We start from the raw sequence: 72,089 nt of genomic DNA on the forward strand, positions 1-72,089 counted from the left end.
TGGTGTATGTTGCATGATCAACATATCATGGTTCGATCAAAGGAACGTACATGTCATCAAGTCTTTCTGCTCCCCCGATCTGGAATTTCTCATGCTTTTGTGTCGACCATTCTGGCTTCCAAGGGAATTCACATCAGTCATTATCACATTTACATTTATGCAAATTTTGGCAGACGCTTTTATCCAAAGCGACTTACATTGCTTTATCCTATACATTTTACATAGGTATTTGCAATCCCCTGGGATCAAACCCACAACCTTGCGTTGTTAACACAATGCTCTTACCACTGAGCTACAGGAAAGCTCACAGCTGTGTATATCCCCCCACAAAGCCGACACAGACTGGGCTCTCCAAGAACTGTACGGGAATATAAGCAACCAGGAAATCGCGCACCATGAGGCCGCGTTCATTGTTACTGGAGAATTTAACAAAGCCAACCTCAAATCCGTAGCACCGAAATACCACCAGCATATCAGTATCAACACACGAGGGGAATGAGTGCTGGACCATTGCTACTCTCCATTCCTTGATGGCCAAATCCCTCCCCTGCCCACCATTTGGCAAATCTGACCACTTTTCCATCCTTCTCCTGCCGGCTTACAGGCAGAAACTAAAACAGGAAGCACCCGCCCTTAAGATGATCCAGTGCTGGTCGGACCAATCAGACTCTATCCTTCAAGATCACGCGGACTGGAAGATGTTCCGGTCCGTCTCTGATGACGACATCGATGCTTACGCTGACAGTGTCATGTGTTTCATCAGGAAGTGCATAGAGGATTTTGTGCCGACCAAAACAATACGGATTTTCCCGAATCAGATACCGTGGTTAAACGCCGATGTTCGCGCGGCACTTAATGCACGAACCTCTGCTTTTAATTCAGGAAATGCGGATGAGTACAAGCAAACCAGCTATGCCCTCTCGGTTCGATCCCAGCAGCCACCACCAGTTTGTCCTTGAGCAAGACACTTTACTCCATGCTGCTCCAGGGGGATTGTCCCTGTAACAAGGGGGATTGTCCCTGTAATAAGTGCTTTGGATAAAAGCGTTTGCCAAATGACTAAATGTAAATGTAAAACTATAAAAGCAGCTAAACGCCAGTAAAAGAACAAGATCGAGGATCAGTTTAACACCACTGATTTGAGAAGTATGTTGCAAGGACTGAACATCATCACAGGCTTCAAAGGTAATAAAAACTCTGCCGCGAACACCACTGCCTCACTCCCAGACAAGTTAAACACCTTTTATGCTCATTTCCAGGAAAATAAGGCTGGGAAACGGACCACGAAAGAAGCCTCGAGACGTTGCGTCCAGGATTATCTGAAGGAATATTACTCGACAGAGAGTTGTATGAAGTGATTGTGTAAACGGGAAGATGTAAACCCGGAAGTGATTGTAATAAATAGAATCTTACCGTTCCCAGCCACGCCGACCCCGCCTCCTTTATTCCTTACAAGCGAACTTTGTTACACCATACATATAATATTGTCTCATCGTATGGTAATCTAACGGTCAAACAGAAGAATAAACTATCACAAATAATAATTCAGGCAAATACGATAACTGGTCATAAACAACAGTAAATAAAGTGTTAATTTGATTGTTTCGTGAAAAAAACACAATTTAAATTTTTAAAGTTCACACCCATCCTCTTCATTCAATCTTCAAAATGCTTCCATCTGGGTGTAGACTTAAAATCCATTTGGCTACAAGAAATGTATATAAAAAAACATTTGTTCTAACGGCAGTCATTCTTTTAAACTATATAATTTCTACGTTTTTTGGTGGGGGGGGGGTTAAATTGAGTTGTCTGATTTTGTCTAATTTTGCGTTAGTTGAGTCATGTGTACTGTTTCTGTCTATATACTGTACCTATGCCACCAGTGTCAAAGATAATTTTCCGCTTCGTGACAAACAGAATGGACAATAAAGTTAATCTAATCTAATTGTGCTGACACTGCCTTTGCATGCTGGTGAAGTTGCAGTCTCAGCTAGAAGAAAATGTGTTTTACATGCGTGTTGTCCTGTCCCACATCTCCTGAACATTTGTATAGAATTAAAACTCTGCAGCCATACATTGATTGGTTTTACCTGACGGCACCTTTGATCTGTTGAGTTTTATAACTTATGTATCCTCCTTGTTTTTAACTTAAAGGGTAACTCCACCTAAGACAGAACATCCTGTCATTCCAAAACCATGAGACCTCCGTTCATCTCCAAATTAAGATCCCTCCCTTTCACGTTAGTTTCCAGGAGCACACATGATGCATACGTGTGGTGTTGATCAAGAACAACGGCTCGTGCATGTATACATCATGAACAATGATTTCTGCGTCTGCCCTGCACACATGCGTCACAAGCTTTTATGGATCTCCATAAATTGATGAATTTTCTAGCGCAAGTGAGGAACAGGAACTACAGTCTTCATCTATCAACCATGTGTTTCTGGCAATACAGTGAGAAAGAGAAAGTTTGGCCTCATTATAAATCAAAGTGCATTGCCTTTTAAACAGATTTAATGACGGACAGCATCAGCAGCAGAATCCATTCAGAAGTGTAGGAGACCATCTCTACTACCAATGAACAAGAAATCTCCCGATATTTACAGCAAAGTGACATTCATTCTCTACACATTTCCATCATATTGTCAGACCCAGTACTTGTTGTTGTTATGAACACATGAATTGCAGCGGGTTTGTCATAATAAGAGCATTTATTATCAAATCTGCAGTCATGAGGTTGTGTATAAGCAGGGCTTTATGAGTCTGTGATGTGATCATGAGATGCTCCTATAGAGATGCTGTGTCTGTCGCTGAGAGTCTTCACTACAGTCGCTGCTGGGGACTGAAGAACCTTACGGGACAATCTCATTCTACCGTCTGTCGGGTCTCGACCAAAATACTTCACCTGCACACACAACGGCACAACATTAGCAATAAACATTCAGTTTCCCCGTGAGCTGCTGCTTCAGGACTGATGAGAAGACATCTACTGACACTGCATTAGTGACCAATAGTGAAAAACTACTTTCCAACACAAACCAGCCTACAGCAAGCCCTGTGTTGACATAATCTAGTCAAGTCCTTTTCATTTGAATCACTGTATTTCAAAGCATCCTCACACAAACATTTACAACAAACAGATCCTTTTTATTTGTGGGTTTTGTGATTTCACTGCAAATATCATAGTTAAACTGTGGCTACTCTAGTAAAAACATGCCTAATTTCCTTCAGGGTGTAAAGATGTTATCAGCAGGTCACTAGTCAAAACAGCCACGTTCTCTTAACTAAAGGGTCAAATAAAACCCTTACATTTCCTTGTGTAGTTTAAGGTGTTTGACCATCACTAGTTTTCTTTGATCAATGACTGATGGCAGTGCTCGGCGCATCACACACTCTTGGCTCTTTCTAAACTATCCGATGAACCCACAGATGATCATGTCACACTATAACGTGTGCCAATTTTGCTTTGATGTTCTTTGTTTTCTAGAGAGCTTTCTGCTGTGCACTAGTGCAGACGTTTTCAATAGTTTGGCCAGGAAACGACAAACATACAAATTTCTGTTTTATATCAAGAATCGGATTCTTAGCCTTATGGATTGGATTTTGGAATTGATTGCCCCAACCTGACTCAATGGTATGTTAACATCATGTGATTGACCAGTGACAGGCTGTAGTGTCTCTAAAAGTTGTGCAGTATTTTGTGTGTGTGTGTTTTATACCTGGATCTGCTGTCCGACCTCAAGTCCAAGAGCGCTGGGATGTTTAATCTGGAGAAACATGTGGAAGGTTCTTCATATACAAACACATAGAAAGCCCTTTGGTTTCTTTTAGACTGCTCAGATTGTTTACTCACTCTTTTGTGGTCCAGCTGTGAGTTGTGTAAGAGTACAGCGCTCATGTTAGGATACAGCTTCACCATCACACCAATGTCTCTTAAAAACATCACAATGGTGCGTTACATCACAACCTTACACACACAATACTGTACATTAGTGGGTTCATTTTATCGTAAACGTGTATTGTGTAAAAGGTCAGAATGAAAGTTGATGCACTTTTTTAGAACATGTTCCTATTGTGCACAATCCACCTCTGAGATTACACCAACTCTGTTGGTGTAATTGGGATCAGAACAAAGATCAAATCATGGACATGTTATTTGGATCTGTAGATTTTGTACTCTTTCAGACGATTTTTAACAGCACCCCGTACTGTATAACAGTGAAAGATTGTCTAATGATATTCTAAGGAACGTTGGCAATAAAACTACACTGAACTCCATTGACTTCCATTGTATGAACACAAAACCACTGGGACATTTCTGAATAAATATTCATTTATTTCCACTGTTTACTAGGGCTGGGTAAAAAATATTGATTCTTCGGATTTAATCGATCTTCAATTTAAAGAAACAAAATTGAATCTGGCAATTCCCGTAAAAAGTCATTAAAAAGAATTGTGTGGGCTCTGCTATTATCGTGAATGTGCATTTCCTTAATTATCTAAATAGGGGGGCTTCAAATACCAGCATTTATATTTATTTATGATATTTGCAATGAAATACTGATAACTAATCGATATTGAATTGAAACCATGTAAATAAGAATCCTATCGAATCGCCAAAATGGTCTCCAAACCCATTTCTACCGTTTACTCTCTTATTATCTGGAGGAAAAATTAAATCCGAAAAGTTTGTCATGATGCTGATTTGTCCGCAATGAAGTTTATTGCGATGCTGCCGTTTACTTGGATTGAATCCAGGCATAAAAGCATCCTTGCCAACGTTTGGATACCAAAATCCAGGAGACCTATGAGCGACCCTTTTCATCTGTTGACGACCACGATCCGTTGAAAGGTTAGCATCTAACTGAATCCACTTTTTATTGGGGAATGCTGTGAAATTGGATCCATTTTAAATGAACTGAACCGACTTTTGGGGAAAAATAAACTATATGTGTTTTCTTCTCTGCTTCAAACGTTTGCAAAAGACGAGATCTCAGATTCTGACCCCCTTTTAATATTGAGCACAGTTCAGAATAGGGTTGGGCGATGTCTACCAAATTGGCATCGTACAAACCCTACAGTGAAACATTGGGACATCGGGGGGGCGGGGACAGTGTAGACTGAGTGTGTGTGATCGGTCAACTTGCACTGATGTTGCCTGCTGCCATTGGTGAAGCACACAGTTCAGGTCGTCATTGACAAGGTAACACGCACACAACGTGAGCACCTTAATACGATTCACTGTTTGCATTCACTTTCTATATCCGTCTCCGTCTCGCGCACACACGCGTCGTGCAGTTTCCAACTCATACTCTACTGCGGATAAGCATGAATGGACGAGCTCGGCACATGCGCAGAATATCATACTGGTCTTGGCTGTCAGCATTTGTCATGGGAATGTTCTGAATGCGAACGGGATATGCGGATGACCTCAGACCCACCTGATGACGGAAATGCAGGGGAATCACGATGCCGATGTTGTGCCGAGAAATGCACCCCTGCCAGATGATGCACCCCCCTCCCCACAATGGTTAGGATTAGGTGTGGGGAGGGGTTTGAATTAGCCAATAAAACAGCATGTTTATGAAGGGGGTGCATAATCTGGCAGGAGTGCATTTGTCGGCACAACACCGGCCCAACATCATGATGGCTGTCAGCCATCGGCAATGGATGATGTCATCGTCTATCGGCCCAACCCTAGTTCAGAAACCTCAATTTAGTTAGAACTAAATGCATTCTTGTAGTGATGATTGTCGTTTGATACTATTAAATGCCATTGTTGATTTTTGTGTTTTGAAATGTGATGGTTGTTCCAACTCCTATCCAGTTTTCTACATTTATTAAAGCTAGTTCTATTGTTTACAGCCAACCACCATCTGAAGAGTGTCTGCCCAAAGGGCTGCTGGGGATTTTGAAATACCAAGCATTACAACCCTTTTGAAAACAGGGTTGCACCTGCTTTCTTCTTGTACGTACCAGAAGTATTCTAGCACATTGGCGACCATTCTAGCACCAAAGAGCGCTCAGCCTAACTCAAGAACATGGAAGACCTTCGAAATCCCGTCATACAGCGATAATCAGTTTCTCTTCTGCTCTCAGAAATGTCATTGTGATCAGTGTGATTGCACGTCATACATCAAGATGTTCTTTTTAATGGGATAATTCAGCCAAAAACTCAAATTTTCTGTTTGTTTACTCACCCTCAGGCCATCTGAGATGTAGGTGACATTTTTTCTTGAGTAGAACCATAAAGAAGATTGTTTGGTAGATCCGCAGCCCTCTCTGCTTCATACAATGGGAGTCTATGGGGTCCGCCTTTCTAAGAGTGCCTAGAAAAAATCATTCAAAAAAGCGGCTCCTAGCAACATGTAGACGTTTTTGTGAAGTGACGATATTTTCATAAATTTGAACCTCATTTTACTAATATTAGCCATACGAAACGTCAAGATGTTGCCAGGAGCCGCTTTTTGGAATAATGTGCTTTAGGAACTCTTAGACAGGCGGACCCCGTAGACTCCCACTATATGAAGCAGAGAGGGCTGCGGATTTACCAAACAATCTTCTTTATGATTCTAATCAAGAAAAAATCTCACCTACATCTCAGATGGCCTGAGGGTGAGTAAATAAACAGCAAATTGGAGTTTTGGGGTGAACTTTCCCTTTAAGCTCAATAAAACTTTGATAGTGACGTTCAGCGTGGAGAAAGGAGTGTTTTGTGTATGGTACCTGATCTCTGTTATGGTGGCTGTGTATACGGCCCCAAACTCCAACTGTTCTTCCTGCTACATGTCAGAAAAACACATGAATTACATGAGAACACACATTAAACACCCAGCTGATATGTTGCTGAATATTACATCATCTTTGCAGATTTCTCTCATGAACTCCTGGGCTTCATTCATGGCGCTGGGAGTGGGTGCAAACAAAGAGAACGTCTCCTCGTCCACTTGACTTATTGTCACGCCTGTGGAACATCACATAAGAATCATTGATTTCTCATTCACAGTAAACAATAAAGAAACACGTCCTTCACTCTGGTACACCACATCACCTGTCTGGGCCTGTAATTTGCGGAGATTATAACCACCTGGACCTATAAAGCGAGCTCTTCTTGACAAAGGTACTGTAATATTCTCTGTGGAGATGAATTGAGATGGAGATTAGAGAAACAGAACACCAGTGAAAACAATTCTCTCAGCAGAAATCACATCACAATACACACCAATCACAGGCCCGTTCTCCTTTCTGGAGCTCCTGGCTTTAACTATTGTCTTATTCATGATCCCCAAAATCTCTTTTTTAGCCACTGAAAACAAAACAGCATGTGACGTAATAATGTCTAAAGTTAATTTACAATATAGAGTGAAAGAATGACATGGCAGCATATGAGACGCACCTGTGGCCTGCTGTATCGACTCCATGACGATCTTTAATGGAAGTCCTGGGATTTTTACATCAGCCTATTAAATGAACACACACATCAAGAGTCAAATACACCATGCGCGCACACACACACACACACACACATCAAGAGTCAAATACACCACGCGTGCACACACACACACATCAAGAGTCAAATACACCACGCGCACACACACACATCAGGAGTCATACACATTATACGAGCACACATACACCGTGTGCACACATACACGAGCATCAAGAGTAAAATACACCACACACCACACATCACACACACATACACACAGACACTTCAGGAGTCATACACATTAAACACACACACACACACACACATACATACATACAAGCACACACACAAACACATGAAGAGTCAAACACATTTATCACGCACACACACATTAGGAGTTCAGTCATGAAATATGCAGCATGTACTCTAACCTGAAGAGCTGTGATGCCTTTACTTGTTCCTGCCATTTTAAAATCCATGTCTCCGTTATAATCTTCTATTCCCTTGATTAATAACAACATGACATCAATCAGAGATCATCTGAAAATGAGCTGCTCAGACAAGAGATGCTTTCATATATACCAGAATATCAGTCAGTAATCTGTAGTCTGTGATTTCTGATGAGTTCTCTGGACTGGATTTGGATATCAGGCCGATGGCAACTCCTGCAACCGCAGAGGAGATTGGAACGCCTGAAAGAAAAACACATCGCTTCAAACACTTAAGACACGTCAACTCTTTCAAGATTCAGTGAGCGAACTGAACTGTCGCCTATACACAACCAAGAGTAAATACATCTGTCGTCATGTGTCCAGTTGATTTAAAGAATATAACTGTGTGATGTTTGAGCTCTGACAGCTTTAGTCATGATGAACACAATCTGTCAATACCTGAATCCATGAGCGCTAAACTCCCACCACACACTGAAGCCATCGAGGACGATCCTGTCAAACACACAAAACAACAGAACATCAATGAGAAGAACTCCTACACAACACATCGCATGAGAGCGTTTACGCTGGGAAATCTGCTACCGTTGGACTCCAGCACCTCAGATGTGACACGGATGGTGAAGGGAAAGTCTGTGGGAATGACGGGTCTCAAGGCTTTCTCTGCCAGCGCTCCTACAATCAAACACACATGAGACAGCTGTCACTCACTTCTTCTTTAGTTCATGTGTAATGAGCAATAACAACATCTGTGTTCACAGCAAAGGGAAATTTATTTTACTAAGACACAGTTCACCCAAAAAAGAAATCTTCTGTCATCATTTACTTGCCCTCTTGTCATTTCAGAAATGAGTGTTTGTGTAAGAGGCCAACCGGACCAGTCTTGACCTGGCCATAGATCTGTAACAACTGATGTTTGCTCACTTTCACACGCTAGCAGACCTCCGTTACACTTCTGAATTCTGATCGAACTATCAATCCACCATTGTTGCTGTTTATTGCTTAGAGGTAAATCTAAGGTTATGGTAAGGCAGGGCATTTTCGAAGCGGATTTAGTCAGTGTGACCTATCAGAGTGTACGGAAAGGAGTGGTTTGGAACTCGAAACATCTATAAATGAGCACTGGAAAGACATGAGACCCAGGCAAGATACTCACCGTGTCCGAGCTGTCGTCTGTTCATTCCACCAATTTTTCCGATCTCATTGGTTGCATATGGAGGAAACTGAGAAATGTACCGAATCAAGGTCAGTTCATCAATGTTGGCTTAAAAAACCTTTAAAAGAGCTGGTCACTCACTTCATAATGCAGCATGAAATTCTTGTCCTTGATCCCACTGGAGGAGAGAAAACATCAAACTCATGATGATCCCTTTAATATGTGCTCATATATCGACGTCACACAAGTGTCTGAAGCAACTTACCTGAGTGCTGTTGTTATCAGGTCTGCTTTCACACTTGACTCCATAGAATCGAACGTTACTGTACACAGCACCTGTCCAAACACACAGGGTTACACACACTCATCCGCTGCAGGAACAGGACTGGACACAGCCCGTGACTTACCTGCGTTTGACCCCTCTGAAAAAGAGCCGAGCCGTGTAACGGTTTGAAGACGTCCACCTCACAGGAGATGTTCCGCAATGCAGTCAGATCCCGGCCGTCACAGCTGTTAGGATCACACGCGTGTCCTCAGGTCAGTATGACACACAGTATATAGAGAGAAATCTGCGTACCAGTGGTGAAGTGTACCGTCTGTATTCATTCAGCACCACATTCCTGAAGATGTCTTTAGAGACGCTGCTAAAGGCCTCCAACACGTCAAACGCCTCACAGTGTGGAAACTTCTCTAAAGAGATCACAGACACATGTGAGATTCAGTCACATCAGACGTCTACAGTAGGTGCGCGTCACATACACACACCTCTGACGTGTTCCTCTGTCTCCAAACGGACTTTATTAATGGCTTCATCTCGGGATATCTGTGAAACACAAGCAGTTCTCACATCACATGAGACAGAAAGGCAAACAGCAGCTCTTGAGTAACACTCACCTTATCATGTGTGAAGTCTGTGAAGACGGTGTAGATCCGATCAGACGCCAATCTGAGGGATCAAGATGTCAAGAGTGCATTTCAGCTTCTGTGAGTTTTTAAGAAGAAGCTGAGGTCTTCTGTTCACCTTGTTCAGTTCTCGTTTATGCTTGCGCGAGACTCCAGAGGTCAATATCACATCTCTTACTCCAAAGTCTATCAAAAGCAAATGGAACTTGCATGGCTTCATCCGCCCCACACATACGGTTGTTAAAAGAGATGGCGTACTACATTCATTCAGGATTGGTTGAATAAATGGTGAAATGCAGCGCTCGTCAATGTCACTTTTTAACCAGCTGTCTGATCACAGTGGATGAGGGGCGCAGCAAATACCACACTCACAAACCGCCGCATCCTACCTGTACAGCTGTTCCAGGTCTAAATGGTCTATGACTTAATGACTAAATGGTCTTTGAGTATATTCTTCAGACTCTCACAACAATGTGTTTAAATTAAACAAAATTTTTCCTGTAAAAATAATGTTTCCTGCTTTGAAAGAACTTGAATGTAATTCTACATCTTAAGTATAGGCAGATGTATTAGTCCCGCCTCCACTCTATCAGACTCCATCACACTCTATCAGACTCAATTACTATAGATCACAATCGATCACACTCAATCACACTCGATCAGACTAGATCACACGCTGCTAAACCTGAAAGTGAGAGCGGACAGCAGTGCAGCGTTTGTTTTAGCACCAAATGTGTGCATCATCTTTACATATTTATGCCTCAAACTGCTAATCCACAGGGGTCAAATGAGTGGATGTGATTGGTTACAGTTTTATGACATCATTTACATGAGCAGTTTCATACTGCATTTTGGGTTAACTTCAGTTTTATGAAGAAAATACTCAGCAATGGATTAAAATGATACATTTGCACATGGTTTGTCTTCAAGCAGATTAAAAACACAACATTGAAAACTTGATTTTCACCACGGGGGGCTTTAATATAATTGTTGTTTATATTCTCTGACCAACTGTAATTCTTTAATATTTAAAGCCCTATTTGCATGAGATTAGTATTACCTGGGGACCGCTAGTCATTTGTAATAATTGCAGAGATTGTCTGTGAACTTAATCTTGTGCCAATCGGCAATGTCTGTAATTTGTAAAGTAAAAATTACACCTACCATATTTTGACAAACACAGAAATCTGGGAAATAAGTCAGTAAATTTGAGCAAAATCACAGGCTTCATTTATCCCGTGCAATTTCGCCACATGAAATACAGAAGTGGGGAGGTCATTTATAAATCACACAAGATCCCCAGATAAAACTAATCCTGTGCAAATAGAGTTTAAGATGCTTAAGTATTTGACTTTTGTTGATGATAAAAATAGATACATTGAGAGGACATTCTGTTATTACAACATAAATAAAAAATACAAATAAAAAAACTAAATCTATTATAATTCAAACGTGTTGGTTATGATGATTTGATTGATTAATTCACTAGTATAGTAGTAAGGTTTATGCGGTTCATATTCCTGTACTTTAGGGAGTCTTGGTGAGTTAATTTGGTGTATTTTCATGTTTTTAAGTTATAGACAACATTTTTCATTTATACTTCTCTTACATCTAGCATTTATCATAGGTTGAGTTCTTTTAATTTAGTCAAAAGCATGTTTTTATTGACTGATAGTTTTCGTTAAAAGCATATTAAACTACCAGTATATCACAAGCTGAAATGTCAAGCTTCGCCTGTGGTGACACGTTTCTGTTTGCAGATGTTTGACATGAAGAGTCTTACTGTCGTGTGTACTCCAGCACATCAGCTGATGCGGTGAAGAGTTTGGCTGGTGTGCGTTTGATCACTTTCATTTCTTTTGCCATGTGTTGGATGGTCTGAATGATCTGCTGCGTGTGTTTGACCCCTAATTTCACCGCGTGACAGAAATCCTGCTGAAGGACGTTCTCCGCCGCCGCCTCCAGCATCACTGGACAAACATGATAACATCAGAGCATTAGAGGAGACGCACATATGACTCGTGTAAACGCCATCCACTTCCACTTACCCACGTGACTGGAGGCGGCTCCCACCACCACAAGATTCAGAGAGCTGCCGTTCATCTCCGAGCGCGTCGGGTTAACGATAAACTCTCCACCTGAGAGACCGACACGCACCGCACCTGAAACACACGGACCGTTTCACCTGACATCACTCAGAATTGTGCTGAATAACAAACCTGTATGAACACACGCTGGGGACTCACCGATTGGTCCATTCCAGGGAATATCAGACAGAGCCAGAGCTGCAGATGCTGAGGGACAATGAACAACCGTCAGAGATGAATGCAACAAGTGTGCTCTATAAAACACATGCTGTGTTGTCTGTACCTCCATTAATGGCCAGAACATCAGGATCATTCACTCCGTCAGCAGCTAATATATTACACAGCACCTTCATCACAAACACACACACAACACAAAGACTGAGTCCTGTTGCTCAATAATACACAACAGTAACAGTGTCATTTGACTTTCACACCTGTGTCTCATAGAAGTATCCGGCAGGAAACAGCGGCCTGATGGAGCGATCTACATACACACACACACACACACACACACAGCGTGAATACTGCAGAAAATTCGTAACAGAATGGTGTTTCAAATGCAATCTAGTTGATTTTACTTCATTGTTGTATTACACATAATGAGAACTCAGACGAGAAGCATTATCGAATGGTGATGTGTGGTTTGATCTGTTGTTGTGAGACCACTGACCGATGAGTCTGCTGGTGAGGATCTCAGTGTCTGTGGTGCCCAGCTCTCGTCTCAGGTAGTTGGTGGGGATTCGACCTGCGGCAGCACCTTTCTGTCTGTAATCTACCTGATGACGTCACAAAGGTCAAAAACGCTTAGACAATGTCTGTTTTATTAACGGTAGTATTAATTAAGTAGTGTTATCTATTGGGGTCACCTACCACAAGAGGCATGAAGTGAGAGAGAGATGGTTTGGTCTTACTGACAGCTGTCACCATCACAGATGTTTCACCCAGCTACACATCACAGACAAATTCAGTTAACAACACAACAACAGCACAAGACAAAACGGAAACATAATAAAAGCAGTTAGGAAGAATTCACCTTAACCACAGAACATCCATCAGCAAACCTGGCCAGCTTCCCTGTGGATATCTCCAGCCTCCTGCACACAGCACAGTTTGAGAAACAGTGTGAACGAACAGGGTAAGAAACTGAGTGACAGAAGGGGAAACAGAGTGGAAAAACAGTCTGAGAAACAGAGCAAGAATGTAAATAACAGTGTAGTAAATGGAGCAAGAATGTAACTAACAGTGTAAGAAACAGAGGAAGAATGTAAGTAACAGTGTAAGAAACAGAGGAAGAATGTGTGTAACAGTTTAAGAAACAAAGCAAGAATGTAAGTAACAGTGTAAGAAACAGAGCAAGAAAGTAAGTAACAGTGTAAGAAACAGAGCAAGAATGTAAGTAACAGTGTAAGAAACAGAGCAAGAATGTAAGTAACAGTGTAAGAAACAGAGCAAGAAAGTAAGTAACAGTTTAAGAAACAGTGCAAGAATGTAAGTAACAGTGTAAGAAACAGAGCAAGAAAGTAAGTAACAGTATAAGAAACAGCGCAAGAATGTAAGTAACAGTTTAAGAAACAGAGCAAGTAAGTGAGAAACACAGCAAGAAAGTAAAGAAACAGTGTAAGAAACAGAGCAAGAATGTAAGTAACAGTTTAAGAAACAGAGCAAGAAAGTGAGAAACACAGCAAGAAAGTAAAGAAACAGTGATAGAAACAGAGCAAGAATGTAAGTAACAGTGTAAGAAACAGAGCAAGAATGTAAAGAAACAGTGTAAGAAACAGAGCAAGAAAGTAAGTAACAGTTTAAGAAACAGCGCAAGAATGTAAGTAACAGTGTAAGAAACAGAGCAAGAAAGTAAGTAACAGTTTAAGAAACAGCGCAAGAATGTAAGTAACAGTGTAAGAAACAGAGCAAGAAAGTAAGTAACAGTTTAAGAAACAGCGCAAGAATGTAAGTAACAGTGTAAGAAACAGAGCAAGAATGTAAGTAACAGTGTAAGAAACAGAGCAAGAAAGTAAGTAACAGTTTAAGAAACAGTGCAAGAATGTAAGAAACAGTGTAAGAAACAGAGCAAGAATGTAAGTAACAGTGTAAGAAACAGAGCAAGAATGTAAGTAACAGTGTAAGAAACAGAGCAAGAATGTAAGTAACAGTGTAAGAAACAGAGCAAGAATGCATGTAACAGTGTAAGAAACAGAGCAAGAATGTAAGTAACAGTGTAAGAAACAGAGCAAGAAAGTAAGTAACAGTGTAAGAAACAGAGCAAGAAAGTAAGTAACAGTTTAAGAAACGGAGCAAGAATGTAAGTAACGGTGTGAGAAACAGAGCAAGAATGTAAGTAACAGTTTAAGAAACAGAGCAAGAATGTAAGTAACGGTGTGAGAAACAGAGCAAGAATGTAAGTAACAGTTTAAGAAACAGCGCAAGAATGTAAGTAACAGTTTAAGAAACAGAGCAAGAATGTAAGTAACAGTTTAAGAAACAGCGCAAGAATGTAAGTAACGGTGTGAGAAACAGAGCAAGAAAGTAAGTAACAGTGTGAGAAACAGAGCAAGAATGTAAGTAACAGTTTAAGAAACAGAGCAAGAATGTAAGTAACGGTGTGAGAAACAGAGCAAGAATGTAAGTAACAGTTTAAGAAACAGCGCAAGAATGTAAGTAACGGTGTGAGAAACAGAGCAAGAATGTAAGTAACAGTTTAAGAAACAGAGCAAGAAAGTAAGTAACAGTTTAAGAAACAGAGGAAGAAAGTAAGTAACAGTTTAAGAAACAGAGCAAGAATGTAAGTAACAGTGTACGAAACAGAGCAAGAATGTAAGTAACAGTGTAAGAAACAGAGCAAGAATGTAAGTAACAGTGTAAGAAACAGAGCAAGAATGTAAGTAACAGTTTAAGAAACAGAGCAAGTAAGTGAGAAACACAGCAAGAAAGTAAAGAAACAGTGTAAGAAACAGAGCAAGAATGTAAGTAACAGTTTAAGAAACAGAGCAAGAAAGTGAGAAACACAGCAAGAAAGTAAAAAAGCAGTGATAGAAACAGAGCAAGAATGTAAGTAACAGTGTAAGAAACAGAGCAAGAATGTAAAGAAACAGTGTAAGAAACAGAGCAAGAAAGTAAGTAACAGTTTAAGAAACAGAGCAAGAAAGTAAGTAACAGTGTAAGAAACAGAGCAAGAATGTAAAGAAACAGTGTAAGAAACAGAGCAAGAAAGTAAGTAACAGTTTAAGAAACAGAGCAAGAAAGTTAGTAACAGTGTAAGAAACAGAGCAAGATTGTAAGTAACAGTGTAAGAAACAGAGCAAGAATGTAAGTAACAGTGTAAGAAACAGAGCAAGAAAGTAAGTAACAGTTTAAGAAACAGAGCAAGAATGTAAGTAACAGTGTAAGAAACAGAGCAAGAATGTAAGTAACAGTGTAAGAAACAGAGCAAGAAAGTAAGTAACAGTGTAAGAAACAGAGCAAGAATGTAAGTAACAGTTTAAGAAACAGAGCAAGAAAGTGAGAAGAAACAGAGCAAGAATGTAAGTAACAGTGTAAGAAACAGAGCAAGAATGTACGTAACAGTGTAAGAAACAGCGCAAGAATGTAAGTAACAGTGTAAGAATGTAAGTAACAGTGTAAGAAACAGAGCAAGAATGTAAGTAACAGTGTAAGAAACAGAGCAAGAATGTAAGTAACAGTGTAAGAAACAGAGCAAGAAAGTGAGAAGAAACAGAGCAAGAATGTAAGTAACAGTGTAAGAAACAGAGCAAGAATGTAAGTAACAGTGTAAGAAACAGCGCAAGAATGTAAGTAACAGTGTAAGAATGTAAGTAACAGTGTAAGAAACAGAGCAAGAAAGTAAGTAACAGTGTAAGAAACAGAGCAAGAATGTAAGTAACAGTTTAAGAAACAGAGCAAGAAAGTGAGAAGAAACAGAGCAAGAATGTAAGTAACAGTGTAAGAAACAGAGCAAGAATGTAAGTAACAGTGTAAGAAACAGCGCAAGAATGTAAGTAACAGTGTAAGAATGTAAGTAACAGTGTAAGAAACAGAGCAAGAATGTAAGTAACAGTGTAAGAAACAGAGCAAGAATGTAAGTAACAGTGTAAGAAACAGAGCAAGAAAGTGAGAAGCAGAGCAAGAAAGTAAAGAAACAGTGTAAGAAACAGAGCAAGAATGTAAGTAACAGTTTAAGAAACAGAGCAAGAAAGTAAGCAACAGTGTAAGAAACAGAGCAAGAATGTAAGTAACAGTGTAAGAAACAGAGCAAGAATGTAAGTAACAGTGTAAGAAACAGAGCAAGAATGTAAGTAACAGTTTAAGAAACAGAGCAAGAAAGTAAGCAACAGTGTAAGAAACAGAGCAAGAATGTAAGTAACAGTGTAACAGTGTGAGAAACAGAGCAAGAATGTAAGTAACAGTGTAAGAAACAGAGCAAGAATGTAAGTAACAGTGTAAGAAACAGAGCAAGAATGTAAGTAACAGTGTAAGAAACAGCGCAAGAATGTAAGTAACAGTGTAAGAAACAGAGCAAGAAAGTAAGTAACAGTTTAAGAAACAGCACAAGAATGTAAGTAACAGTGTAAGAAACAGAGCAAGAAAGTAAGTAACAGTTTAAGAAACAGCGCAAGAATGTAAGTAACAGTGTAAGAAACAGAGCAAGAATGTAAGTAACAGTGTAAGAAACAGAGCAAGAAAGTAAGTAACAGTTTAAGAAACAGTGCAAGAATGTAAGAAACAGTGTAAGAAACAGAGCAAGAATGTAAGTAACAGTGTAAGAAACAGAGCAAGAATGTAAGTAACAGTTTAAGAAACAGAGCAAGAATGTAAGTAACAGTGTGAGAAACAGAGCAAGAATGTAAGTAACAGTGTAAGAAACAGAGCAAGAATGTAAGTAACAGTGTAAGAAACAGAGCAAGAATGTAAGTAACAGTGTAAGAAACAGCGCAAGAATGTAAGTAACAGTGTGAGAAACAGAGCAAGAATGTAAGTAACAGTGTAAGAAACAGAGCAAGAATGTAAGTAACAGTGTAAGAAACAGAGCAAGAATGTAAGTAACAGTTTAAGAAACAGTGCAAGAATGTAAGTAACAGTGTAAGCAACAGAGCAAGAAAGTGAGAAACAGTGATAAACGGAGTGGGGAAACCGTCTTTTTAAACAATGTCATCTGACTGCAAGAAGATGAAGTACACGTGATAGCATAGTTTCATTTCAAATATCAATACTTGTGTTTTCAGTTGGCAATACACCTGACAGCGACATTACTAGGAGCAACGTTATTGTTGTTGTTATAATTGTATAAACTCTCGAGATCATCTCACCGGTCGCCCAGTGTGACCGCAGCACTTTTCTGATGAAACCTCCTGTAACTGAAGCGAACCCATCCGAGCCCGAATCTCATCTTGACAAGCAAACACACCACGCACACAAATCTCCGAACTGACACATGTGTGTGAGCTCAGCTACAGTACCGAACATCACAAGAAAACAGCGCGGCGCCTACATTCACAATAAAAGTCCCCAAAGACATGGCATGATGTCTGTCAAAGTGGACATAAATACTGCATGAATTTATTATTATTATTATGCAAAATACACAAACAACTTCAATAACAATAAGGTCAAGAAAGGAATTAAAAACAATGATAAACGTGCGCGTAAAGAGAAAATAAAAAACAATGTTTAATGATTTCCAATGTCTGCCAAATGCGTAAATGTAATGAGAAAATGGGAAACCTAAAGGCTCCATACTTACAAGAATGGAATTCCTCATTAGCTTTAAAAACTCCGTGGGTTTACTATCAGTAATCATGATAGACATCATCCATGCTGTGTTTTATCCATCGTTTACCTAATCTAATTTAAATAAGTAAAATACATCGTCCCACACAATATGCCGGAGGAAATCAATGCATTAGATTCCTCTATTAGCCTGATCCTTTTTCATTGAAGTAATTTTCTATTTAAACAGCACAGTTTTCCATTTCTAATAAAACCACTATATGAACCTCAGCATAAGATGAAATAGATATTTAAATAATATAATTGACTTCAACACAATATAGCCAGGATTTAAAGCAGATTTTTATTGACAGAAGAATAAACATTTAATTATCTTCAGGCTAACAATATTCTTGTCTCACCAGAGAAGTATAGCGCAGCTCCGTTTTTAGATATAACCCCGTTGATTTAGATGTGTCAAATCACTCTAAAATCACGAAAATAAAAATTTACTCTCAAATCTGTACGTTGTTAAATTAAAAATAAAAATAACTAAACCGCTAAACTAATGTGTTGTTTGAGGTAAAACGAAATGCAAGTTGATTTAACCGTTAACGGGAGAGCGCGGCAGAGCGCATGCACAGACAACCGCACTAAAGAAATAAACATAGATTTATGATTGTATTTTTATTTAGCTTAAATATTATTTTCAGCTGTTAAAGTGTACATTTATTAAGTGATCTGGTCAGTATTACATGTGTTAATGTGATCTTTATTTTTGTATTGCACGTGTCACTGAAGTTTGCCAGTTTTGTCGATTTTTGAGGTGTACCATTTTGAGGAAATGGTTATTTTCTGGTTAAAAATAACCAAAAAATAACCATCAGGCAATGTTGTTTTCTGGTTATTTCCTGGTTTGAAAAACAAAAAATAACCAATAAATAGCCATCAGGGAACGTTATTTTCTGGTTATGTACTGGTTATTAAAAAAAACATCCTGTAACGTTTTTTTCTGGTTGAAAAAAACTGAAAAGAACGTTATAATCAAAAGGGAGCCAAAAACTAACGACAGGACCGTTCTGTGTTTGATGGGACATCGGTTGTATACTCGTTATTATGATGCATCATGGGATGGAATGAGTGCACTCAATAATGTTTACTATGAATTCTGACCCCATTAAAATGGATGTTACAGGATGTCCCATCAAATTGTGCTAAATGACTAAATGTGAATAGTGCAATATATAATTATATAGGGGGCTATTTTGCACACAGCCCTTGGGTCCGAGAAAAGCGGTCCCTAGAATTGCCGTCCAGAAAAGAAATGCAGCCTTCGTTCTTGCAGGCAGCGTGAAGTCGAACAAGCCTGCCGTCACCATGGTAACTGATGTTTTGTGCGCGTGTCCTGAAGCGGCTGCCGTAGCCCGTGCACGGAAACCCCGGGGCATCTCACTAACCAACGATCAGGTGCAAGAAACGCAAGATGGCGGCGATCGTCAGATAGACAAACACTCACATAAATACTGTGATGATTAAACCCGATGAAACTTAAACACATTTAAATGAGACAATAGAAGTGTAACGTCAGTGAGCGCGCGCGTGCGGGGATTCTCTCTTTTGTTATATAGTGTGTTCATATGCTTTTATTCTCTCGATCAGTTGATGTACTGCAGTCAGTAACGTTAAGGCTTTCCTGAGGTGAACTGCGCCGGTTTTCTTAAGATTTACGTTAAGGTCAACCAAAAAGTGTTTGTGTGGATGAATATTCGGGTGAAGATTTTAAAGAGAGTAAAGAGATATTTTGATAAGACAGATTAAAGGTCAACGTTGATAAACAATTCAGCGAACGTGTTTTGTTTTCTGAGGTCTGGAGGCCGGTGCGGATGAGATCGGGTTAAGTTAGAGGTCTGAAGATCGCGGTGATTTCAGAGGTAAACTCATTTTGGGATGTTAGTAAACCGAGGCTGAGGATTGGGTTGTTTAATTAGTGAGGTAAAGATGACTGAGAGACTGTGATGCTTTTTCCGGCTGATGAATATGAGCGCTAAGACCGTTTAAGTTGTGTCGGTGTTGTTAGTTGATTGTGGTGAAGATGAGCGAGACTCGTCGTCGTGTGAAGGTTTATACTCTGAATGAGGACAGACAGTGGGAGGACAGAGGGACTGGACATGTGGACACACTGAAGGACACAACACTTACCGTCACTGCTGAAACCGACGGTAATGTAAACCTCCTTTCTGTTTATATCACGTGTGTTATAGCTCTGGATTAGTGCTTCATAACGGAGGAATGTTCTTCCCAACACGTTTAATTATGAGACGATCACTCAGCATCACAAAAGCAGACAACTGTAAACTGAAGATGAACCAATCTCTAAACCAAATAACTTAAGTGATCTTTTTTTCACGGTAAAGATTTATTGCAGGTATTTGATCTGTCCTGAAATGTCAAACGTCACAGAGCGCCGATCATTGAGTTGCTTTTCATGGACGCACATTTCATAGTTCACGATCGCTGTTAAATGTTTTGTTGTTTTTTGGTCTTCTGTAGGATCAGTCTTACTGGAGTCTAAAATCAAGCCCAACACCGCCTATCAGAAACAACAGGTGAGCACCATCTTGTGCCTCCATTCCACATGCTCTGTGTGTGTGTACACAAGCCATTAAGAGTGTGTTGTGATGTTGACCTTCTCAGGACACACTCATCGTTTGGTCTGAAGCGGAAAACTACGACCTGGCTCTGAGTTTTCAAGAGAAAGCTGGCTGTGATGAAATCTGGGAGAAGATCTGTCAGGTTCGTCTGCTTTACATGTTCTGTAGTGTGATAACAGTCGATTCACAGAGTGATACTGCACTCACGTTTGATCAGACATTAAATCTTTTGTTTGTAAAGCAACGACTGATAAAACGCTGTCACTTCAAAAGTATTATTACACCGCTCTCTGTAAAAGGCCATGCTGACTGGTCAGTCATAATCTTCAAAAGTCTCTTATTCCAACCTCTCATCCGGCTAGTGCAGGTCACCTTGAGCCAGGGCTCCGGACTAACTTTCTTCACTAGGAACACTGTTGCCTCTGAATTAAAATTTTAGTAGTGCAGGGGATTTAAGATATGGCCCTAAGACTCTATCATGAGATTTTCCGGTATTTGTTAGATAACAATCGACTAACTTGAGAGTCGAATAATCCATTGTTTTGTAACTGTGTCGTTGACTAGTCTAAAACTAAGAATGCCCCAGAAGGTGGTCCAAAAACTTTGCGTAGGGTCTATTTAATACATTTTAAAGACTAAACCATGTAGGTCATTAATCGAACTGTTCATATACAATATTGAATTTAGTTAATACAGGCACATGTGTTCCACTTTCCTTACTCCTTAATGATCATTAATATTTCTGCATTTGCTGATGCGGCAACCCTGACGTGATGTTTTAGAAGCTGCAAGAAGTGACGCGATGAGCATTTGTTTGCTTTGGCTGGTCTATGTCTGGGCTTTAAATATGTAGCCTATACAAAATCCATTCTTTTTTCTCCTTTAAGTCATTTTTTTCGGACTCTAAAAGTTCAATTAAATTTTATGAATCAAATCAAATTACATTTTGATAAAAGTGTGTATCACACTGAAATCATAAAACTTAAAATATTTAACAACAATTAATTAAAAGCTTAAAAACTCATTATTTGTTTATTTAAATGATGTTGAATGAGAAAAGCATTGCTTTTTTTAATTGTTGCAATTTAAGTAGCCTACAAGTAAAAATTAGGGTAGCCTATCAACAAACACGAACCTACATTTATATCATGTTTTATTATTTGGAAAGCAATGTGTTTAAACAAAAAAGCGAATAGAAAGCAATGGACAAAAAGTACAGAACAGTCTTCAGAACGCATTTGATGTCGCGCAGATGAAAACCCCCTCATAAAGCATATTTCCCATATTGGCTCATTTATAGAACATATACAGTAGAGGTGCACCGATTGACCGGTCAGTAACCGGAATCGGCCAGTTTTCGCATGGTCGGCTGTGACCGGCCGGTCAGTCTCACGTCTTGCCGATCGTATGTTGCCAGCGACGCGGGCAATAACTTCAAATACGCAAGTAAACGTCCGTTCAAGAAGGCTGTCTTTCACGGCTCATTTACACTCGTGACTGCGTGGTTCAGCTTCGTTGCTCCGTCTACTTTGGGTATGTACTACATGCTAACTGTGATGCTAAACTCTGACACATGCTAAACTCATGTTGAAGACGTTCACTATGTGTAAAACAAATGTAAATTCAACCAGATTAATTGTCTTACGTTAAAACTATGGTCATGTCACTGAGGTAAAATGACATTCAACACGACTTGAAAAAAATCCAAACTAGAAAAAATGAATAAATCAACCAATATTTGTGATATTATCTGATTGAGTTCTTTACTAACACAAAAAAAGGACAAATACATATTTAAAGTAGAATTCACTCATGAGATTTTTAACTTTTTATTGAAGTGGCAGCTAAAATCAACCCACTTCTTTTAGTACTACAGACCCAAGATAAAGACAAGTTATTTAACGTTTCAGAAAAAAATAAATAAAGCAATGATAGTTTCATAAACAAGAGACAAGAATAAAGTTGAAGTATTTTATTGTTATCTTGGACTTTTGTGAGAGTACAAAAATGAAAAAGGTCTATTAAGTGATTTAGTTTAGTTCTATTTTATTATTTTTACTTATTTTTTCAGTCACAGATTTATTCAATTTAAGAGTTATTTGGGCAAGAGAAGATTCTTTAATTTAATGCAGGTTGTAGAACTGTATTTAGGGAAATTGTAATGTTCAATAATGAAAAAATGTGTATTGAAGAAAGTTAATGTTTTTTTATATACTGTCAATAATAATTAAAACCTGCAGAATCGGCAAGTTTCACTTATAATAAAATCGGAATCGGCAAAGAAGTGCATCCCTAATATACAGGCTAAACACTTGAGTCCGCATGTGATTATGATGTTAAGATTATGTTACATGTTCTTGTTGAGGAAATTCAACCATTGTGCTCCGTTTTAGAAATCTGTGCAAACTCCAAGGACACACAGATAACAGTGCTAAGCGATCACGTTTATTCAAATGCTTTTTTGTGATGAACATTATTTTTATTATCTCAGTTTTATTGTGTGTTCTCAAGATCCATTCACCGCATTTACAGCTTAGTCTGCCATCAAATAATTTCAATCCGTCTTTCAAACATTTTAAATATTAAAATAGAGAAATTTTTTCGATTTATATAACTCTATGCAGCTTTAGATCATTATCTACTTTTTCGTTTTATGCCTGCATTCCACCCTTCCGTCAGCGTTTTCTGTATTGCGGCAATAACAGTATTTTTACCAGAAAGACTCGGGAGGCAAGATGATTGGCAATGAACATTCATGTTCATACTTCATTGTTACACGTGTTGTCTATCTTCATACTGTATACATATGATATAACCAGAAGATAAATATAAATAAATAATACATCTCATTATCAGAACTTAATTTCGATTACATTTTCATAACTTTCCTACATTTCAACAATGGTTAGCCTTTAATAACTTAATTAAATCAGTCTAAGAACAATGAAGTATAAGATATAGAATTAAAATAGGAGATTGTTATCGTGAAATAAAACCATTCATTCCGTGAAACAGATTTTTGGTCAGTCCGGCCACCCCTAGTAGGAGCTTACCATTTAAATCAATAGTCTATTAGTCTCGCACATCCCTAATTCACCGCGGTTTTTTGGCTACAAGTGTGATTGTAGTTGCATTAATCTAGAGCCCCAGAAACACAAACATTGATCAAAAGTAATACGTACCCCAAATCAAACGGTCTCCTAAAATTTACCTACAATATTTTTTTATAAATTAAAAAGCTAACCGCATCGTCTTTTTTGGTCCTTGGGCCAACCAGAATCGCGTTCTAAACATCATATTTGCGCCTGTGATGAAAGAGACGACTGCTGTCCTCTTAAAAGCTCACGCACTGTACTGGAACACATACGTGTTTTGTTTTAGGGCTACAACTAACGATTATTTTAATAATCAATTAATCTGTAAATAATTTTTTCGATTAATCGATGAATAACAACGGATAACAACATAAACCAAGAAAAGCATTCATTTCCAACCCTTTATTCAAAAACAGAACTAAAATCTTTAGAAACTGCACAAACATGTTGCTCCTTGAACATCCCTTAGCTGTTATAATAATAATAAAATAAAAATGGACTAACACAAAAAACATACACATGTATGCTTTACATCTGCCAAATATATAGACTTTTTTTTTAAATAAAGTGCCACCTGAGCTGCCAGAACAATAAATAATTTATAAAAAATAAAGAACAATACAAATCAGAAAATTTGACAGGATTTGTTTGAATGTCAGAACTTGTTCTCTACACTACACTGCAGACCCACACACTCGCAGATGCACACACTCGCAGACGCACACACTTTTGCAGACGCACACACTCACAAACTCTCACACTGACACACACACACACACTCTCTCTCAAATTCACTTGAAGCTTATTCATTAAATTATTACCATCATTAAAGTAAGTGCAAGCTTCATCTATACACCAAATTTTAACAAAGCTTAAGATGACCGATTGCGATAAAAGAACTTTAAAATTAAAATTAAAAAGTACAACACACACAAATATATTTGTCAATAATAACCTATATGGGACAAAGCACAGAATATACACTGCAAAAATTGCTTTTCTAACTTAGTAGTTTTGTCCTGTTGTCAGTCCAAATATCAAAAAAATCTTAAATCAAGAAACATGTACTAGACACATGAAAATGCATAAGAAATGATGTCTTGTTTTCTGAAAAAACACCTCAAAATTAAGTGATTGTTTGCTTAAAACAAGCAAAATTATCTGCCAATGGGGTAAGAAAAATAATCTTGATGAGATATAATTTCAAACAGAAGTTTTAAGCATCAATTACTTTTCTCAAGCCATTTTTCTTGTCTAGTAATCTTGATTTTTTTTAGATACTTGGACTGGAAACGAGAAATAAATTAGTAAGTAAGAAAAGCTTTTTTTGCAGTGTAGCTACACATGACAACAGATTGATAAATGAATGGTCCAAAAAAGGCGAGTCAATAAAAACGTGTCTTTAGTCTTGCAATGCAAAGTAACTATACCACCCCTGCTTTACTACTGTTATTAACCAGCTAACGCTAACTTGTGATGCTTGTCAAGCTGGATAACGAGTAAACATCTGCACCACGGACATTACGTTCCTCAATTCAAAACGGAACAAAAGTAGGATTCCGTAATGACTTAACCTGCTGTTGAACTCCTCATCAAAGAGTCCAACATGTTTGCGTTTCAGGTGCTGGATCATTGCCGTGGTGCTCACATGCCATGCCATGTCGCTTTAGCATATTTTGCAGTTAACACACTTTTTCTGTTTATTTAGTGTGAAATGCTCCCACACCTTGGATGACTTGGGTCGCGCGGATTTCTCTGCCTCCGCCATGTATCTTTCCTCGTTTTTTTTTATTTTTGCTCCGCCCCGTCTATGAGGCGCCGAACTCTGCTAGCATCCGTGTGCGAGAGAGACCGAGTGTGTTCACTCCGCTCCGCGCTCAAAGAACGTTTTTTGAACGTTCAGAAACGTCTCCGTGTCGCGCGACACAACGAATCGATTATGAAATTCGTTGCCAACTCTTTTAGTAATCCATTTTTATCGATTTTTATCGATTTAATCGATTCGTTGTTGCAGCCCTATTTTGTTTCCAAACGTTTGTTCACAAAACTGAATACCTTTACAAGGATTCTTGTTTATATGGGGAATTTGGATGTCATTTCGTGTTTAAATGTCCATTTCATGGTAAGAAGGCACGAAAGAGAACTCTGATTAGTATTTTGTGCTCAGACTCTCTGTGCACGCGCATCTCAAACAACCTGTGAAACCTGAAGGCTTTTAGTGAATATTCTTCATGAAAGCTGCATTCATACACAGTTGGCTTCTATCAATAGAGACTCACAAAATAAATAGGATTTAAAGTGATGTGTAAAATTAAACATGCTTTGCAGTCTTGTTAGAGAGCTATAAACAATGGTAAAGTGCTTGAAGTTTAAACACATGTTTCCTGCATTAGCTTCACGTTCATATACGGGCAATATATGCGTTATGGACATGACATTTTGCGTTATGGACTTGACATAAAAATGCTCAGACAATGAATTTGGTACGATTATATTGAACCATCTGTTTATATTTTACCGAACCCTTGTTGATAGAGTCTAAACATCAAAAAATGTCACAAAAAAAATATAAAGGGAAATAAACATGCGTTACAAAATGTGACAAAAAAGGAAGTGGTTTTTGGGAGACTTTGTAGGATTTCTGTAAAATAAAATCCACAATCCTGAAGCAATAATACCCAATGCATGGAGAAGAGATGGCTCTTTATAGAACATCAAATAGTTACTTTACATTAATTTTCATGTGTTCATTTATGAGGAGTATTAAGCGTAATGGATGTGACAATCCTAAAAATGGTCTTACCTGACTATGAAAAATCATGAACTAAAAATGAAACAAATGCTTTAGAAATTTGAGAAGAGATCACACATCTCTTGAACCACCAAATGTTAATATCTGTGCTGTTAGCAGAGTAAAAACTAATGGTAAAAACTTTGTGGTAAGGTTGACAACACTTTTTGGGGAAATTCTTGTATTCTGCAGTATATTTGACGTGCAAGATTACGCGATTGCTCTGTCAGTCATTCCGCTTCATCATAGCATTAAATGAGCCTCTTTTTACACCAGCAAAATGATATATTGATCAGTTTGCTAGTCACACCGGTGCGACCATTAGGAAAAAACTGATCGCATTGGAATTTAAAATGTCGCAAAATGCCACCATTTGTTCACAGTCTAGAGCCCTGATATACACATCATTTTATTCTTAAACTTTACATACTGATGATTGGATAGGATCGCATCATGCTGTCAATCACTCTCTCCTCAATGGTGTAAACTTTCTCTTCTCACAGAAACATGCACTGTAAGCGTGATTATCTGTCTGTAACTTCGATTACAGAAAGAGAACAGAAAACGCATATAAAAGAATCAAATGATATAATCAACGTTGTCATACGCTCATAAATGTATTTAAAATAACCTAATACAAACTGACATTTTGTACTGAAAGGAAACATGCAGTAGTGCGCGGGACGATCCCCTCATGCATGCAGTCTGAAACAAGCAAGACATCATATTAAACTATTTGCTCAATGCGCATACGCATACGCACATAACACCTAATGAATGCTTAAATAAAGCCAAAGTAAATGTTGTGGCGTTTTAATCTATTATGATTATCAACAAATATTTAACTTAGTAAATAAAACAAAAGTGAAACTAAACCTTAACTGGGATTAGGGCTGCATGATTTGAAGAAAAAATGTGCGATTTTTCTGACCAAAATTGCAATTTGCGATTTAAAATGCGATTGACTACTATTTAAAAAAAGAGCTAGGTTTGTTGTGTTGGTTTTAACAGCATGCATCAAAGACAAACAAAGCATAATCACAAACTATTGTACAATATGCCATTGTTTATTTAAAACCACATAAACACTGTGGCCATTTTTTTAAATAAAGCTGTCATGCAAAAATTTCATGAAAAATTAAGAGAATAACAACAGTATCTTAAATAGTTAAATCAACGCAGAAGCAATGTTTTCTCCCGTATGCTCAATGGGAAAGTACGACGTTTTTAAACAACAACTCTTTAATTCAAAACCCTCACATACAGTTGAAAGAAAAAGTATGTGAACCCTTTGGGCTTACTTGGATTTTTTCATAAATTGGTCATAAAATGTGTTATGATCTTCATCTAAGTCACAAAAATAGAGAAACACAGTCTGCTTAAACTAATACCGCACAAACATTATACGTTTTCATGTTTTTATACACAACATGTAAACATTCATAGTGCAGGGTGGAAAAAGTATGTGAAACCCTAGTCTAATGACTTCTCCAAGAGCTAATTGGAGCAAGGAGTCAGCCAACCTGGGGTCCAATCAATGTGATGAGATTGGATGTGTTGATTAAAGCTGGCCTGTCCAATAAAAAACACACACCAGTTTTGAGTTTGCTGTTCTGAAGAAGCGTTGTCTGATGTGAACCATGCCTCGCACAAAAGAGCTCTCAGAAGACCTACGATGAAGAATTGTTGACTTACATAAAGCTGGAAAGGGCTACAAAAGTATATCTAAAAGCCTTGATGTCCATGTGTCCACGGTAAGATAGATTGTCTACAAATAGAGAAAGTTCAGCACTGTTGCTACACTCCCTAGGCGTGGTCGTCCTGTAAAGATGACTGCAAGAGCACAGCGCAGAATGCTCAATGAGGTGAAGAAGAATCTTAGAGTGTCAGCTAAACACTTACAGAAATCTCTGGCACATGCTAACATTTTTGTTGACAAATCTACAATAAGGAAAACATTAAAAAAAAAATGGACTTCATGGGAGGACACCACGGAGGAAGCCACTGCTGTCCAAAAAAAACATTGCAGCACGTTTGAAGTTTGCAAAAGAGCACCTGGATGTTCCACAGCACTACTGGCAAAACATTCTGTGGACAGATGAAACCAAAATTGAGTTGTTTGGAAAGAACACACAACGCTATGTGTGGAGAACAAAAGGCACAGCACACCAACATCAAAACCTCATCCCAACTGTGAAATATGGTGGAGGGGGCATCATGGTTTGGGGCTGCTTTGCTGCCTCAGGCCCTGGACGGATTACTGTCATCGATGGAAAAATGAATACCAAAGTTTATCAAGACATTTTGCAGGAAAACTTCAGACCATCTGTCCGCCAACTGAAGCTTAACAGAGGATGGACGATGCAACAGGACAACGACCCAAAGCATAGAAGTAAATCAACAACAGAATGGCTTCAACAGAAGAAAATACGCCTTCTGGAGTGGCCCAGTCAGAGTCCTGACCTCAACCCGATTGAGATGCTGTGGCATGACCTCAAGAGAGCGATTCACACCAGACATCCCAAGAATATTGCTGAACTGAAACACTTTTGTAAAGAGGAATGGTCCAAAATTTCTCCTGACCGTTTTGCAGGTCTGATCTGCAACTATAGGAAACGTTTGGTTGAGGTTATTGCTGCCAAAGGAGGGTCAACCAGTTATTAAACCCAAAGGTTCACATACTTTTTCCACCCTGCACTATGAATGTTTACATTTTGTGTATAAAAACATGAAAACGTATAATGTTAGTGCGGTATTAGTTTAAGCAGACTGTGTTTCTCTATTGTTGTGACTTAGATGAAGATCAGAACACATTTTATGACCAATTTATGAAGAAATCCAAGTAAGCCCAAAGGGTTCACATACTTTTTCTTTCAACTGTATGAAAGGACAGTGAGACTTTGATAGGGTTCAGTCGTCCTGCTGGACCACATGTCAGTTGTCTTCGCGTAATATTCCACTTCTTTTAGCTCAGGTCCAACCTTCTTCCTGCACGTATTGTAAATTTTTCCAATAGCTTGAATAAAAAACATACGGGAGGGTATGTGATATCTTTTATCGAGCGTTAGGATAAGTGTGCGAGTCGTTCTGAACACAATGTTTGTTCATACTGGCAACCTCACTGTGATCATAATAATCAATACATGCTCTGGTCCAGATAGTAAAGTGATGCTATCATGCGGGGGAGTGGGACAATGGCACTGTAAAAAAAGACCCGATTCGCAGCCCACGTTGTAATATATGTGTATAAATAAATTAGGTCAACTGTTAAAAACGTTTTCGCTTCATTATTTGATGGCTTATGCTCTAAATGTTTTGACTGTATGTGAACTCCTATTTCACCATGTGTTGTGCCCTATTATCCCTATTTATATATAGAGCCAATGATTAAATTACCACTATAGCTGTTTGTATTCTTATATATTGAGCCACTTAATTTTGCTCTTAAAATTCACCAGATGGCAGCATTTACCTTTTAAAATATCAGACATTTTCCCTAGCTTTTCGACATGAAATAACACCCAGAAAAAAATACAAAGTTGCAGGTTGCGCATGCGAGTACTTGTAAAATCTGTTCGCTCTCTCTCAAGAACTGTTTGTAGTCTGGAGCCCTGTGGCAATGCTGTCCCTTTACTCATTACAAACCAGAACATTTTTTGTTTGCATCAGTTTATTTCTGCTTGCCGTCATTCAGGTGCAGGGTAAAGATCCATCGGTGGAGATCACTCAAGAGCCCATGGATGAATCTGAGGAGGAGCGCTTCGAGGAGATGCCGGAGAACAGCCATTTAATAGAGCTTCCGCCATGTGACGAGAGCCGACTGGAGGAGATCGCTGAATTGGTGACGTCGGTACTGACATCGCCCATCCGACGTGAGAAACTGGCTCTTGCCCTGATGAGCACGGCATACATGAAAAAGCTACTTGAGCTTTTCAGGACGTGCGAGGAGTCCAACCACAGAGAAGGGCTTCATCACCTGTATGAGATTGTGCGTGGCGTGCTCTTCCTGAACAAAGCCACGCTGTTTGAGGTGATGTTTTCAGATGACTGCATTATGGATGTGGTGGGCTGTCTGGAATATGACCCAACACTGGTTCAGCCCAAGAGACACCGAGAGTTCCTCACGAAGACGGCTAAATTCAAAGAGGTCATCCCCATCACAGACCTGGAGCTCCGACAGAAGATCCACCAGACGTATCGAGTGCAGTACATTCAAGACATCATACTGCCCACACCGTCTGTGTTTGAGGAGAACGTGCTGTCAACTCTATCCTCCTTCATCTTCTTCAATAAGGTGGAGATTGTCAGCATGCTGCAGGTGCGTGTCTATAATCACTTGATAATAATCCCTCACATCAGCAACCAAAACATTTTTAAAGCCCCACTTAAGTGCTTTGAAATCTGCTTCTTAGTTCAAACATTGGTCTTCTCTGGAACACCTGACTGATACTTGCCATTTAAAAATAGCCACTAGTGGGGGCATGTATCATGCACGGCAGTATAGTTTTATCCAAATTCTAGAGATGGCTATTGTCTCTGCATCTGTCACACATCTAGCCGTCCTTCCTTAGAGGGAACGATAGTGAATTTTTTCCCTTGGTATTGTACTTGTATTTAGCATTTAGATTAATGATCATTAGCGTTATACACTTAAAGGCTCAATTTTTAACGCTGCAAGCGAAAAAGCTGCTAGGAGTTGCTGACATGTTCACAAAATAATGTTTTTAATGGACGCAAAGGTCGGACTCTATGTGCAATGTGATTGATAATTGTGTAGGGTAGAAATTCAACTGAAACTGTATTAAATCTAGTTGTTTTAACCAAGACTAAGAATTTTTCTTTTCAACCAAATTTAAGTTCCGTTAGAGCTTCTGTTATCCCTCTGATACTCCTGAACCTGAGGCACCTTAAGCAAATACTACAGTATTTTTCGTCTGAGTGTTCAAGTTAACAGGTCTTTTATTTTGACGTGTCGTCAATAAGATGCTTGAGTTTTAGTGTGTTGACGATAGCTTCACTCAAACAGTAAAAAGCAGGTAAAATAAACTCTGGAGATGAAGTTCATGTGTTTATATCCTCATACAACCATTATCCTCAGAGGTGGTTGAAGTATACAAACGTTGCGCGTCAATGCACCTACAACATAAAAGTGCACAGTCTAACAATATTTTATAGTTATTTAATCATACTTTACTTGATGTTCTATGGAAGGTACATCCCGACAAATTTAAAGAAATTAAATGATGAATATGAAAACCAGATGAACAATTTCATTATACATAACAGGGCCCACAACATGTGCCAAAATGAAATTATTTTATTTTCATTTTTACACTGACAATGCGTTGTCCCTGTCAAATTGAAAAAGAAAATGCAATTGGTGATTTGACATTTCATTTTCACTAAAATCTCAAGGCACACATTCCGTCCGCGCCTGTTTATTACAGACCCGCACCGCAAATGACATGTGAATAATTATTCCACCGTTACATCAAATATTAGCCGTATTGTATTGAAGCCCCTTTAATTTGCAAAATAGTCTTAAAACCAACTTGAAGAAGAACCGCGATAAAATCGTGAATCGTGATCTATCTCGAAAAAATCGTGATTTGAATTTTTTTTCTAGATCGCCCACCCCTGGTATGTATATATATATGTATATAGAAAATATACACATCAACATAAATAACTATAATATTTAAAATGGTAAACTGCAGTAAAATTCTTAGATCCTATAGTGTAACAATTTACTACAAGGGCATTACAATTTTCAATAGCAAATACTATGTGCACTACAGAATATTAAACTGTGCACATAATTCTCTGAGACGCGCTAAACAGCCATATGACATATAAATAACAGGATTCCAAGTCTGTATCTAGTTACATGTTACATTTTTTTCAAGTCAACATTACTTATCCGGTCGGGCAAGTAAAATTCTCTCTCCCTTGCCCATACAAAACATTCACTTGTCCCGGACAAGCGGTAATGTTGAGCCCTGTTATGTGAACCTTTTGTGTTTTTGACATAACAGCGGTTGTATTTGACAGTATAAGAACACATACAAGCCGCGAAAGAGAACTTCGTGGAGATTAGTAGGCAGACTGAGATCAGAGATAGCGTTAACTTAAAGCATTAACACTAATAACAATTTCTGCTTGCCAGTTTTATAGCAGTCTCAGAGAGAGAGTAGGCCTTTAACCAAATTCAGGCTGCCTAAGAGGACACTTGTTCAAGTGCTTAAAAGCAAATTTGACCAATTTAAATGATATTGATATTACTATATTATATTATAATTCAAATGAAATCTTTTTTTATCTTTGGACAAGTAATTTTTGTACTCGGACAAGAAAATGACAAATTTACTTGTCCGATTGACAACCACAGGACAATGGTTATTGTCAAGCCCTGCAAAAGCAAAGTCCGTTGTATACAATGTATATCCGCATCAAGAAAGACTTTGCCTTATAGTGACAGTAACCTAATACATCTGTGTCACACATCAAGAAGGAAATGAAACTTTTGTAGCTTTTTTTTCATTTCATATATTTATTTTATACAGTGAAGACTTTTATGAAGTTTTATTTTTATGGATCATTCAGTTTTCATCTGAAATGCTATTGTTAAATAGACCTACTTGAAATATTTAATTGTTGTTTAAAATTGAATTGTTCATATTTGTGGGACTATGATGATAAAGTCTATATAACCAAATAATTTTTCAGTTGTACAGTGTAAATGTGTGCTATATAAAAATAATATATAAAATATGTATTAAAGCAGTTACAGCAGTTTCTTGAAGTCTTCTTAATATTTTAACAAATAATTTGTTTTGGGGCTGGATATTGATCACATATAGCACGGATATTACCGGTATTAGATTCTGGAACTGTACCGAGCCAAAGTCCCTAGTCCCTCATAGCAGATATTTTCTGGGTGGTGGTTGGTTCTATTGCAGATAAAGTGTCAGGTTTATCTTGAATGATTGTTGTGTGTATGTTTCAGGAGGATGAGAAGTTTCTGACAGAGGTCTTTGCTCAGCTGACAGATGAAGCCACTGAGGAGAACAAGAGAAGAGAGCTGGTACAATGATTTCAATGATCACAAATACACATACACACACAGGCCTGTCGCGATAGTCAAATTATCCACTTATCCAGCGATATATGATGAGGATACAGTGTATCGCGTTTGTGTTTATACCGACGTTTGTTTACATAAAAATGAATGACATCAACATTTCATTCATATCTGGTTCATCCCTGTGTCTGTGTGAAAAGCGAGTGTTCATGTGCACACACACAAAATCCAGCGCAGTCACACACACTGAGCGGACAGTATGTTGTATTTTCCTGACGAATAAAGCCAGTTCAATCGATTTAGCCTCAAAGGTGCAAATCCACCAGCTCCAATATGAAAACAAAGGAGGGCGTAAATGAGACGCTCTAGCTTTTAAACCCGGAGGAAACGAAAACAGCAACACAAATAACCTAAGAAGTGATCTAGAACAAATGCCGCATTGGTTGGGCACTACACTGAGGGGACACCACTCAAAAAGTCACTCCAGATACAGAGACATTGTTTTTCATTACTCCATTGGGCATGTGTATTATAAACATCCATATGATGAGATTTAACTGCTTTATTACAGCTGAGCTTTAGAACTGCTGTTTACAAATGCTTCTGAGCAAACAGAGAATGCCACATCCTCAGCATAGCACTTAAGGCATTTGGCATGTGCATAGGAGCACATCATAATGTAATTCAACATATTTACTTTACATCACTATCGTTATTTGGTTGGTAGACCGTATTTCTTTTTTCCTTTCTGGTTTTAGGTCTACATAAATGTAAGTACTATTTTCTTAGCAAGTCATATTTTTTTAATTATATGTACTATTATATGTACTTATTTTCCTACCAGATTTACTTCAATTTATTAAAAAATAAAAAATACTCTGTGGCCGAATTATTAAAAACAATGTTAGAAACCTCTCAAATAAAGGACTTTTATTTTAACGGGTTGCTGCAAAGGGGTGTTTGACGGAAGCTTCCTCGTTGTGAAACACAGACGCTGAAAGCTACACAAGCACAACCATACCACTCTTTCACTCATAAACACTCAGCAAGCAGATTACAAATACAATTGCAGAAATCATATGGCCGTAGATATCACAAATAGGTGAGCAAACTTTGGCCATTCGGACATCATTCAGGGATGGAAAATGACCGTCAGCAGCAGCCTCTAATTCTTCATTTAACACCAAAATACACAGAGATAAAACAACTCGAGGATCGATAACAGTCATTTATTTGTCATGAAGCTTATCGATAGGTATCTGGTATAAACCCAATTATGTACCGGTTCAAAAATGGAATGTAGAACAACATGTGAATGTGAACTTGCGTTTGCTATACTGCACTTGTGGGACAGACACCTCAGCTGCTGATCAGACGTGTGCTGAGCACTCCCAAAGCGTTACTTTGCTGGCAGCGGGAACTGCCGTAAACAGTTTTACTTAAGACTGATTAAATACACATATAATATATATACCATAGATATGTCTCAAAAAGTATACGGGTCATTCTCAAATAACACTGACTTTCTGACTTCAAAAAATGTAATTCGGTTTTCATGCCTCACATTTGATGATTGAAATTCACCGGCATGATAACATTATTATAATAATGGGCCATTTGAATCTTAAATCTTTTATTTGACTAATTGTTTGCATTGAGTTTTTTGTCATTCGTGTAACACCTGTGACATAACACCATCCACAAAATGATGGCTATCACCTCAAAAGTAGCATGATGAGGCACACTCAAATCTAAACCATCTCAAAATGGTTTATCGGTGAGCGTAATGTTAGCGTAGCATTTGCTTGGTCCATGAGCGAAATATTGAGCAGAGCGACACATGGCAGCTTGACATTAAAACGTGGATAAGAATTAGTTTAACAAGACCTTAATTATTTAGGTATTCACTGTATAAAGATTTGTTATTTATTATGCATTTATTTGGAGTTTATACGGTGTATAGATGGAAATTTTATAAATAGGACCTAATAATAACAACAATATCAATCATTCATTTTAAATCATTTATCTATTTACTTCAACCCTTCTTATAATGTCTTTGTAATAATGATCTGTTTCTCAAAATAGCTAAAGTTCTGACAGTGTAGTATAGATGATCATATTAGGCCAATTGAAAACTTAAACCGGGTGTCAGTAGGGACGTCATCTCCTGCATGAGATAGTACTGAAATTACTCTATAAACCTACTTTCGGGATGGACAAGGAAAGTCTCAAAGATCGACCAATCCATCGAGACCACTGCTGTAAGGTGTAGGGACAGGGTTGTGATCATAATTTTTTGAAAATGACCCACACCTGTTATGCATCAATTATAGTAATACAACATGTCCAGGTTGTTAAACTTCTATAGCTAAAAGACAGCAATACCCCTTTTAGTTTGTATTAATCTCGTGGCTTTACACTTTCCATGTTTCACGGTCTCAATCTTGATCTTTTCTCTCTCATTGTGTCTGATGATCTCAGGCAAGGCAGTCAACCCTGTGACCTCACCGTCAGCGGTACTTCAAGACGGAGATGCCCTTGTTACAAAACTTATAATAAGACATTATTTTCTTTGATTCGTTAACGTTAATCTTTTTTTTTTATCGTTTTTGATGGAAGTGGAAACCCCTCTTTATTAATAATGTTAACTTGACTGGATGCTTAACTTCTGCTTTAAACAAACCTCTGGTACTACTTCAAACCGTCCCGCCATGCGCCGTGCTGCTTCATTGAAGTTATTAGTGTGACTGAAAGAGAGAGCGACTGTAAAGAGACGCTCACAGAAAGTGTGTTAATCCCATTGCATTGCACCACTTTCCATAGTTTCTATGTACTCATGCGCTATTTTACTTTAGGAAGTTGACAGGGTAACTTCTGTTCTCTTAAGCGCTTGGTTGAGACCCTTACGTCCCACGCTGTCATTTTTCAACCGTTCCTATGCACCCAAGAGACACTGCCAAATGTGTGCGTGTTTACTTTCTCTCTCACAAGATTAGTGGTGCAGTAATCCAAATGTGATTCTGGTGGAATGTCACAGGACTGTCAGCCATTCATCTTGGAGAAGCAGAAAGAACTGTTGTATTATATGATTTAACATTTCTTTTGGCTTCCCCTGTTTAGGTCAACTTCTTTAAAGAGTTCTGTGCATTCTCACAGACTTTGCAACCACAAAACAGGGATGCTTTCTTCAAAACGCTGGCCAATCTTGGAATTTTACCTGCTTTGGAAATTGTGATGGTGAGTTCAATTGAAGCCACAAAATTCTTGCAAATATTTAGTTAATGATTCTAGAGAATCACTCCTCCTCTAAATCTATCTGATGTTCACACTGTTCACAAATACAACAAGGGAAGAACACCACATTTAAATATGTTCTATCCCATGTTGTAGTTTTCAGTGAGTTAGAAGTGAAATATTCATTCATATTCCGTTTTGGCCCAGAATCATCAATTCTGTGTATCATTATTCTTTTGCTGTCAAATATTAAAAGTTTTAATAGAAACAGGTTGAAGTATTATGAATAAAAGTGTCAGACATCATGCATGGGCTGGTGTCCCTCTGAATGGTGATCAAATTGAATGATTAGGCAGGAGAAGATTGACAGCAACACTGATGGATGGTAATAATTGTAAATGAATGTTGTGCTGTCTCAGGGTATGGAAGATGTTCAGGTAAAGATGGCTGCAACTGATATCTTCTCGTATCTGGTGGAGTTCAGTCCGTCTATGGTACGAGAGTTTGTGATGCAGGAGCCGCAGCAGGCCGATGACGTGAGTATGACACGTTGACTGATGACATGATGATGATGATGACTCTGTTACACTGCATTTGAAAGTTTTGCTCCGTCTCTTCAGGATGTTCTGCTGATTAATGTGGTGATCAAGCAGATGATCTGTGATTCGGACCCTGAGCTGGGTGGTGCCGTTCAGCTCATGGGTCTGCTTCGGACACTCATGGACCCGGAGAACATGCTCGCTCCAGTCAACGTGAGTGACCTCTGAACTCTTGTGTACTATGTGATTTCCTGAGACCTTCTTTTCAAGCCTCTCTCTATGCTTGTACTATCTGCTTGTTTCTCAGCACACACTAGGGATACTTCAGATTGATAACCTGGATGAGAGGTGAATCCACCATGAGAATTTGATTGTAATTTACTGCATTAGGCTGAACACACACCTCTGGTTCTAGACTTGTCATAATGGACTTTTGTTCATGAAGTCCTCACATGTATGATGTCATTGTGATTATTTTACTGCTGCACATCACATTGGAGCCTCCCTGATGCCAAACTGTAAATATTGTAATGTATGATATTTACGACTCTTGATCAGGCTGTCTCCGACAGGACACCCTCAGTAGCCAATGAGAAGCAGGCAATCTTCCAGTTGGTGTAAGACAGACATGTCATGAAAGCAGGGAGAAAGAAGGCAGTTCGTTGAATTTCTGGGCAAGTTATATTGAGTTAAGACGGGTCACGCATTCTCGCAAACCTTGTCAGAAGTGCTTTAGATGATCCGTTTTAAGCTACACCCACAAATATGATAAAACACCTTGTAAACATTTGCACTTGAGGCTTGATCACAATGCACAGCTGTAGTGCTTTCAGTTCACTGAAATGTGAACCATCTTTAGAACAGTATTGTGATTGTAAGGAAAGAGCACCATCATCATCATACTTGAGGTCTGAGCATCTCAAATGTAGATCAAAGACCCACTTTTTGGCGAATAATGAAGAATGACCCAAAGTCTGTGATATGATCCGTGAGCTTTGTGATCCGCTAAACCAATAGTCTCTTTTGAGCGCTGTCTAAAGCCACGCCTCCCCCAGAGCACACAGATGACGGAAGATTGTGTGTGTGTGTGCAGGGTGTACAGAGGAAAGCTTGAATGTACTTTGACAGACAAGTGAAGATCTGAAATATACACTATATTTTGAGCACTTAATGGTTGTTGTCAGGCTGTTTTTGGAAAGAATCACCTTCTTTGTCGTTGTGTGTGTTGACAGAAAACTGAGAAGAGTGAGTTTTTGAGTTTCTTCTATAAGAACTGCATGCATGTGCTGACAGCTCCGCTGCTGGCCAACACCGCTGAGGAGAACACAGGTGAGATGTGCTTCACACAAACCCTCAGACACAATCACATCATCATCCTTCATCACACCTGCTTGTGCTTTAACGCAGATCTGACGGATGGATCAGCTGCTGTCAACCCCGTGTGTCCAGGTACATCTCGCTTCTATTGACCCGTGTGTGTGTGTGTGTGTGTGTGAGTGAGTCAGTCACATGCTCTGTCCATCACTCAGATAACTTTCAGACCGCTCAGCTTCTGGCTCTGATTCTGGAGCTGTTGACCTTCTGCGTGGAGCACCACACATACCACATCAAGATGTACATCATGAACAAAGATCTGCTGGGGAGAGTGTTGACTCTCATGAACTCCAAACACACTTTCCTGGCGTTGTGTGAGTATATCTGGCCTCATGCTTGTCCACATCACCATTGTGTAATGCTCCCATTTATTATTCACAGTATTCTCAAGAGCTCTCGGTGTTGATCACCTTTAAGGACAACTCAACTCAACTCAACTTTATTTATATAGCGCTTTTTACAATTTTCATTGTTACAAAGCAGCTGTACATGAGACACATTTAATACAAGTATGAATTCTAAAGCAGCCCCCCCGGCCAGGCAGATAGTGCAAAACAATATGCAAACGGTGGTGAGGAACCCAAAACTCCCATCGAGAAAAAAAACCTCAGGGGAACCCAGGCCCAACCAGGGGATTCCAGTTCCCCTCTGGCAAAAGCTGCTGCCTCTGCACAAGCTCAACAGTGCTTGCACAACAAGGCTTAGTAAAAATATAAAAATTATGGATTAAAGATTATCATTAACAATCTAATAGCATTTGAAATCTGTGGTGTAATCTTTTTAGATGTAAGGCTAAAGAGACAAGAGCCTCTTTAGCCTTACATCTAAAAAGTTGCGTGAATTGGACCGCTCGGTCTTAAAGGAGAGGTTGTTCGAATGGTTTCACTAGATGTTAAATAAGTCTCTGGTGTCCCCAGAGTGTGTTTGTGAAGTTTTAGCTCAAAAAACACCACAGATCTTTTAATATACCATGCGCTACATGCCCACTTTTGAATGTGAGGAGAAACGCACTGTTTTTGTGCGTGTCTCTTCAAATGCAAGAGAGCTAATAGTCTCCGCCCCCTTTTTAGCCGATTACGTGCTGTGTGAGCCTGTGCATCCAGCGACAAAACATTAAAGTATGGTCACATAAAGCGAACGAGAAACAAGGTCTCGTCTTTGAACACCAAACACATTGTTTTCGATAAGCACACCGGTTTACCCCTTGGCCATTCGCGAAGCCCGTCCAGTCATGACCACATTAGGGCGAGAGAACCGCGTTGCTTGTTTACAAACCAATCACACAGTTTTCTGAAGTGAAGATACTCAAGACAAACGCATCACTATTTCTCCAAGTCAAATTTATTTTACACAGGACAATCCCGCCGCATGTTTACAAGCCACAGACATTGCATTCTAACAGTGAACGGACAAACGTGCCACGTGACATTTTATCTACTTTTAAGTTGCCGCAGGTCCCTGGGGTTTTACTTAAAAAATACCTGTACTTACAATGTCTTTATTTGTAGCTTTGCCTCGTTCAGTGTGGATGATTTCCATTGAAAACTAAATAAGTCCATCACACTCTGTCTCCCTTGAGTCTGGGAACATTGTTCTGTGCAGCCAACAACACAACAGTTCGTAAGCTTTGCTACTTTTGCCATGGTGTTGGAACTTCACACATGTGAAAACAACAATGGCGGCAGCGCGATGGGTGGACACGTTCAGAACAAGGGGCAGAAATATTATGATAAGAACTAGGGATGCACCTAATATTCGGCCACCGAAAGACTTCTATCACCGAAACAATACTGCCGAAATGTTGTGATGACACAAACAGATACCGCTCCTTTGATGAATCTGTAGCGGACGTTATTCCTTTAATCGCAGCACTAAAGCGTCTCCTAAACTGCATGCACCCTCAGGGCTCTAGAGTGCGACCAATATTCCTTTACATGTGTGAACCAGAGATCGCGTAATCCGAAAGATTCTTTGTCATTGACAGATTTTTTTACTTAGTGTCGCCGTCATTCTGGCTGATTACAATGAGGGCAATTTGTCAACACCCGTTTCCCTTCAGCGGGATATGCTCGTGAAGCGACCTACGTGTCGTTGTCATTTGTACTGACTAGACATGTGATGCGATTTGGGAAAACCCGTCGGGTGTCGCGCTGGGACGTGTGAAAGACAGTTCACCTATCAAAGTAAACCACATAACATGAATAATTATGAAGTATTAATGCACATTTTCTGCCAGTCCTGTGTAAACTATGGCATGCAAAGTTGTTTTATACAATGTTTTCGTGAGTTGACAGAGCTCCTCGTCTACAGCACCAGGAGTTATGCCCGCTCCACTGCTCACGCGAGCCGGACCGCGATCGCAAAACATACAAGAGATGATCAAAAGTCCAGACACTATGCACATGATAAACAACGTAAAACTTGCTTCACTGCTTATGAGTTGTTGTCAATAATGTTTGTCACTTTCCTTGTGTAGTGATAATGGCAGAGCTCTCGTTCTTTAAGTGTGCGCTGCACCATTTTCCTTACTTTCGTTTTATTCAAACGGTTTTGTACAGTAATTTTCACTTCAACACTAGGAAATGTTGTTTTATTGTTATTAGAGTAAGTCTCTTACCACTGTAAAGTGTTTTTTATTTGTGATACTGGACTGTTGTGCTTTTATTTTCATAACTTAACTTTAAACACGTTTTTCTCCAAATTCCCTTCCTGAACATCATAGCGCTTCAGACGACAGAATAAGTTGGTAATTCTATTCTTAGGCTACTTATTATCAACTTTAGACATCTGCAATTCTTGGTGCATTTGTTGTTGTTAAAGTTCTACAGTTAACATATGGGCTATGGGAGTCTTTGTTTTGATACACTATTATGTTGAAGGCCTACAGAGAAAATATTGTTGTATCTTAAGCAGTTGCACTTGTTCTGAATAGACTTTCTTGTAGTAGTCCTACAGAGAAAAATTTAAAACGCACTTGACCTAAATGCACTTTGTTTTCATGAGAGAACATTTAATTGTACAACTTTTCAGCAGGCCAGTACCCTGTACATTATTATTTAATATACACATGAGTGGGGTCAAGTTAAACATCTTAGTTAAATTTTATTTTATACTGTGCATTGTTGCAATGTGCTAAATAAATATTTGCATAATTTGTAATTGATTTATTCTTTGAAACTTTAATATTTATGCAATTGCAATGCCTTGATTTTAGTAAAGTTAGTACACAGTAAGAGCCATAAATGCAAGGGTACTAATAATTGGCATAATTTCTTTCGGTGTTTCGGTTTTCGGCCTTGGTTTCCTCTTTTTCGGTTTCGGCCAAGAATTTTCCTTTAGGTGCATCCCTAATAAGAACGGCTACTTGCGTCAGTAAGAGTGCGATTTCTGAAGCGCTCATTTTCTAACAGGCTTGCAGAGATAGGCTCACATAAAAAAAGTTAATGATTTGTCTCTTTTCACCTTTTCTGAGTTGACAGATGCACAAGAGACCAGATTTTAGCATTTAAACATGGAAAAGGTCTGTTTTTCATGAAATGTCCCCTTTAAAGGGGATGGTTATTGGTGTCTTCATGAATACATACAACTAAACATTGATTTACACTGTTGCTGTGTGACGGGGCAGAGTTGAACCTTTGAGATGTGCTTGAAATGGCTCACTAATGTGCATTGACTACATCGGCAAGGCCGCCAAAGTCTTCGCACTACATGCGTCAGAGATGTGCTGCTGAAACGGCTTCTATGTAAAAACACAATATTGACTTGATCAATTTGAATTTGACATGTTGAAAGGAACGCAATACTTGTGCTGCAAGATGCTCAAATGCAGCGAGACGCGGCTGGTTTAAAGTGGCACAGTAGGTACAGATGTGATTGAAGGTGTGTTTGTTCAGGTGCCCTGCGCTTCATGAGAAGAATCATCGGGCTAAAGGATGAGTATTATAACCGCTACATCGTGGAGGGAAATCTGTTTGAGCCCGTCATCAACGCCTTGTTAGACAATGGGACCCGATACAACCTTCTGAACTCGGCCATCATCGAGCTCTTTGAGTTCATCAAAGTGGTGAGAACATCATGGTGTGTCTGAAGAACATCATCTCTGTTCCACTGAGCTCTACTCAGCTCTCACGTGTGTCCTTTCATTGTCAGGAGGACATCAAGTCTCTCATCGCACACATCGTGGACAACTTCTACAAAGCACTGGAGTCCATTGAGTATGTGCAGACGTTTAAGGGTCTGAAGGGCCGATACGAGCAGGAAAAAGACAGACAGAGTCGAGGACTTGGCAGGTGCTCAACCCTCCCGGCAACTGACTTGAAACGGCTTACACTTGTACTTGCTCCATGAATATTCATTAGGAAATGTCTTGCAGGTATCGCAGGGAGGCTCGCTCATTCGAGGAGGATGAGGACATGTGGCTGAATGAAGACCAGGAAGAAGAGGACGTAGATTTTGACAAGTGCAAGACCGATTACGGGAAGTACATGGAGAGTGAGAAAGGTATTCTTGCACTGAACAAAAACTGAGAAAAAGCTAGGAAACCATTTCCACTCTTCACACACATGTATCAGTAGTTTAACTAGAAATAGTTTTCATCCTTCTTTTGTTTCATTTTATTTCAATAATTTTTATACTAGGGATGGGCATTTAAAGCAGAAATAATATTCGAAGATCGATGAGAACTATTCGAAAATTATTCGAAATTCGCACCCCTCCCCCACATAGATGCATTTACAGTATAACACACACATAAGCAGAGAGAGAGAGAGAGAGAGAGAGAGTGAGAACATTTACGCTTTAAATCTGTGACGACACACTGCTTTATTTATTATGGAATAGGCAATCTTTCATCAATCTATACATTAATATAACGCGCTGAAACATTAAAATATTAACAACTAAATGACGGCACTTATTAACAGTACGTCGATCAGCATCAACCGCTAATAATGCTAGAACATTTCCTTGTAAAATATGAGCATGCACATTTATACCAACTAAAAAACAGAGTGATTGATCAAATAAAATATAATAAAGCCACAAAGATTTTAGACCAGGCTTAACACGCGTTAAAACATATTAACAGAATGACGGCATTTATTAACAGTCCGGAATGATTTAATGAATTAATAGCTCAAAATGCTTCCATTTCTATTGTCATGAAAAAGTTTCTCCATTCTGGTAGTGATGGTTTTTCTAGACAGACAGTAAACTCGGGCTGTACAAACTCCATAAGATTTTTAAAGCCCTCTCCTCCAACAAAGCTGATCGGAAGCATATCCTTAGCCATCATCTTAGTAATTAAAGCTGTTATTTGCTCCGCCCGTCTGGCATCCAGATTGGTTGGTCTGACCATAAAACTAGCATCTTATTGCTGACCTGTGGATGGACCTGCTGGGTGCTTCACCCCTTAAATGATTGTGCATCGTAGTTGTTGATCCATGATAAGCCAGCTTTACATTGCAGAGTTTACACTGCACTTTATTCTCATTCATTTTATTAAAGGAACCCCAAACAGAACACATTTTTGACGCCGTCTCAATTTATCGTATCCGTTATGCCACGCGGGTCTACAGTGTGCGTAACTTTGTTACCAATTCTTGTGAGAAAATGTTTTTCTCTATTGTATCTTGACTGACAGCCTTTAGGTTTTAGGTGCGTCCTTATTTTATTTTATTAAGATCGCACACACTATTCGAAATTCTGTATTTAAAAAACGAATCGAATATTCGAAATTCGCGACTTATCCCTAGTTTATAAATGTACTTGATTTTGTTTTACATGACTCATCAGTACTAGTACTTGAAATCATATACGAGGACTAAAGTTTAAACTTGGTTATCTAACAATTTATTGAAGAGGTAATAAAACACAAACTATTCACACCCATTAACCATCTTCCCGTTTTCTCTGCATCTTGATCATTCAGCATCAATTGATAAGTCCAATACCTGTGGATCAGATGTCAGGCATGTTTGCGTCATAATTACATTATGTGCCTAATTGATCATTAAAGTGAAGTTATTATCCATAATGCAGGGCTCCAGACTGCGACTAAATGGGTGCAGTTTGCGTCCAGTTTTCGAAAACAGAATTACTCGTTCATGTCTGACCTGATCATTTGTTATTTCTTCAGTTGTTATTTCATGTGGAGACTGTGCAGACACAATCCAGGTCGTCATTGACAAGTTCACACACACGACAAACACAACATGAGCGCATTACTCACTCAGTCACTAGTGAGTGTACACCTTACTTGTGACAAGTAAAGTGGGATTAGAGCCGCGAGTGATAGTGAGCGTCAGCTGTGCGTTGCACCGGTCTCGCATCTCTCACGGAGGAGCTCTAAAGCATACAAGGAGGAGTAATAGCAGTGAAGGATGAGAGAGAACCAAGCCTGGACTTTATGTTATGGTTCATTATGTTTTTGTGGCTGGCAGTCGACTGTAAGGGAACTGTCGCCACTTTACATCGGTTTAATTGATTGTGTGTTTTATTAAAATAGTTTAATGTTCGCCGGTTCCTGCCTTCTTCCTTCCTTACTTGGAACATTGCTACTAGCTTTTATAACAGTGAAAAAGCGTGCTGTCCCCTCGAAATAACTCAACACACAGCCATTAATGTCTAAACCACTGGCAACAATAGTGAGTACACCCCTAAGTGAAAATGTCCAAATTGGGCCCGAAGTGTCAATATTTTGTGTGGCCACCAATATTTTCCAGCACTACCTTAACCCTCTTGGTCATGGATTTCACCAGAGCTTCACAGGTTACCACTGGAGTCCTCTTCTACTCCTCCATGAGGACATCACTGAGCTGGTGGATGTTAGAGACCTTGTGCTTCTCCACCTTCAGTTTAAGGATGCTCCACAGATGCTCAATAGGGTTTAGGTCTGGAGACATCCTTAGCCTGTCCGTCACCTTTACCCTCAGCTTCTTTTGGGGTAGTTCTCATATTGGAATACTGCCCTGTGGCCCAGTCTGCTTCAGTATGTCACAGTACATGTTGGCATTCATGGTTCCCTCAATGAACTGTGGCTCCCCAATACCGGCGGCACTCATGCAGCTCCAGACAGCAAACTGTTCTTGTGCATCATCTTTAGAAGAGGCTTCCTTCTTGGATGACAGCCATGCAGATCAATTTGATGCAGTGTGCGGTGTATGGTCTGAGCACTGACCGGCTGACCCCCCACCCCTTCAACCTCTGCACCAATGCTGGCAGCACTCATCTGTCTATTTCCCAAACACAACCTCTGGATATGACGCTGAGCATGTGCAATCAACTTCTTTGGTCGACCATGGTGAGGCCCGGTCTGAGTGGAACCGTTCCTGTTGTATGGTCTTGACCACCGTGCTGCAGCTCAGTTTCAATCTTGGCAATCTTTTTATAGCCTAGGACATCTTTATGTAAAGCGACAATTCTTTCTTTCAGGTCATCAGAGTTCTTTGCCAAGAGGTGCCATGTTGAAACTCCAGTGACCAGTATGAGAGAGTGAGAGCGATAACACAAAATGTAACACACCTGATCCACAGTCACACCTGAGACCTTGTAACACTAAACAATCACATGACACGGGGAGGAAAAATGGATCATTGGGCCCAATTTGGACATCTTCACTTAGGGGTGTACTCACTTTTGTAGTTGACAGTTTGTTGAGTTATTTTGAGGGGACAGCAAATGTACACTGTTATACAAGCTGTACACTCACTACATTACACTGTAGCAAAGTTTCAATTCTTCAGTGTTGTCACATGAAAAAAGATTGAGCGGTTTACTCGCTTCTGTGAGATAATGTATATACTTTTTGACAAACTAAATTTCTGTTGGTTCAAATTAATTCAGATTACAGTCTCTCTATTTAGCACCAATCAGTTAAAAAGCTTTTCTGTAGACTCCGCCTCTTTTTAAGTAAGCAGTACCAAATCTGCAGTCATCAAGTAACTTATTTGTCAGTATCAGTAATAGTTTTTAGTTATTCTTTGCAATATTTGCATTGCAGGCTGACTTAATGTGTGCCCCTACATTTTCTACTTGCTCTTCTAAAAAAGTCAGTCAGGGGCTGCAGTGCTGCTAGTAAAAAAAGTTAGTCTGAGCCCTGCTAATGCATTGAACATTCACTGTATACATGTGCATCAATTATGCGATTATTTCCAATAATCAGATTAAGGTCTAGGGATGCACCGATACTACTTTTTCCTTGCTGATCTGATTCCGATACCTGAATTCTGTCTATTGGCCGATACTGATCCTGAACCGATTCGATACTAGCAGTGTTTTTCTTGATCAAAGTAGAGTTGCATATTTGATCTTTTATTGCCAGAGGTGGATAGTTCTTAAGCATGTTTACTTCCAAGTACATTTTAAAATATCTGTACTTTATCAGAGTACTTTGGACAAAAAACACTTCCCAACAGTATGAAGCACATCATACTTACTCCACTACAGTCCATAAATAAATGTTGTTTTTAAACTTTTAATCCATTGGTACATTAAAATCTACCACTTTCCTTCACTTAAGTTTTATTACTTTTAAATGTTATTACACAAAACTATCAAAGTATAAAATTCTCCAAACTCGCTCATGCACATCCAGGACACAAAATGATGGGCTTAATACATTCGCTTCTACGTTATTTAAAGTCATGCGCATTGGACGCATAGTGATTCGCTTAATGCACCCGTTTCTCTCACGAGCGTCCCGGAAAAGTTCAAAACAATTATAACAGAAAGAGAAGAGATATGTTATGTGCTTAAATCATAGTACATTGCATCAATCCTGAAGTAAAAAAAAAAAAAAAAAAAAGTTATTGTGTATGAATGACGCATAACATAGACCGCTTCCAGTGCTTGAATCTAATAACATTACACTCAACGAGTACAGTCTCCGGCAAAATGCATTTTAAACAAAACCACAGTCTATTATCTAGTGATTATGAAGAATATTGAAAACTTTGGAACGAGTAACGTTCTGTCTGTTCCCGGACACACGCATGCTGGATGGAGATTGACAGATGACCGCACAAGCAGAGGTCAGAGTTTTTTAATTATGCTATATTGGTTTATTCCTTGCATAAAACTATCAAAATACATGACATCGAATACAGTGCATGACAACTTTTATGGTACTTTCCTGATAGTTAGTCCTTTTTGAAGCTTTAGAGTAACATCCACGGGTATCGCATAGGGATGAGTCACGAATTTCGAATATTCTATTAGTTTTTTAATTATAGAATTTCAAAAAGTGTGTGTGATCTTAAAAAAATCGCTGTGTTTTCACAGGTAACATGTTCATGTAACCAAAGGGTGGCGCTGCCAATAAGGACGCACCTAAAACCTAAATGCTGTCAGTCAAGAGAAAGTAGAGGAAAACATTTTCTTACAACAATTGTTAACAAAGTTACGCACACTGTAGACCCGCGTGGCATAACGGATAGGATAAATTGAGACGGCGTCAAAAATGTGTTCTGTTTGGGGGTCCTTTAATAAAATGAATGAGAATAAAGTGCAGTGTAAACTCTGCAATGTAAAGCTGGCTTATCAAGGATCAACAAATACGATGCACAATCATTTGAGGGCGATGCACCCAGCAGGTCCATCCACAGGTCAGCAATAAGATGCTAGTTTTATGGTCCGACCAACCAATCTGGATGCCAGACGGGCGGAGCAAATAACGGCTTTAATTACTAAGATGATGGCTAAGGATATGCTTCCGATCAGCTTTGTTGGAGGAGAGGGCTTTAAAAATCTTATGGAGTTTGTACAGCCCGAGTCTACTGTTAGTCTAGAAAAACCATCACTACCAGACTGGAGAAACTTTGTCATGACAATAGAAATGGAAGCATTTTAAGCTATTAATTCATTAAATCGTTCCGGACTGTTAATAAATGTCGTCATTCTGTTAATATGTTTTAACGCGTGTTAAGTCTGGTCTAAAATCTTTGTGGCTTTATTATATTTTCCTTGATAAATCAATCACACTGCTGTTTTTTAGTTGGTATAAATGTGCATGCTCATATTTTACAAGGAAATGTTCTAGCATTATTAGCGGTTGATGCTGATCGACGTACTGTTAATAAGTGCCGTCATTTAGTTGTTAATAATTTAATGTTTCAGCGCGTTATATTAATGTATAGATTGATGAAAGATTGCCTATTCCATAATAAATAAAGCAGTGTGTCGTCACAGATTTAAAGCGTAAATGTTCTCACTCTCTCTCTCTCTGCTTATGTGTGTGTTATACTGTAAATGCATCTTAATTTTAATTAATTTAATTTAATTTAGTCATTTGGCAGACGCTTTTATCCAAAGCCACTTACAGTGCACTTATTACAGGGACAATCCCCCTGGAGCAACATGGAGTAAAGTGTCTTGCTCAAGGACACACTGGTGGTGGCTGCTGGGATCGAACCAGCAACCTTTGATTTACCAGTTCAGTGGTTTAACCCACTAGACCACCATCTCACATCTATGTGGGGGAGGGGTGCGAATTTCGAATAATTTTCGAATAGTTCTCATCGATCTTCGAATATTATTTCTGCTTTAAATGCCCATCCCTAGTATCGCAACAGATCGGATTGAAGTGAACCCGTAAGTCCGACACCCGATCCAGCAAAAAAGACCCGTATCGGCCCCAATTCCGATCCAGAGTATATGATCTGTGCCTTTCTAGTAAGTTCTTAATGGCAGTAACATGTTTACATGACATGAGAACACCTCTTTGCTCCTGTTTACGTGGACGTTTTATTAGTCTGATTATTTGCTATAATACACAGCACAAACATGCTCTCGACTCAGGTACAGAAGGCGTGTATTGCTGACTTTCGTCTTATAATAATCACGTCAAATGCAAAAGACTGCTATGTGGATTTGTGTTATTGTTTTTCGGCGCTGTGATGAATATAGAAATATGATGGAAAATGTTTCAGAAAAAATTTGTGTACGCTGTCATCGCCTCACGCTGTTTCTGTATGTAGGTAGTGAGCAGAGACTGCTGACAGCAAGTTGTGTTGACTGTTAAACTGCAGACTATCACGACAGAAGCACATGCGCAGCTTGATCAGAGCAGCATAAATGCGATGAACATGTGTACATGCCTTCATATTGCAATTAAACCCGGTGTACCCACATATGTGACTTCGATTATGTTTACTGCGATTATGACCTTAATCACATTATTTAAATTATTTAAATGAATGCGTTTACATGAGGGTAGGAAGATTAATCGCAGTATTGCTAAAATCACATTATGAAGATGCATGTAAATGTTGTCATTGACTGATAATTTAAAGGAGCCAGTCTTTGGCTGTTTTAGAGACTTTGATTTTGTTTTTGGGGTGTTTAACAATGATGTTCATGTTTCTAATTGAAAAAAACGCTTTATAGTTCACATATTTTAAGTCTATTGTTCACAGCTCTCTCTCTTCTCACATAACGACTGGATTTCTTCCAGTCTAGATAAAGTCCCTTCTGCCCAAACACTCTGATTGGTAAAGCTGATCAGGTCTGATGTGATTGGTTCCCCGCTTAGAGTGTGTGTGAAGATGTCCCACCCATACCATATTAGCCAGTTTCCGCTTCTCAGCCTGTTGTGATTGGTCGTGTTCATAATAGTATTCATAAACTTTGGCTTTAGCAATAAATAATAACAATGGCGTCAACTTCACTTCATCAGTTGAACACATGTGCATCGATGGAAGTGTAACGGAGGTCTGCTATTGCATGAGCAAACGTCAATCTTTTTTAAGATCGCAGATTTTTCCTACTATGGCGAGGGAAATGACACCAGACCGAATGCGTCAATCAAATACACCATATTTGGCCTCACGCCACATCAGGCCTGAAGAAAAGATTATTAGGAAAAACTTGAACATATGCTATTTTAATCCTTAAAGAGGAGTTTTAGGTGATAAAATGATTGAATGCAGTTGGACTTCTGATTTTTTTTGCAGCAGAATCCTTTAGTTCACCTTTGACCTTTTGAAAAATAAAGGGACCAATACAGGGACCCGATGACAGATATTAGGTTCATGGAAGAGGAGGAAATAATGAGTGATGCATCTTTTTTCAGTTAAAGAAAGTCAAGACAAGGAGAATCATCCCAAGCGGACGTCCACAGGCTGCTTCAAGTTCACCTTCTCTCATTCTGCAGAGACTGCCACCAACAGCTCCAAACCTCCACCTTCATCTTCATCCAACAGCTCCAAAGCAACAGCTCCAGTCTCCAGCAGCCATCTGCCGAGGGTATGTTACGCCTGTTTTCAAAGACATATTTACTGCAGGTTTCATCTTGTAACCCGCACATGTTTTTCTCAGACTGGACTGGTGGGCCTTGTGGACTATCCAGACGACGAAGATGAAGACGAAGAAGAACATGACGAAGAGGAGCAGTCACCACGGAAACGGCCTCGTCTAGGCTCATAAGGCCTGTTTCCATTGTTTATCAGTCTCTAGCTCACCTGAAGCAGAGGCGCTCATCCCTTTCCTTTTCAATAAGCCAATGACAGCAGCAGTCATGCTGCAGGAGCCGATGGGACAGCCTCACAGGCTAGCAGGACTAGTCCCAGTACTGAATGCTGATTGGCTCACACACTCTGGGGCTGTAAAAGTGACATCGGTCATGAGAGTACTGTGCCGTGTTCATTTCCTCCTTTTAAAGCATGTGTCTTGAATGTTTTTTTTCAGTAATAATATCAGGAGATCCGGCCAGTGTCGTGTCTGCTGCACATCAGAGTCGGAATGTCTGTGATATAAAGAAGGGGCAATGTTGAAAATATGAAATGACGGTAAAAATGTTTTTTTTGCTCCTTCTGTCCTTGGGGGTGGACTGATGAGAATACTGTACTGCAGCCGGACACATCATCTTCATCAATAAGGATGTTTATCAACATGTTAAGATTACTGCAGTTGTGTTCATCGATCAACAATGGACTTGACAGCCGCATGTTTTAAAATGTTTAGATTTAAATATTAAAATCATTTTTTGTACAATTTCCTACCAGCACATTTTCGTTAAATACCATTTGTATAAATTTACAATTTTTACAATTTTCAGATTAAATTTAGTCCTGAATTAAACGAAGGATTCAAGTCATTGATTAGCATCTTAAGCAGAAAGTTTTATGGAGGGTATGGACGAGTCGTCACTTTACCATGTGAATGCACCCCCGTGGGTGGCAAAACCCTCAGCAAAATGACTGCTTGCAATATCAGGAGAAACAATTCTGCGCAACATTTCAGTGTCCAGGAACACCTGATTATTTTGTAAATCGTAGGAAAGTAGTACAGATCACCGTCGAGTCCAGCTGCTTGTGTGTTTTAGTCCAAGTGTCTTTGTTTCTCTTATTCTCCTCTGCCAATTTGCTGCCGGTTTGCAACCCAGGGGAGCATGTCCAAGGGCGTGGCCCGACATGTTCACGTGGGAAAGTGATATCCTCTATTGCCTGTCTCGTATGAAAATGATTATGGGATTTTTTTTAAGGAATGTTTGAATATAGAGTCACCCATGATTGTGAGGGATTTAATCATTGCACTTCATAAAACAGTATAGTGGTAGTGGGGGGATGAAAGGGATGCTGTTTTCTGTCATCTAGGTTGTTTTTATGAATGTGTTAAATGTTTGGAGAATTGGCCTTTATCACCATTTCTGTTTGATAAACAAAATAGCATCTATACAGACTTTTTTTTCTTTACATGGGTTTTGCTTTGGCCCTGCTGCTCTGTGCTGTCCTCAGAGTGGATCTGTTATTGTACGTTAACATGACCGTAATAGCTGTATAACTGTGGATGCACTAAACGCGAAGCGCAACATTTAAATAAGAACTTGCTTAAATCAGTTGTAGCTCATTGTATATCGCAATTGTGACTGATGTAGACAAAAAAAATTAAGTCTTTGTTGCAACATCATGTCATGTGTGATGTAGACCCCATGCAAGTATGTCCTACAAGGCATAAATCTGAAAAAAAAAGTTGAATAACAGAGTCATTTAAGTGTTACTCTTTGAAATAAATTATGTAAGTGCCGTTTTACCTCTTCAGTGGAAAAAAGCCATCAGAGCATTAGTATTATGGCTAGGTTTTCGGGTGCGTGCTGCAGATGTCACATTTGTTCACCGAATACATCAAAGTTCTCACATTTTAGTTATTTCATAAATCATTTATTTCTCTTACAGGGGTCATATGACACAGCTCAAAGGAATATTTAGGTTTTTTTAATGTAATGCAATGTTTATACTTGAGATAAGGTTCATATACTCTGTATTTCCACATACAGTTCATGTTTGTATCTCCTCTTTGCCCCGCCTCCCTGAAACACACATATTTTTACAAAAGCGAGATGTGCTCTGATTGGCCAGTTAACCAGTGATTGGTGGAATACTGCAAGCGTGTGACGGAAATTTAACGCCTCTCACCATATTTGGAACATCAGGTTCGTATCTGGGAAAAAATGGCACATATGGTTAGGTTAAACAATCCCTGTGGAGATTGAGGTGGTGTTTATACCGGTGCCTTTAAAATGAAAATGATCCTTGTTTATACTGCCGTCTCCACACACATTTTAGACAAAATGCTGGTCACATGACTATTCAGGCACACTAACCATGTGTACACAAATGGTAACAGTTATATTAGTCATGCTTACAAGTTGGTTGTTCATGGAGTAATGGTGGCTAGTCACAGACCGGCTAGTACAAAGAGTGTGATGGCAAGGAAAAGCGAGGATGTCTTCGTGTGGATAGATGAGGTGTTATCCAGGTTATTCATCTTCCGCCACGCAGACCGATCCCTGAAAGCACAGGTATGTCTGTAAGATGTCTGCTAAAGATATGAAGATCTGGAAAGCAACTGCTAGAATGGGTGTACAACTGCTCTTTCTTAATCATAAACATCTTACCGACATCTAGATGATTATGTGCACGATGGTAATCAAAAGACAAGCCCAAAACCCTTTTTTTTCAATCGGATTGTATCTACACTCAGACTTTCTCATAGTCCTAGAGGTAATAGATTATTGGTTTCCAGCCATCGCAATCTGCTTTGAGCAATACAGCGCCAAATCCATCCTTTGATGCGTCCGTAGAGATCTTCAAACTCTGAGACGGATAAAAGTAGGTGAGAACTGGTTCTTTCGTCAGCGTTGATTTGACCAATTTCTATCCTGCTCATGTACTTGTCCACTTGAACTCATTTTTATGATTCTCTGTTTTTGTGAGGAGGTTTGAGATGAATTTGCCAATGAAGTTCATCATTCCCATTATTCTCAGCCCCCCTTTCTTGTCAACTGGACTCGGCATGTACACAATTTCAGTAATTTGGCTTATCAGGTTCAACCAGGTGTGTATTGCAGAAAAAAGGTTAACTTGATGTCAGCTTAACCTTGAACTTGCTTACTCTGGGTATGTTGGTTCCGGTACACGTTTGAAGAGTAAGTTTAATCAACATCCCGCAAGATACCCAGAGTTAACGCTCGCTCACAGAATCAACTTGTAGACAGTGTCAATGGATCACAGATTTCACCAGTCACCATGGAGACGGTTAAGAAGCTTAATGGTTTTGACTGTGATACAGCATAATAAATCAGGGTTTTTTGCCCAAAAGATTTAAATCTGTATCCGTGTATAAAGTACATAAATATTGTATAAAACATAAATATTGTGTAATTGAATTTATATGCTTCTAAAACTATAAACGCTTTTAAATATAAAGATAGTTTAAAAAAATACTTATATACACTAGCGTACATATATCTAAACTAAGATATTTAATAAATATATTTTTCATGGATATCTTTTACCTCACCTTTGAGGGGGGCTACTGAGTCACGATCACTCAGTTGGAGTGCATTTCAGATCCACAAGAGGACACTCTTTCCATCAACCAAACTGCCATTACACACTAAACTTCCCATAATCCATTGTTGGACTCGTAATGTTGATCACTATCACCGGTGTCTTGTAAACCTGTTCCACTCTGTGTATTTACATTCACATTTATTCATTTAGCAGATGGGTTTATCCAAAGTGACTTCCAGATGAGGGAAGCAATTGGAACAACAGTAGGACGACAAAAAGCATAAGTGCAATAACACTGGTCTCGTATAGCCTGCCACAGTGTACAGAGCCAAGTGTTTTTTGTTTTTGAAAGAGTAGAAAAGAGTAGTTAGAACTGATCGGTCAGGTGTTGACAGAAGAGATTTTTAAAGATCTGGAGTGTATATAACCATAGGCACTACAATGGTTCAGATCTTAATTAACAGACAGATATCAATATGTCCATTTAAATGGGAAATCGTCAAATCTCACGCAAGTAAATTATGGATTACCTCAGGGATCGGTTTTAGGACCCCTGCTTTTCTCCTGCTGCCCCTTGGCAACATTATTAGAAAACATGGAATTAGCTTCCACTGTTATGCAGATGATACTCAGCTATATATCTTATCAAGACCAGATGATTCCGTCAAACTATCCAAACTGGCAAAGTGCTTCGAGGACATTGGATGACTAGTTATTTCCTTCTTTTAAACTCTAGCAAAACAGAAATATTACTTATAGCACCAAAATCAAGTAAACAGAATATCTCCGATTACAGCCTGCAAATTGAAAGCTGCACTGTTTCTCCAACAAATACAGTTAAAGACCTAGGCGTTATATTAGACGGCAACCTGTCATTTAAAAATCACATCTCAAATATCACAAAAACAGCCTTCTTCCACCTTAGAAATGTTGCCAAATTACGAAATATTTTATGTGTTGCTGACGCAGAAAAGCTTATTCATGCATTTGTGACCTCAAGACTTGACTATTGTAATGCTCTACTTAGTGGCTATCCTGTATCATCAATAAACAAACTACAGTTAGTTCAGAATGCAGCTCCCAGAGTTCTTACCAGGTTAAGAAAAATACGATCACATAACCCCAGTTTTATCATCGCTTCACTGGCTACCCATTAAGTATCGTATTGATTTTAAAATTATTTTAATTACTTACTAAGCTTTAAATAGTTTAGCCCCTACTTACTTAACTGAGCTTTTATCACATTACAACCCATCACGCTCTCTACGATCTCAAAACTCAGGACTTTTGATGAAAACATATAGTGAAATGTTTTATTCTATTCTGGAATGTTTTATTCTATTCTGTTATGTTCTAGAATGTTTTATTCTATTGTGGAATATTTTGTTCTATTCTGGAATGTTTTATTCAATTTTGGAATGTTTGATTCTAATCTGGAATGTTCTAGACTGTTTTATTCTATTCTAGAATGTTGTATTCTATTTTGGAATGTTTTATTCTATTTTGGAACATTTTATTCTATTCTGGAATGTTCTAGACTGTTTTTTTTCCATCATGGAATGTTTTATTCTATTCTACAATGTTTTATTCTATTGTAGAATGTTGTAGAATGTTTTATTCTATTGTTGAAAGTTTTATTCTATTGTGAAATGTTTTATTCTATTTTGGAATGTTTTATTCTATTTGGAATGTTTTATTCTATTGTGGAATGTTCTAGAATGTTTTATTCTATTGTTAGGACCCTCCTATGACTCGCACACGTCTAGGGTTTTTAGGAGGGGAACATATGTTACCACCTCCGACACACATCTCTTATAACACGGAGTGAAGTGAGAAAACACGAAGGACCACTGAATAAAGTGAATATGAGTTTAATAAATATAATGAAAATATATGTATACAAGAACAAAACCCAACCACAAATAAAAGAAAGGGAAAACACAGATTTTTCCCAAACAAACAAAAGTAATATAAGCAAAAAAGTTATCTAACACATTTTAACCTCTAATACTAATTTAATTGAATTTAGTCATTTGGCAGACGCTTTTATCCAAAGCGACTTACAGTGCACTTATTACAGGGACAATCCCCCTGGAGCAACATGGAGTAAAGTGTCTTGCTCAAGGACACACTGGTGGTGGCTGCTGTGATTGAACCAGCAACCTTTGATTTACCAGTTCAGGGGTTTAACCCACTAGACCACCATCTCACACAACTAAAAAGAAAAGATCAAAGAAAAAGACTTCAAAGTCCGTGACGTCGTAACTAAACTACACTAACTAATAAACATAAATACAGCGGGTGGCACAAATCCCTAACTAGTGTTTTAATAAAACAAATTTACTACGTGTGTACAATGTACGTCACGTGACATCTTACCTATCCCCTTCTCCTTTGTGGACCACAACATTCACAAGTGAAACGGATTTGGACACAGCCAAAGCAAAGAACGATGAACACACTGAGAACAATGTAATAAAACATACAAGCAGTTTTCTATAAGCAAAGGTTCTCAATACAAAGCTCTCTACCAAAGGTTCTTAATACACAGCTCTCTACCAAAGATTCTTCCAAACTGGCAGCAGCACGGTCTTTATGTATCCGCTTCACCAGGTGTCACTCATCATGCTGAAGCCGCTCCCGCCTCCCAAGGCGCGGCCACTCATCTCCTTAGTCTTAACTGACAAGCAACATAGCCAATCAGCAACAACCTAAGAAAGTGAAAGTAAGAGAAACAGACAGGACGGAAAAACAATACAACACACACACACATAACTCTCATCATCGGCTGTCACTCGTGGTCGAGTATGACTGTCCTCCTTCTTGGTCCTTGTGGGTCTTCAGATGAGCATAGAGGCCGATTCTAGACCCGATTGTTCTTGTGCAGTGCGGGCAGGTTAAGGTGGTGTTGGGTTTGAACTGGACCTTTTTGATGGATGCTCTCTCCTTTCTGAGTCTGCGTTTGTGCTCTGCAGCGTGGTGGAGCTCTTCATTATATAGTGCAGCGCCCTCATGGACAAGGATTCTCCATGATGCCCTATTTTTTGTCATGTCTTCCCAAGTCTTAACGTCTATGTGGAACTTTTTGATGTTTGTTTTAATGTTGTCCTTATACCTCTTCTTTTGGCCTCCTGGGGCGCGTTTTCCTTCAGCAAGCTGGGAGTAAAGGACTTGTTTTGGGAGACGAAAGTCAGGCATACGGACAACATGTCCGGTCCATCTGAGCTGGTGTTGAGCAATGGTAGCAGTGATGGTGGGGATACCAGCCTCCTTCAGGACGCTGGTGTTGGTGCGCCTATCCTCCCAACTGATCCTGAGGATTTTCCGGAGGCATCTCTGGTGATATGCCTCTAGCGCCTTTAAGTGCCTACTGTATGTGGTCCAGGCCTCTGACCCATACAGTAGAGTGGGCAGCATTACTGCTTTGTAGACCAGGATTTTGGTCTTTGCCAGAAGATCGTGGTTCTCAAAAACCCTTTCCCTGAGCCTTGAAAAAGCCCCACTGGCACAGCTGAGGCGGTGGTGTATTTCATCGTCAATGTTGGCTTTTGATGATAGGAGGCTGCCCAGATATTGGAAACGATCCACATTTTCCAATTTGATGTTGTCAATCGAGATATTTGGGGGCAGGACAGAAGTACTGTGTGGTGGTGACTGATAGAGGATTTGAGTCTTTTTTTATGTTGATGGCTAGACCCAGCTGTTCGTATGCTTTTTCGAAGGCAACCAAAATGCACTGTAGATCCTCTTCTGAGAGGGCTACAAGGGCGTTGTCGTCCGCATACTGCAGCTCCATGATTGATAAAGTAGTGGTTCGACCTTTTGCCCTGAATCGTTTGATGTTAAAGAGTTGCCCGTCTGTTCTGCACACAATCTTGACTCCCTGGGGCAGATGTTTACCTATAAGATGGAGGATAGCAGCAAAGAAGATCGAGAACAGTGTTGGAGCTATGACACATCCTTGTTTGACTCCTGTATTTACCCTGAAGGGTTTTGTTTCATCTCCACTCCCACTGAGGACTGTAGTTGACATATTGTCATGTAACAGTCTCAGTATCCGTATATATTTTTCTGGGCAGCCAATCTTTGCCAGAACCAGCCAAAGGCCCTGACGGTTCACCGAATCAAAGGCTTTGCTGAGGTCTATGAAGGCCATGTATAGTGGTAGATTTTGTTCCCGGCATTTCTCTTGAATCTGGCGAGCAATGAATATCATACACACATAACTCTATAAACGTCCTTACGGACGTAACACCCCCACATCTAAGTTTTTAAACTCAACGTTTAAATAAAACACCAAAACTTACATACCCACTTTTTTTTTTCAAACTCTAGAAAAAGTATCTGCGAGGATATTTTCAGATCCTTTCTTATGATGAATCTCTATCTGAAAGTTCTGTATGAATAATCCCCAACGCATTAGTCGATGGTTTGCATTGTACATGCGAGACAAAAATACTAGGGGTTGGTGATCTGTAAACACAACAATAGGCAAATTAGAAGAACCCGGATAAACTTCAAAGAATTGTAACGCTAGTAACAATTCTAAGGTTTCCTTCTCGATGGTAGAATAGTTTGCTTGATACTTGTTGAACTTACTTGAAAAGAAACACACCGGATGGTCCACTCCATCCTGAGTTTCCTGAATCAGAACTGCACCAGCACCTACTGTGCTCGCATCAACCTCTAACTTGAACGCCCGCTCAAATTGAGGAGCGGTCAAAACGGGACTGGTACACATTAATGCTTTCGCATTTCCAAAAGCTACTTGACATTCTTCTGACCACACAAATGTTTTCTTAGGGCTGAGGAGATCAGTAAGAGAGCATGCCACTGTAGCAAAATTCTTGCAAAAACTTCGGTAATACCCAATCATACCTAAAAAAAAAACCGCCTTAACTCTCGCCTTGTACTGGGTACAGGAAAATCGGTAATAGCTGCTACTTTCTCTTCCACCGGCTTTGCTTGTCCATTTCCTACACATTTTCCTAAATAAGTCAGAGTTGCTTGACAAAACACGCATTTCGCAAGGTTAATGGTTAACGACGCATGTTCTTAACGTTTAAACACTGTGCGCAAAGACATATGTTCAGTCCAGTCATTGGAAAAAATCACGAAGTCATCCAAATATGCTCTACAATTCGGTACACCGGCGAAAACAGTTTGTATCAACCGCTGGAACATAGCAACGTAGCAGGTGCATTTCGTAACCCGAATGCCATAACTTGATATTGTAGGAAAGAATCTGGAGTTAAGAAAGCAGATATGTCAGATGCACGTGGGGTTAACGGAACTTGCCAATATCCTTTTAATATATCATATTTACTAACGAACTTAGCTGAACCAACACTATCAACGCAATGCTCCATTCTCGGTAGTGGATAACAATCAGTTACGGTGATAGCATTGACCTTCCGGTAGTCCGTACAAAAACGAAAGGAACCATCAGGTTTCTTCACCAAAGACACGGGAACTCCATGGACTTGAACTATGACGAGTTAAATCATTTTGTAACAAATAGTCAATTTCGGTCTTCATTGCGGACCTCTTAATTTCATTAACACGATATGGATGTTGCTTTATCGGTTTTGCATCTTTAACTTCGATGTCATGTTCTAGTACACTAGTCTGAGATGGAACATCAGAAAATAGAGCTGTTAAAGACATGATAAGCGCCATCATATCAACTCTTTTCTCATTAGGTACAGAAGACAAGTGAGAAGACAAATTAGAAAGTATAGCAGAGTTTTCCAACTGACTACACTGTTGCGGAGTATTTCTCACCATCCATCCATCCTCATCAGCATTCGCATCACCTTTACAACAGCCAAAACTCGTGACGTTACTAATACCACTGTATTGTCAGTGTCCTGCTCCACATGTTCACATTCATCACGTTCATGATATGCTTTAAGCATGTTAACGTGGCAAATGCGTGTCTTGCGCCGTCTGTCAGGAGTGCAAATTACATAATCCGTATCACTAAGTTTCCTAACAATATTATACGGACCTGAAAATTTAGCAGATAAAGCAGACCCTGGTATCGGTAATAATACCACCACTTTATTACCAGGCAGAAAAGACCGTGAGACAGCATGTCTATCAAATCGATCCTTCATCTCTGATTGCGCGTTTGTCAAAAACTTACGCGCTAGATCGCATGCACTATGCAATTTTTCTCGGAATTGACTAACGTAATCAAGAACGTTCGTTCATTTCTCGGTTTTATCCTCTAACATCTGATCTTTTAGAACTTTTAACTGTCCTCGAAGTGTATGTCCAAAAACCAATTCGGCTGGACTAAATCCAAGTCATTCTTGGACACTTTCCGGAATACCTTCATCCCAATCTTTACTTGTGTCCATACAAAATTTTCGAAGCATGGCCTTTAGATCGCACCTTGACCTTCTGGATGATATGCACTAGATATACGACGTTTGATAGACAACGACTTAAGTGTTTGCGTAAAAACTGGTGACAAAAACTTTGTACCTTGTTCTGTTTGGACAACTTTAGGAAGTCTAAACGTATAAAAGAACTTGATCAACACCTTCAAAACAACAGGAGCCGTAATCTTCTGTAACGGAATAGCTTCGGGGAATCTGGTCGCTCTACACATAATAGTACAGAGATATTGATTACCTGCTTTCGTTTTCGGTAACGGTCCGACACAGTCAATCAGTACCTCCTCAAACGCTTCTCCTATAACTGGAATTGGAGACAGTGGAGCAGGCGAGATACCCTGATTTGGCTTTCCTCCAATCTGACACGTATGACATGTACGACAAAATTTGGTCACGTCACGTTTCAACCCAGGCCAAAAAAAATTCTGCAGAATGCGATGGTAAGTTTTAGTTACCCCTAAATGTCCAGAGAGCACATGTTCATGCGCTAAACACAATACATGAGAACGATATTTGAGTGGAACTACCACTTGATATACCACGTTCCAATCTAAATCCTCCTCAATTTTAGAACACCACTTTCGCATAAGCAAATCATTGTCTCTTAAATATGCAGTATTTCTTTTCTTAGCAGCCTCACGACTTATCACAGCTGACAAACATTTCTTCAAAGAGGAATCATTGTTTTGTCCTATCACGATCTGAGAACGAGTAACCGGTAGCTTTAACATAGTAAAACTTTCTAACACGTTCTCTGAATTTTTCACCTTAGGAATGTTTTCAGAAACTTTCTTCATTTCCGAAAATTTCTCACGCTCCGCTTACACATTTCCCATCAGTGATTCAGCCAAGTCAACTTCACCCATGGTTTTAGCTGAGTGAGCACGAGTCACTGCACAAGAACAAAACACTTCTGGGTGCTGACTACCAACATCACCTACTTAACAAACCTGTGGAACATCAGTCACTTCTGGAACTGGCAAAACTTTGCCTCCAGCTAAGTCATTTCCTAAAATGAGAGTTATTCCTTTAACAGGAAGCGAGTTCCGAATTCCAACTCGCACAACACCTGAATGCAGAGAACAGCGTAAGTGTACATTATGCAAAGGCACAGACACTACTTGCATTTCTATTCCACGAATCAACACATTTGAGCCACAATATGATTCGTCAGAGAACGGTAACACATCAGACAGCATAATTGACTGCATAGCCCCTGTATCTCGGAGAATGCAGATTTCTTTCCGATCCTCCTCCTTTCCAGATAAGGAAACAAACCCTGGCATAACGAAAGGGTTATAATTTGTGTCACAAACATCCGTACAACATGACAATTCAGACGGTAGTACAGTCTTCATTAATGCAACACTCTTCGGGTTCTTAGACTGCGATTTACACATAAGTACCGGACAATCAGCAATCAAATGTCCTGGTTTATGGCAGTAAAAACAATCCCTTAACTCTTTCGATTTCGGCATTCCAGCTTTCTCTCGAAAATCTTGAGTTTGAGACGGACTAGTAACCACGCTCTTTTCAGTGTACCCCCTTATGAGTGAGCATGAATTCATCTGCTAACACAGCAGCTTGCGCAAATGAACTAACCTTCTGTTCGTTAAGATAGACAACTACTCTGTCAGATAAACACGCCTTAAATTCCTCCAGCAGAACTATTTCTCTTAAAGAATTGAAATCATCAGTCTTCGTTGCACTACACCATTTATCAATGAGAAGAGCTTTCTCTCGAGAAAATTCAACAAATGTTTGTGAATAGTTCTTCTTATGGCCTCTAAACTTTTGTCAATACGCTTCTGGAACTAACTCGTAAGCACACAAAATTGCTAATTTTACGGCATCATAATTCAAACTATCCTCTAAGGAAAGAGTAGAGAACACTTCTAACGCTATACCCATTAAACGACATTGCAATAACAAAGACCAGCAATCCTTTGGCCAACGAAAAGACATAGCAATGCGCTCAAAGGCACTAAAGTAGGAATCAACATCAGCTTCATGAAAATGTGGCAATAGTATAATATTTTTACCAACATCGAATGACTCGGTTGCTACGGACGAAACAGACGTCGAGACAACAGTGGGATGAGACACTACAACGGGAGCACGATCGACAGTAGCAGCGGGATTGACATGAGGAAGATCTGGTAATGCAGCTGAGCCTCCCACAACTCGCATTCCGTCAAGCTCCAACTGTCGCAGTTTTACCTGTTTCTCCGCCTCAATCTCGAATTTACGAACTTGTAATCGCAAATCCATTTCCGCTTGCCGAGGCTGTATCTCGATTCAAGCTGCAAACGAGCCAAACGGACTTTAAGTCTCGTTTCGCCTTTTGAGCAAACAGACATAGGGGAGAATGGTTCAAACGGGGGTAAGCCCGCCCTAGCCTCAGCCTCGACCTCCGCCGTAGGCGCTAGCTCCTCCTCGCTTACCTTCCAACACCTATCAAGCACATCCATCTCCACACTGTTCCTAACTGTTAGTTTCTCCTGCAACACAAGCACATTCAACTCCACCAAAGGATCAAATGCCACAAACTTAATCTCTTTCTTAAGTGACTGCTTATTTACTGAAATCTGAAAATAACTTGCTATGTTCAACAAATCTTCCTTCATACAACCATCTAATTCCTCTTGCGAGGGCTATCAAGAAACCTTTCTAATATGAACATCCTAACAACATAGAACCACACGCACAAATTCTCAACCCGCAGTGATACAAGAGACGGTGTCATGAACTGCTTATCTGTTAATTCAATTAAATCCCTGACGAGCCCCCATTATGTTACGATCCTCCTATGACTCGTACACGTCTAGGGTTTTTAGGAGGGGAACATATGTAAACACCTCCGACACACATCTCTTATAACACAGAGTGAAGTGAGAAAACACGAAGGACCACTGAATAAAGTGAATATGAGTTTAATAAATATAATGAAAATATACAGTGAGGATAATAAGTATTTGAACACACCGCTATTTTGCATGTTCTCCCACTTACAAATCATGGAGGGGTCTGAAATTGTCATGGTAGGTGCATGTCCACTGTGAGAGACATAATCTAAAAAAAATCCAGAAATCACAATGTATGATATTTTTTACTATTTATTTGCATGATACAGCTGCAAATAAGTATTTGAACACCTGTCTATCAGCTAGAATTCTGACCCTCAAAGACCTGTTAGTCTGCCTTTAAAATGTCCACCTCCACTCCATTTATTATCCTAAATTAGATGCATCTGTTTGAGGTCATTAGCTGCATAAAGACACCTGTCCACCCCATACAATCAATAAGAATCCAACTACTAACATGGCAAAGACCAAAGAGCTGTCCAAAGACACTAGAGACAAAATTGTACACCTCCACAAGGCTGGAAAGGGCTACGGGGAAATTGCCAAGCAGCTTGGTGAAAAAAGGTCCACTGTTGGAGCAATCATTAGAAACTGGAAGAAGCTAAACATGACTGTCAATCTCCCTCGGACTGGGGCACCATGAAATATCTCACCTCGTGGGGTCTCAATGATCCTAAGAAAGGTGAGAAATCAGCCCAGAAATACACGGGAGGAGCTGGCCAATGACCTGACAAGAGCTGGGACCACCGTTTCCAAGGATACAGTTGGTAATACACTAAGACGTCATGGTTTGAAACCATGCATGTCACGGAATGTTCCCCTGCGTAAACCAATACTGTTTTATTCTATTTTGGAATGTTTGATTCTATTTTGGAACGTTTTATTCTATTTTGGAATGTTTATTCTACTGTGGAATGTTTTATTCTATTTTGGAACGTTTTATTCTATTCTGGAATTTTTTATTTTATTCTGGAATGTTTTAGACTGTTTCACTCTATTCTGGAATATTTTATTCAATTTTGGAATGTTTATTCTACTGTGGAATGTTTTATTCTATTTTGGAAAGTTTTATTCTATTCTGGAATGTTTTACTCTATTTTGGAATGTTCTAGAATGTTTTAATCTATTTTGGAGCGTTTTATTCTATTTTGGAACGTTTTATTCTATTCTGGAATGTTTTATTCTATTTTGGAACGTTTTATTCTATTCTGGAATGTTTTATTCTATTCTGGAACGTTTTATTCTATTTTGGAATATTTATTCTACTGTGGAATGTTTTATTCTATTTTGGAATGTTCTAGACTGTTTTATTCTATTTTGGAATGTTTATTCTACTGTGGAATGTTTTATTCTATTTTGGAATGTTTTATTCTATTCTGGAATGTTTTTTTCTATTTTGGAATGTTCTAGACTGTTTTATTCTATTTTGGAATGTTTATTCTACTGTGGAATGTTTTATTCTATTTTGGAAAGTTTTATTCTATTCTGGAATGTTTTATTCTATTCTGGAATATTTTATCCTATTTTGGAATGTTTTATTCTGTTTTGGAACGTTTTATTATATTCTGGAACGTTTTAGACTGTTTTATTCTATTTTGGAATGTTTTTTTATATTTTGGAATGTTCTAGACTGTTTTATTTTATTTTGGAATGTTTATTCTAATGTGGAATGTTTTATTCTATTCTGGAATATTTTATTCTATTTTGGAATGCTCTAGACTGTTTTATTCTATTTTGTAATGTTTTTTTTCTATTTTGGAACGTTTCATTCTATTTTGGAATGTTCTAGACTGTTTTATTCTTTTTTGGAATGTTATTGTTCTATTTTGGAACGTTTTATTCTATTCTGGAATGTTTTATTCTATTCTGGAATATTTATTCTACTGTGGAATGTTTTATTCTATTTTGGAATGTTCTAGACTGTTTTATTTTATTTTGGAATGTTTTATTCTATTTTGGAACGTTTTATTCTATTCTGGAATGTTTTTTTTCTATTTTGGAATGTTCTAGACTGTTTTATTCTATTTTCGAATGTTTATTGTACTGTGGAATGTTTTATTCTATTTTTGGAAAGTTTTATTCTATTCTGGAATGTTTTATTCTATTCTGGAATATTTTATCATATTTTGGAATGTTTTATTCTGTTTTGGAACGTTTTATTATATTCTGGAATGTTTAAGACTGTTTTATTCTATTTTGGAATGATTTTTTTCTATTTTGGAATGTTCTAGACTGTTTTATTCTATTTTGGAATGTTTTTTTTTTCTATTTTGGAACGTTTTATTCTATTTTGGAACGTTTGATTATATTTTGGAACGTTTTATTCTATTCTGGAATGTTTAAGACTGTTTTATTCTATTTTGGAATGTTTTATTCTATTTTGGAATGTTCTAGACTGTTTTATTCTATTCTGGAATGTTTTATTCTATTCTGGAATATTTTATTCTATTTTGGAATGTTTTATTCTTTTTTGGAACGTTTTATTATATTCTGGAACGTTTTAGACTGTTTTATTCTATTTTGGAATGTTTTTTATATTTTGGAATGTTCTAGACTGTTTTATTTTATTTTGGAATGTTTATTCTAATGTGGAATGTTTTATTCTATTCTGGAATGTTTTATTCTATTCTGGAATGTTTATTCTAATGTGGAATGTTTTATTCTATTCTGGAATGTTTTATTCTATTCTGGAATATTTTATTCTATTTTGGAATGCTCTAGACTGTTTTATTCTATTTTGTAATGTTTTTTTTCTATTTTGGAACGTTTCATTCTATTTTGGAATGTTCTAGACTGTTTTATTCTATTTTGCAATGTTTATTCTACTGTGGAATGTTTTATTCTTTTTTGGAATGTTATTGTTCTATTTTGGAACGTTTTATTCTATTCTGGAATGTTTTATTCTATTCTGGAATATTTATTCTACTGTGGAAAGTTTTATTCTATTTTGGAACGTTTTATTCTATTTTGGAATGTTTATTCACCTGTAGAATGTTTTATTCTATTTTGGAACGCTTTAGACTGTTTTATTCTATTCTGGAATATTTTATTCTATTTTGGAACGTTTTATTCTATTTTGGAATGTTTATTTACCTGTGGAATGTTTTATTCTATCTTGGAACGCTTTATTCTATTTTGGAATGTTTATTCTACTGAGGAATGTTTTATTCTATTCTGGAATGTTTTATACTGTTTTATTCTATTCTGTAATATTTTTCTTCTATTTTGGAACGCTTTATTCTATTCTTGAATGTTTTAGACTGTTTTATTCTATTCTGGAATATTTTATTCTATTTTGGAACGTTTTATTCTATTTTGGAATGTTTATTCTACTGTGGAATGTTTTATTCTATTTTGGAATGTTTTAGACTGTTTTATTCTATTCTGGAATATTTTATTCTATTTTGGAACGTTTTATTCTATTCTTGAATGTTTTCGACTGTTTTATTCTATTCTGGAATGTTTTATACTGTTTTATTCTATTCTGGAATGTTTATTCTAATTTGGAATGTTTGATTCTATTTTGGAACGATTTATTCTATTCTTGAATGTTTTAGACTGTTTTATTCTATTTTGAAATGTTTGGTTCTATTTTGGAATGTTTTATTCTATTTTGGAATGTTTTAAACTGTTTTATTATATTTTGGAATGTTTGATTCTATTTTGGAACGTTTTATTCTATTTTGGAATGTTTATTCACCTGTGGAATGTTTTATTCTATTTTGGAACGTTTTATTCTATTCTTGAATGTTTTAGACTGTTTCATTCTATTCTGGAAAAATTTATTCTATTTTGGAACGTTTTATTCTATTTTGGAATGTTTATTCTACTGTGCAATGTTTTATTCTATTTTGGAATGATTTAGACTGTTTTTTTCTATTCTGGAATATTTCATTCTATTTTGGAACGTTTCATTCTATTTTGGAATGTTTATTTACCTGTGGAATGTTTTATTCTATCTTGGAACGCTTTATTCTATTTTGGAATGTTTATTCTACTGTGGAATGTTTTATTCTATTCTGGAATGTTTTATACTGTTTTATTCTATTCTGGAATGTTTATTCTATTTTGGAACGCTTTATTCTATTCTTGAATGTTTTAGACTGTTTTATTCTATTTTGGAACGTTTTATTCTATTTTGGAATGTTTATTCTACTGTGGAATGTTTTATTCTATTTTGGAATGTTTTAGACTGTTTTATTCTATTCTGGAATATTTTATTCTATTTTGGAACGTTTTATTCTTTTCTTGAATGTTTTCGACTGTTTTATTCTATTCTGGAATCTTTTATACTGTTTTATTCTATTCTGGAATGTTTATTCTAATTTGGAATGTTTGATTCTATTTTGGAACGATTTATTCTATTCTTGAATGTTTTAGACTGTTTTATTCTAATTTGGAATGTTTGATTCTATTTTGGAACGTTTTATTCTATTTTGGAATGTTTTTTTATATTTTGGAATGTTCTAGACTGTTTTATTTTATTTTGGAATGTTTATTCTAATGTGGAATGTTTTATTCTATTCTGGAATGTTTTATACTGTTTTATTCTATTCTGGAATGTTTATTCTAATTTGGAATGTTTGATTCTATTTTGGAACGATTTATTCTATTCTTGAATGTTTTAGACTGTTTTATTCTATTTTGAAATGTTTGATTCTATTTTGGAATGTTTTATTCTATTTTGGAATGTTTTAAACTGTTTTATTATATTTTGGAATGTTTGATTCTATTTTGGAACGTTTTATTCTATTTTGGAATGTTTATTCACCTGTGGAATGTTTTATTCTATTTTGGAACGTTTTATTCTATTCTTGAATGTTTTAGACTGTTTCATTCTATTATGGAAAAATTTATTCTATTTTGGAACGTTTTATTCTATTTTGGAATGTTTATTCTACTGTGCAATGTTTTATTCTATTTTGGAATGATTTAGACTGTTTTTTTCTATTCTGGAATATTTCATTCTATTTTGGAACGTTTCATTCTATTTTGGAATGTTTATTTACCTGTGGAATGTTTTATTCTATCTTGGAACGCTTTATTCTAATTTGGAATGTTTGATTCTATTTTGGAACGATTTATTCTATTCTTGAATGTTTTAGACTGTTTTATTCTATTTTGAAATGTTTTATTCTATTTTGGAATGTTTTAAACTGTTTTATTATATTTTGGAATGTTTGATTCTATTTTGGAACGTTTTATTCTATTTTGGAATGTTTATTCACCTGTGGAATGTTTTATTCTATTTTGGAACGTTTTATTCTATTCTTGAATGTTTTAGACTGTTTCATTCTATTCTGGAAAAATTTATTCTATTTTGGAACGTTTTATTCTATTTTGGAATGTTTATTCTACTGTGCAATGTTTTATTCTATTTTGGAATGATTTAGACTGTTTTTTTCTATTCTGGAATATTTCATTCTATTTTGGAACGTTTCATTCTATTTTGGAATGTTTATTTACCTGTGGAATGTTTTATTCTATCTTGGAACGCTTTATTCTATTTTGGAATGTTTATTCTACTGTGGAATGTTTTATTCTATTCTGGAATGTTTTATACTGTTTTATTCTATTCTGGAATGTTTATTCTATTTTGGAACGCTTTATTCTATTCTTGAATGTTTTAGACTGTTTTATTCTATTTTGGAACGTTTTATTCTATTTTGGAATGTTTATTCTACTGTGGAATGTTTTATTCTATTTTGGAATGTTTTAGACTGTTTTATTCTATTCTGGAATATTTTATTCTATTTTGGAACGTTTTATTCTTTTCTTGAATGTTTTCGACTGTTTTATTCTATTCTGGAATGTTTTATACTGTTTTATTCTATTCTGGAATGTTTATTCTAATTTGGAATGTTTGATTCTATTTTGGAACGATTTATTCTATTCTTGAATGTTTTAGACTGTTTTATTCTAATTTGGAATGTTTGATTCTATTTTGGAACGTTTTATTCTATTTTGGAATGTTTTTTTATATTTTGGAATGTTCTAGACTGTTTTATTTTATTTTGGAATGTTTATTCTAATGTGGAATGTTTTATTCTATTCTGGAATGTTTTATTCTATTCTGGAATATTTTATTCTATTTTGGAATGCTCTAGACTGTTTTATTCTATTCTGGAATGTTTTATTCTATTCTGGAATATTTTATTCTATTTTGGAATGCTCTAGACTGTTTTATTCTATTTTTGTAATGTTTTTTTTCTATTTTGGAACGTTTCATTCTATTTTGGAATGTTCTAGACTGTTTTATTCTATTTTGCAATGTTTATTCTACTGTGGAATGTTTTATTCTTTTTTGGAATGTTATTGTTCTATTTTGGAACGTTTTATTCTATTCTGGAATGTTTTATTCTATTCTGGAATATTTATTCTACTGTGGAAAGTTTTATTCTATTTTGGAACGTTTTATTCTATTTTGGAATGTTTATTCACCTGTGGAATGTTTTATTCTATTTTGGAACGCTTTAGACTGTTTTATTCTATTCTGGAATATTTTATTCTATTTTGGAACGTTTTATTCTATTTTGGAATGTTTATTTACCTGTGGAATGTTTTATTCTATCTTGGAACGCTTTATTCTATTTTGGAATGTTTATTCTACTGTGGAATGTTTTATTCTATTCTGGAATGTTTTATACTGTTTTATTCTATTCTGTAATATTTTTCTTCTATTTTGGAACGCTTTATTCTATTCTTGAATGTTTTAGACTGTTTTATTCTATTCTGGAATATTTTATTCTATTTTGGAACGTTTTATTCTATTTTGGAATGTTTATTCTACTGTGGAATGTTTTATTCTATTTTGGAATGTTTTAGACTGTTTTATTCTATTCTGGAATATTTTATTCTATTTTGGAACGTTTTATTCTATTCTTGAATGTTTTCGACTGTTTTATTCTATTCTGGAATGTTTTATACTGTTTTATTCTATTCTGGAATGTTTATTCTAATTTGGAATGTTTGATTCTATTTTGGAACGATTTATTCTATTCTTGAATGTTTTAGACTGTTTTATTCTATTTTGAAATGTTTGATTCTATTTTGGAATGTTTTATTCTATTTTGGAATGTTTTAAACTGTTTTATTATATTTTGGAATGTTTGATTCTATTTTGGAACGTTTTATTCTATTTTGGAATGTTTATTCACCTGTGGAATGTTTTATTCTATTTTGGAACGTTTTATTCTATTCTTGAATGTTTTAGACTGTTTCATTCTATTCTGGAAAAATTTATTCTATTTTGGAACGTTTTATTCTATTTTGGAATGTTTATTCTACTGTGCAATGTTTTATTCTATTTTGGAATGATTTAGACTGTTTTTTTCTATTCTGGAATATTTCATTCTATTTTGGAACGTTTCATTCTATTTTGGAATGTTTATTTACCTGTGGAATGTTTTATTCTATCTTGGAACGCTTTATTCTAATTTGGAATGTTTGATTCTATTTTGGAACGATTTATTCTATTCTTGAATGTTTTAGACTGTTTTATTCTATTTTGAAATGTTTGATTCTATTTTGGAATGTTTTATTCTATTTTGGAATGTTTTAAACTGTTTTATTATATTTTGGAATGTTTGATTCTATTTTGGAACGTTTTATTCTATTTTGGAATGTTTATTCACCTGTGGAATGTTTTATTCTATTTTGGAACGCTTTATTCTATTCTTGAATGTTTTAGACTGTTTTATTCTATTTTGGAACGTTTTATTCTATTTTGGAATGTTTATTCTACTGTGCAATGTTTTATTCTATTTTGGAATGATTTAGACTGTTTTTTTCTATTCTGGAATATTTCATTCTATTTTGGAACGTTTCATTCTATTTTGGAATGTTTATTTACCTGTGGAATGTTTTATTCTATCTTGGAACGCTTTATTCTATTTTGGAATGTTTATTCTACTGTGGAATGTTTTATTCTATACTGGAATGTTTTATACTGTTTTATTCTATTCTGGAATGTTTATTCTATTTTGGAACGCTTTATTCTATTCTTGAATGTTTTAGACTGTTTTATTCTATTTTGGAACGTTTTATTCTATTTTGGAATGTTTATTCTACTGTGGAATGTTTTATTCTATTTTGGAATGTTTATTTACCTGTGGAATGTTTTATTCTATCTTGGAACGCTTTATTCTATTTTGGAATGTTTATTCTACTGTGGAATGTTTTATTCTATTCTGGAATGTTTTATACTGTTTTATTCTATTCTGTAATATTTTTCTTCTATTTTGGAACGCTTTATTCTATTCTTGAATGTTTTAGACTGTTTTATTCTATTCTGGAATATTTTATTCTATTTTGGAACGTTTTATTCTATTTTGGAATGTTTATTCTACTGTGGAATGTTTTATTCTATTTTGGAATGTTTTAGACTGTTTTATTCTATACTGGAATATTTTGTTCTATTTTGGAACGTTTTATTCTATTCTTGAATGTTTTCGACTGTTTTATTCTATTCTGGAATGTTTTATACTGTTTTATTCTATTCTGGAATGTTTATTCTAATTTGGAATGTTTGATTCTATTTT

The 72,089-nt window shown here is 37.7% G+C and overlaps 2 protein-coding genes across 4 annotated transcripts; one reads left to right on the forward strand and one right to left on the reverse strand.

The window, feature by feature from the left end:
- Positions 1-2,693: 2,693 nt before the first annotated feature.
- Positions 2,694-18,347, reverse strand: LOC130432200 (polyribonucleotide nucleotidyltransferase 1, mitochondrial). Of its 2 annotated transcripts, none has more exons than XM_056761483.1 (28): positions 18,148-18,347; positions 13,059-13,119; positions 12,892-12,970; positions 12,696-12,797; positions 12,460-12,509; positions 12,309-12,372; positions 12,185-12,232; positions 11,987-12,100; positions 11,722-11,908; positions 9,930-9,981; positions 9,801-9,858; positions 9,629-9,725; positions 9,443-9,545; positions 9,301-9,371; positions 9,177-9,213; positions 9,036-9,102; positions 8,465-8,554; positions 8,321-8,374; positions 8,013-8,122; positions 7,862-7,933; positions 7,398-7,461; positions 7,224-7,307; positions 7,053-7,136; positions 6,859-6,965; positions 6,728-6,783; positions 3,855-3,933; positions 3,721-3,768; positions 2,694-2,906 (listed from the first exon to the last, which is right to left on the reverse strand). In XM_056761483.1, the coding sequence occupies exons 3-28, from the start codon at positions 12,950-12,952 to the stop codon at positions 2,757-2,759; spliced, it is 2,109 nt and encodes a 702-aa protein (XP_056617461.1). In that variant the 5' UTR covers positions 12,953-12,970; positions 13,059-13,119; positions 18,148-18,347; the 3' UTR covers positions 2,694-2,756. The 2 variants fall into 2 exon arrangements, with proteins under 2 accessions (XP_056617461.1, XP_056617460.1); XM_056761482.1 differs by lacking the exon at positions 18,148-18,347 and adding an exon at positions 17,326-17,460.
- A 797-nt stretch (positions 18,348-19,144) lies between these two features.
- ppp4r3b (protein phosphatase 4, regulatory subunit 3B) lies at positions 19,145-51,567 on the forward strand. Of its 2 annotated transcripts, XM_056761481.1 has the most exons (16): positions 19,154-19,944; positions 20,276-20,331; positions 20,420-20,518; positions 29,957-30,580; positions 33,269-33,346; positions 36,467-36,583; positions 37,000-37,116; positions 37,201-37,332; positions 38,352-38,448; positions 38,527-38,568; positions 38,649-38,807; positions 42,387-42,556; positions 42,643-42,782; positions 42,866-42,993; positions 50,561-50,733; positions 50,806-51,567. In XM_056761481.1, the coding sequence occupies exons 1-16, from the start codon at positions 19,818-19,820 to the stop codon at positions 50,911-50,913; spliced, it is 2,367 nt and encodes a 788-aa protein (XP_056617459.1). In that variant the 5' UTR covers positions 19,154-19,817; the 3' UTR covers positions 50,914-51,567. The 2 variants fall into 2 exon arrangements, with proteins under 2 accessions (XP_056617458.1, XP_056617459.1); XM_056761480.1 differs by having other exon boundaries at positions 19,145-19,944; positions 38,352-38,568.
- Positions 51,568-72,089: the final 20,522 nt, after the last annotated feature.

This window comes from Triplophysa dalaica, chromosome 11, assembly GCF_015846415.1.
Source record: "Triplophysa dalaica isolate WHDGS20190420 chromosome 11, ASM1584641v1, whole genome shotgun sequence".
NCBI lineage: Eukaryota > Metazoa > Chordata > Actinopteri > Cypriniformes > Nemacheilidae > Triplophysa > Triplophysa dalaica.

Bases quoted from the DNA above. Each gene is read 5' to 3' on its own strand.
- LOC130432200 (XM_056761482.1), bottom strand. From the start codon at position 17,405: ATGAGATTCGGGCTCGGATGGGTTCGCTTCAGTTACAGGAGGTTTCAT. The intron at 12,373-12,459 runs GTGTGAAAGTCA...TTTGTGATGAAG, and splicing joins GATACTTCTATGAGACACAG to GTGCTGTGTAATATATTAGC. The intron at 12,233-12,308 runs GTACAGACAACA...ATTGTCCCTCAG, and splicing joins TGTTCTGGCCATTAATGGAG to CATCTGCAGCTCTGGCTCTG.
- ppp4r3b (XM_056761480.1), top strand. From the start codon at position 19,818: ATGAGCGAGACTCGTCGTCGTGTGAAGGTTTATACTCTGAATGAGGAC. The intron at 30,581-33,268 runs GTGCGTGTCTAT...TGTATGTTTCAG, and splicing joins AGATTGTCAGCATGCTGCAG to GAGGATGAGAAGTTTCTGAC. The intron at 42,994-50,560 runs GTATTCTTGCAC...ATCTTTTTTCAG, and splicing joins GTACATGGAGAGTGAGAAAG to TTAAAGAAAGTCAAGACAAG.